The sequence below is a fragment of the Rhinolophus sinicus genome, chromosome 17, assembly GCF_057876585.1.
Source record: "Rhinolophus sinicus isolate RSI-liver-muscle chromosome 17, RSI-T2T, whole genome shotgun sequence".
NCBI lineage: Eukaryota > Metazoa > Chordata > Mammalia > Chiroptera > Rhinolophidae > Rhinolophus > Rhinolophus sinicus.
Window position 1 is genome coordinate 31643230 of NC_142517.1, and position 72089 is coordinate 31715318.

Consider the following 72089-nt stretch of genomic DNA (forward strand, 5'->3'; position numbering starts at 1 on the left):
AAATAATCCACGATGTCAATCTTTGATATTACAAACTTCTTCTTTTTAATCACTAAAACATGTTTCCACTAAAGCATAATTCAAACATTGTTATATTTTGAATAGTATTTTGGTAAGTTTATCAAACCAACCAATCACAGAAGCAAAAATATTTATGATCATCTATTTTTTCCCCCGTGGTGTTAGATGAAACTTATTAATTGAAGAGTTAAAACTATTTGTGGGAAATATATATATATATATATATATATATATATATATATATATTACATCATATCCGTTATATATTATATATATAACAGTCCCTCAAAAAATAATAAACTCATTTTTTAAACTTAGCTATTTAAAAGCCACTGTTGTTGAAGTATTATTTACATAAACAAAATATGGAAGAAACCTAGGTGTCCATTAATAGATAAATATTTCATATATATAGAAGAATATTATGCAGTAATAAAAAGAATGGGATCTTGCCATTTGTAACAACATGGATGGATGTAGAGGGTACTCTGCTAAGTAAAATAAGTCAGACAGAGAATGACAAATACTGCATGGTTTCACTCATCTGTGGAATGTGAAAACAAAACAAAAACAGAAGCACAAGAACAGCCACCAAAGGTATAGTTCCCGAAAGGGAGGGTGTAGGGGGTTGGGTGAAAAGGAGAAGGGGAATGTAGTCAATAATATTGTGATAAGTTTGTAAGGTGACAGATAATTACTAGAATTAGTGGATCACACTGTTCACGCTGTAAGTTATAAAAATGTCGAATCAGTATATCATACGCCTGAAACTAATATAACCAACATAAGATTGTATACCAACTATACTTAAATAATAAACGAACAAACTAACAAACAACCCCCTCTAGTGGCTCATCAAGAAATCTTAAATCATCACATTTGTTATCTGACTAAAGTTGGCTGGTTCAATAAATGACATGAGATTGATTATCTGTTTTACCTGGAGAAACTCACTGAACATGGGCATGATTGTGACATTGATAACACTCCTAGTAACAACAATAATGCAACAACAATTAAAAAAGAAAGGACAAATAATTCTCTATATGAAAATCCCATAATTTTCTTTATTTTTTTCCTGAACTCTTTGGGGATTCTTATATCTCATGTAAGAAACTTAGTATCTGCACCTATGTTTTCTTTATCTTTGTACTACCTTAATCATGGTGTGCTTCTGTATAAGATGAAATGTGCCGGGTTGTATTTTTTCTGTAAGCTATTTTATAGTAAGGGAAATAGATTATTGTTCATAAAACTTATCACTTGATGATGATAAATCAGTCAACACATATGTCCTGGCTTGATAAAAGAATTAAGATGATGTACAATTTATTTTATCCAAATGAAGTTTAAACTCACTCAGAGTTTTGAATGATGCACACAACATTCACACTTTGACTTGTAAACATTTGAACTTGCTGGTTGTCCATTCCAGCTGGTGACAGTGTATGGACCAGATTTAAGTTAAAGTCATTTAGTTATGGCAGGCTTAGCTTTTCCCAATGAGAATATTTGCCTGTAACCGTTGAATAGCTATTCTAGGTCAGCTTTTGAAACAGAAATGCTCTTGTTTCTTTCTCTTTTTGAATTGCTCTCAAGCTGAAATGAATATTTGTGAAGGGCAGCCCTTCTTAGATCCCACCTATGAAAGAAGGATATTTTATGCACTTGCTTGATTTCATCTTCCTGTTAGATCTGTGCCATTTCTTGTGACTTATGTCCTGCCTGAGTCCCCCAGCATCATCGAGATAATTATACTAAACCTAGTGCCAAGAGTTTATAGATAGCTTTTTAATTAAACATGATAAAACTTTTCAAAAAAGGAACTTAATTTCTTTTTACGCTGATCAACCACAAAACAGGTAATTATATAGCACATATTTCCAAACGCTAAGTTGAATCATAGCCTTCTCAATGATACCACCACACTATGCATAGGGTAATACCTAATTGGCTCAAAGTAAATATTTGTTGAATAAAAGAAGAAATAGATTAATGCATTTCCTAATTCAGCATGAAGTACTTAATATCCCAAGGTCATCAGTGGTAGGTTGATGATGCTCCGCGTGCTTTTTGCTTATCTTAAAATGTTTGCTAAATTTGCCTGCCTTTGTTTGTTAGAAACCAGATGGAAAGGGAGATTAAAATTTTTTCTGGGATTGAAATTCATTTATGCCCAAAGGCTATCCAGAAATAGCTGGATATCATGTTTTGAAAGACTTCCAATATGCGATCTCTACAGATATTTATTTTAATTAGTGTGTAGGGCACATGGTGTCTATGCCTGAACTCACTATTTATTAGTTTTTCTTAGTCTATTAAATTTAAAGAAAACATTTGATTATTATCATTAAATTATAATATTCTCTCTTTCAAATTGTTAAACACCATTATTACAATGGATTTTTTTCTTCTGAGAATAAGCAATTGGTATAAATAGCAACACTTTTTATGAATTATTTAAAATACGAATGTTAAAATGAAAAATAGATATAATTGGGTGTACATTTTTATTTAGACAGGTGGACGTTATTAGCTACACACAGAAAATAAAAAATCTGACCCACAGAGATAGGGGTTGTTCTGGCCAATAAACATAAGTGAGAATTACTAGGATTGATTTGCAGAAAACACTTTAAAAAGGAATTGAAACATATTTGTCCTTTGTCCTTTCTTTATTCTTCCAAGTCCACTGTAGTGATACTGGAGGTGGAATAGCCATTTATAGCTATCAGGTGACAAATCTTATGCTATAGATGGCAGGGATTGAAGATAAAAAACATGGGTATTCCATGACTGTACCAGTCCTGGATTATTTGCTTCTGGAATTATTTTACTTAAGAAAAATACAAACTCCAATTTGTTTAAACTGGTTTTTAGTTACATTTTCAGTTGCTTGCAGTAAAAAATGCAATCTCTAACTAATGAGGATGCTTAAGACTGTAAAGATTTTTCTCTGATTGTCCCTTTGATTTACATTTTTCCCCTTAATTGCAGTTCCCACCCTACACAAAAAAGCCACTGCTGTATTTTTCTTTGCGTCATGTAGTAAAATGATAAAGGTTACTTCCCTACCCATTATTCCATCCCACCCCACGTTATCTGGAAATGCTGGCTGGCTGGTTAAAAAGAACGTTCCCCTTTGTAAGGTGATCTCAAGGTGAGAGGGAGAAGTGAAAATGGTTAAGATTTTGCCTCACCATTGTACCGTGTATGACAGGTGACATCATTTCTGATCATAGTCAGTTACTTTAAACTGGTCTTTCCTGCACCTCAAATGATTGTCAAGTTCATTTTCAGCAGTTCTTCCAGGCACGAATCACTTATCACCATCTGATGTGTAACTCACTTGTGTTTGTATATTATAGGTCTCCCCATGATGAAATGTAAGCATTGTAAAGGCAGTTTTGTTCACTGTGTGTCCTTGGCAATAATAATATTTGACACATAATAAGAGAATACTAAATACTTGCTAAATGACTGTTGAATTAGTTTCTTGCCCCACCCATATTGTCTGCTGTCTAGCTTGGTACAACACAACACTCTATGTGCCTCAGTCATCTCACCTCTCATATTGAATGTTGTAATCTGTTTATTAGTATAATTAGCCCATTAGACTGTGAATTTCTTGAGGATAAACACTGTACCATATTTAACTTTTTAGCCTCATCATGGGGATACCTAGTGCATAGGGAGTTCTGAGTAGGTAAGTCTTGAATAAAAATATAGATAAATTATTTTCATGATAATGATATGCAACTTTACAAACGTATCATAATAGAAGTTAATGTAAAGGTATAAACCATGCTCCATGATATGTTTAGACTTTGGAAACTCTAAGTATCACTTTTGTGTCTTGATAATTTTGTATCCTTATACCTACTTTTGAATGGTAGAAAAGGATCATAGTAGACACCCAAAACAAGCAAAATCTTTTTAAACTTTTTATATTTATTTTGAGATTTAAAAGAAGAGAAAAAGAAAAACAATGCTGTAATTTATACTCCAAAAGTAATAGCTATGTATTTTTTATGGATTTTCTATATCTTACCTATTTCTTGTTTCCAGGAAAATACCTAAGTCAGTCGATTTGAAATTGAGTTTTAGATATAGTTGTTTCTTAAATGTATAAGAAGAAAGCTCTTAAAACTTTATATCGAATGAATGGCGTGTAAGAACAATACAAGAAATGTCTCAATTATGATCAAGAATAATTTATAGAAATATAGAAATATATGCATGTATATATGTATGTATAGATAGATATAGATACAGATACATATATATGTATAATTTCCCAAATCTGAGTAGAGACAAGTTATTTAATTCCTATATCACAAATTTATGTATTTTTAGACCTCTCATCAAAGTGAACATAGTGCCTGAATATTTTTAGCGCCAAGTGAATTGCTTGATACTTTTGTTTTAATAGAACCATATTCATTTTAAAGTAATATTTACATTTTTATTTCATATTTCCTTAATGAAGGAAAAGGCTTATGCTATTTTGATTTTACTTCTTCCTTTCCCATTTATATGCCCTTTATTTCTTATTCTTGCCTGATTGTCTGGCTAGGATAGTACTATGCTGAATAAAAGTTGTTAGAGTACACATCCTTTTCTTGTTTCTGATCATAGCGAAAAAGTTTTTTGCTTTCCATCACTGAGTATGATGCTAGTTGTGGGCTTGTCAAATATGGCTTTCATTATGTTGAACTACGTTCCTTTCTCTACTCAATCTGTTGAAAGTTTTTATCATGAATAGATATTGAATGGTATCAAATGCTTTTTCTGCATCTATTGCTATGATCATATGTAAATGTTGAGGCTCCATGATTTTGCAGCGCCAGAGGCTATGCTCAACAGTTGGGCAGGACGGCAGGGTTGATCCCCTGTCTAAATGAGGCTGTAGGATAGGTTTCATGTCTTTCAGGTTCTAAGGTCAAGCTTCCTGGATGAGCAAGACTGGAGGCTATGATCAGCAGTTAGGCGGGGCTGTGAATTTACTTCCCTTCCCTGCTAGGGTGGTAGAATAGGCTGCAAGGCCAGTATAGTCTATTGATAAAGAACCTAAATCAGGAAGAACTTCCAACTCAGCTCCATAGCAAGACAGGGCCACCAACATGGCTCTGTAGATGGCTAGAGCTGCTGGCTGGGATCCATCCTTTGGTGCTGTTGCGTGCACAAAATTGTCCTCCAAGATCTGTGCCATGGTTGCTATAAACCCTGTTACCTTGCCTGTCTCTATCCAATCCCCAGTGGTCTAGCCCCACAGATTCCCATGAAGCAAGACCTGAGTAGGCCTCCAGGGAAGTGTCTGACAATGCTTTGGGAATTGGACTTCCATTTTTGGCTCTCTTTTCCCAATTGTGAAACCACTGGCCCAGAGGGTCTCTTTTTGTTCAGTGCTGTATTGGCTTAACGTAGGGGCAATATAGTCAAAGTATAAGTGCTTCCCTTAACCTTCTAATGCAGTCTCTTCTTGGTCTCTGTGGTTCTAGGATTTTCGAAATGGTGTCTTATTTATGGATAATTACAGATTGGTCTTCTTATGAGGGAACTGTAGGTGGAATGACCTATGTTGCAATCTTGATGACATCACTTCTTCCACCTCCAATGTTTTTAACAATGAGCAAAAAATAAAGTTCCATATAGTTTAATACACTATTATAGTGGCTTTTACTGTTATCTATACATACATTCCTATTCAACTCAATAAATCAGAGTAACATGATTATAAATATAAAAATTATTATGTGCAAGAAAGAATATGAGTGAATATGGAAAACAAACAAATTATATAGAAACTATCAAAATAATCAAAGCTGATTCTAGAATTTGACTCAATATGAAACAAATCTATGGCAAAATGTTTTCAGGAAAACATAGGGGATTCAAGTAAACAATGTTAGGAATGGAACAGGAGACATTGGGAAAATATTAGGCAAGCATTTTAAAATACAAGTAAACTGGGCAATTTTCCAGAAAATATCAATCACCACTGGGCAGTGGTAAAAGTTTAGGCTTTCCTTTTACCCTCCAATGACATCACCACAGTGGGGAAGACAGAGGTGCCTCCTTACTGCCCGGGAAGGTAAAGTCTAGCTGGACTCTCCACCCAGACTTTGCTCTGTGTGTGTGTGTGTGTGTGTGTGTGTGTGTGTGTCTTCGTGTGTGTGTTTCCCTTGATATTTTGCTGAAGCAGAGCATTTATTGTATTTTTTTCCCCTGTATTCCTAGGCTGTTATTTTTATGGTTCTTTGGCAAGTGAGAACAAGATTTTCTTGATGTTTTCTGTTGCATCAATTGGAATTTCTGGTTGTAAGACTTTTCAGCAATCAGAGACATACCGGAGGCAAAAAGAAAACACAATGATTTCATCACAGTAATTATAATTTGAGTCCTAGGTACCTCAGTTAATCTACCTTCTTCTCTCCACCTTCACAAGTCTTCTTTTATTGATTTTGCATATAACTTCCAGGGTTTTTAGTTTTACTTAGTTGGAGACATAGAAAGAAATTCATGTATTCCATATTTTGCAGAACTGGAAGAGGTATTAAATTTTTGACTGCCTGGCTTACTATTATGTTGTCATCTAAAAAGTCATTTCTTTTTCATTCCTGATTTGCTATTGTATTAAAATAACTTACACCAAGGTAAGCAGAGTGATAGCTAAAGAAAAATAAGGCAGTGCTTGATATCCCCTTGGAGTGGCTTTATTGGTCACCAGATTTATTTTACCCAAGAAATTTTTCAGCCATTACAGTTCAATGATTTTCCTCATGCCCTTTCTGTTTACAGTGTCCTCAGTTGTCTTCATCAAGATGATCCCTCTTCAGGTACTTAATGTCTGGGGTCTGTTTTTATTGTAAGCCTTTTTTTAAAATGTGCAATGAGGAGTTGGGGATATGGCAATGAAACCATTTACCGATCTAGCTTTCACTCACAAGTTAAATCCATTTAATTTTGGCTTAAGGCTAGTCACAAAAAGTTAAAAAGAGGGCCGATATCACATCTGTGTTAGGATCCACTCGTGTACACTGTCTTTTGTGTACACAAGACAGAAGTTTCCAATGGATTCATCCTTTCATACCAGCAGAGTTGAATTAGAGTTCAATTTATTTTTGTAGGAAAAAAATCTAGATAAAGCTTTCAAAATATATTGCCTAATACTAGATTTTTCTAAATCTACCTGGTGTTTTATGCAATTTGTAGTCTTATAAAAAGCATTCAGAATCTTCCCACCTGATTTTATACACCATTTTTTAAAATCTGAGCTTGCTATAAGAATATAAACTTACTGTTATAGATTGGGCAGTGTCGAATTACGTAGTCTCAGAATTTTGAAAAAAAAAAAGAGATAATAGTTCTCAGCAGAAAATGAGAACAGGACTTAAATTCAACCATGAGGATCTTGACTGTTTCAGAGGGAAATTAATTTAAGAAGCAATTATGCTATGGGTATTGCTGGCCTGAGAAAATGAAAGGAAACTGGGTCATAAGGAGGATTAGGGAAAGATGTTAATAAAAGTACAGAGTAAGAAGACTACTAAAATAAAGATGATTGTGTTTAAGTTGTGATTTGGGTGGTATATTGGGATATAAAGCTTTTATGTTTTTAATTTTCCTTGGCCAAGGAATACTTTATCAAAACAATTCTGGAACCTGAATCTCTTTAGGAAGCTTTCACAAACTAATAGAAAATGCAGACCTTTGGATGTTCAGAATTATACTCCTCTTTTTTAGAGACACATCTCAAATGAATATTTTGTTCATATTGCATTTCCCAAGTGACCATTTAGTTCTCAATTATCCTTAGGTAAAATTGTGAAATTTTTAAAGATAAGTGCAAGAATTATGTCCATAGTTTGAATACATATAAGTAGCAATAATCTGACTCAAAGTGTACACAACTTACAAGAAGATAGACCAATGAGGGTCTGGAAATTATCCTTGACTATGTTGTTTGTGTACCTTATTTCTTAGGCCCTTAATCTAATGACTGACTCCCTTTATTGTAGACATGACACATTTTCAATTCTTGGCAGACATGATTTTTAGAGAGGAGATCACTTCAAGACCAGATTCTTAGGGACAACATAAGAAGAGATTGGGGAAGTTTCCAACACGGTTTTGATATTAGAACATATATATATATATTTGTAAAGAAAAATGCTCTGTTAAGACCTGAATTCATCAGTCTTTACACCCAGTTTGAGAGATCACATTATTGGTCCTATATCCAACCTCTTCCCTATGCATTTCCTCGTAATGGCTCACAGCAAAATGTGGCAAGAAGAGACAATTGTTTTGTTACTAATGAGGCTGGTCTCTGCCCAGGGATAAGAGTTTTCATATCTGAAAAAAAAAATAATTCTGAAATGTGCTGCTCAATCCTAGGAAAATATTTGGGATCTTGACAAAAATAATTCAGAGTCAGACACAATGCAATCCATATCTCGTTATAACTGTGGGGTGTGGGGAGGCTATGGAAGGAGGCTAAAGGGCCCTCTGAGAAGCATAGTTTTTCCAAGTTGGGGGTTTTGAAATATAGCAGTGAAGATGTCTTGACTGGATTTCACCATGACTTCCAGGGTTGTAAACTCTTTAGTTACTCTAGAAAACCCCACAAATAACTGATTACTTAAGCAAAAATATGTTTATTAAGCTTATTTTAGTAAGAGAACACCATTTTTACAGTCTTAATTATTATTAGAAGAAATTGATTGTTCATCAAAGATATTTACACATCTTTGGGTCTGCACTCAAGAGCTTTAAGAGGTCTCCTACAGAGTACCTGATTGGAAACAGGCTGTGTTGGTGACATAATAGTGTAGGATTGATGAACACTATAAACTGAAAATTGTGGAGTAAATCATGATAAGTAAATTATTACTTCATAAGTGAGTTGTTTGCTCAGCTTAGCTTTCTATTCTATTAATAGAAGAGAGTTTGTCCAGATACACAAATTGGTTTGTTAACAGTAGTTATCTATTTGGTCTTATAGCTTTAGCTTTCTGGGCAAGAATTTCCTGAAACAAATAGTTGTCATGGTGACGTAGATGATCTTGATTCTTAATTCTGATAATGAAGTTGCGTGAATGTTAATGATCTCAATTCTCAACATTAAATACAATCCATGGAAATAAATATTGACATTTGTTTACATTAAATCATCTTCTATAAAATGAAAAAAAAGCCACTAGAATAATTTGAAAGATAATTGTAGTCTGTGAAAAGGTATTTGCAAAAAAATAAAACAAATCAATGATTGTTATCAAGTATATATAAATAACTCCTACAAGTCATCAAAATAAATATAAACTAAATATATGTTGTAGAAGAAACCTTCTTATTGGTCACCAATATGAAAATATATTCAACTTCTCTAGTAATCTGAGAAAAACCAACAATGAAGCACCAATCAGTAACTATACAACTGTCATAAATTAAAATTTGATAAAACTTTCATAAAATGTAGTATTTGAAAAACTGTTATTAAAAATATAGAGAATCATTAGCTCTGATGCCGAATAGTGGGACTAGAAATTGGCTTTATCACTTTAGAGAGCATCAGAGTACTATTAGTAAAACTGACTATGAACACTTTTTTATAAAGCGATGCTAGTTTCAAGTAGATATACTGAAATTGTTCTTGAGTATATGCATAAGGACACATATTCAAGTTAAATCAGGGAAAAATTATTTCTAATGTTGAAAATTTTTAATAAACTAAATGACCACCAGTAGGGTAAAAATAATGTGTGAAATGTTTTGAAATTTGAGTATCACACAGCATTTATGAACTTGATATCTACATGTCTACATGGCTGCTGTGTGAAGAAGGAAAAACTTTTAGAGGGACATTAGAGTATTTGGCAGTTTATGTAAATGTTAAAAATGCCAAATCGTAACATTTTTTAACATATACCATGTATTCTAGTGAAGTATAAAACACTGGCAAAGCATGCAAACCCAAACTTCAGGATCAGGGTTTCTTTGGTAGAGAGAGGGAATTAATTTCAAGTGAAAATCTAACACATTTTAATAGACCTAAAAATACACCTTAATGCTAACAGTTGTTAAACCTGGATGCTGCTATTATATTTTTCTCTTCTTCTTTTGTTTAAATAGTTTATAATTTGAAAATAAAGGTCATTAATTTGGGATACAAATTTTTTTTAAAAGAAATTTATTTTACATTTGTATATGTGGAAAGTTATATGTCCCAAATGTTTATTGCTTATTGCCATTTAGTAAGAACTATTTGAAACTTAAACACTCATTGGGAAAGGCAAGTGACACAACATATTGCTTATTATATAGCATGTATTATATAGCATATATATATTCAAATCATCTACAGGTGTTAAAAACAATATGGTGATTCTGTAGGTAAATTAAGGGAAATTGACCAAATTGCCGAGAATATACAACCTATTGTCCTATTTAGGTAAATTTAATATGTATTTTTAATCAAATATTTATTAAAATATCTTTTTTGTGAGGCCCTGATATGAGTTTATGTGTGTATGTTTTTAAGTGTTTGGAAGAAGTACAAAATGCTGCTGACAGTGCTTACATTTGGAAAGTTGGTGGGATTGGTGACAGAGAGCAGTTACGCATTATTCTTATAATAATAATGAATATATAGTTAATAAAAAAGAAATGAGTACAGTAAAAGTGTAGTATACATTTAGAAGTGAGGCATAATTAGAGGTTGTTCAATTTTTTTCTAATTTTCATTTATAAGGACATTTTCAAAGATGAGAAGACTTTCAGTTACTCTACTCACTAATTAATAATCCATTAAGAAGACAATCTGTTCTGAACTTGCATAGAGAAAATGACATACAAGCATAAGTGCGGATTTTTATAGGATGCACTGTCATGTCACAATGCTGTGCATGGGCTTAGAAATACATTGAGTCCGAATAAAGAAGCCAAATAATTGCTGAAATACAATGTAGTCATTTTTATCCAAAACTATATGTGTTAATTTAATATAATTTGTTACATCTTAAAATAAAACAACCATTTGGTTATATTTTTAACTTGTACTTGCAGCTGGGAAATTTTCACTTTATTTTTATTTTAAAATTTCAGGGAATTTATTTTATTTTTTAAACCAGGACCTTCAGAGAAGAGTGCTAAGTAATTATCTCATGATAGTTTCAGATGCTGTATTGATTCCCAGGTCTTAGTCTTCCCTCCTGTGGGAAATTTTGATCATAAATTCAAAAGCTAACCTTGGTTCTGATTTTATAAGGAATATTATATTCAGTTCGACCTTCACAATTCAGATTGAAAGAAGATGAAAGGATTAGCTGAAATTGAACACTATGCCTTCAGTCCAGGGAAAAAGAAAAAAAAAAGTTAAACTTTAAGAGTCATAAATTATACATGGGACAATATATGCTAATAATGTAATTTTAAGCCACCAGTATTTCTGCATTATCTGAAAGTATGCGTATTTGGTTAGCTGAATGTTAATAATGGCTTTAAAAAGATAGCCTAGCTAGAAAAAGTATTTTCTTAATTTTACAGTTCCATGTTGTATAAAATACTTGCAAATAAATTGTCTATAAAAAGATAGTTATAACTTCCAGGGTTTTAAATCCCATTTATATCATTTTTGTATACGTGTGCAAGTATTATATATACTATCTTATCTTTGTAACATATTTTATAATTGCAGCAAAAGTGTTTTTATACATCTATGTATAAACAATTCATTGCCAGAAAAAAAATTACCAATTACTTCTATGTCTTAAAGAAAGTATCCTTAGTATCATTTGACTCTTCTTTGACTCATTTTAAAAAAAAAGGTTTTCTTTATTTAGCTTAAAAGACTGCCAAACACACTGTCATTCACAATTATGGAACATTTAAAATGCAGATTTCTAAAGTATGTGATGGTAATTGGAATTTGGTAAAAAGTCCGAAAAATAATAGCATGGTACAATATGCCATGCAGTACTTGCAAAACATCTTTTAAATTTACCGAGAACAAGATATTTTGTCACATTCCTTTAGGGAGGAATGTGCCTGTGAGGGAGTTTTTAGCCAGTAAACAAATAATTGTATTGGAACACCCTCTCTACTCACCTGATCTGGCCTCCAATGACTTCTTTCTTTACCCGAAGATAAAGGAAATATTGAAAGGAAGACATTTTGATGACATTCAGGGTAATATGATGCCAGCTCTGATGGCCACTCTAGAAAAAGAGTTCCAAAATTGCTTTGAAGGGTGGACTAGGCGCTGGCATTGGTACATAGCTTCCTAAGGGGAGTACTTCGAAGGTGACCATAGTGATACTCAGCAATGAGGTATGTAGCACTTTTTCTAGGATGAGTTCACAAACTTAATTGTCAGACCTCATAGATGAAGACAGAATCATAAAGAGTCAGGCATTAGGAATCCAAATATACAAATTTGTCATGAATGACAAATGGACTTTGATTGATTTGATCTTTGGTTTTTAAAAATGTTCATTATTGTGACAGGATAATTTAGTAAAATAAACCATGTTCTGTTTATCAGCACTAGATATTTTTCTTTACCCATTCCAGGAGGATGAAGATGCACATGTGTTTTCTTGCCTCAGGCTGGATCATAGTTCACACCTGAAGGAAGAAATTGAAGAATATTTCTTCCAATGCTGAATCTCCATCCAGATTTCTTTTATTGAAAGTCTATAACTATTTATTATCAGCAAAATGTAATGAGTGCTTACTAAATTCTCAACCTAATTTTAGGGTTCTGAGCCTGATTTACAAGTGAAGAAAACATCAGATAAATGGAAATTTAAAATTTACGTTGTAGCTTATTTTAAAAAATTAAGTGACAATTTTCATATATAATACATGTCTCTTTTATTTCATATCAAAACGTTAGTGACAATGATGTAGTAATTGTTAATATATATTGTTTTACCTTATGTCATGCCCTTGGCCATATAGTTTATACATATTATGTATGCAATGCTCATAACCATATTATGATCATTCTAATATGGTCATTCTAATTTTACAACCAACATAAAAGTGAAACTCTCGAAGTAATTTGAAATTAAATGCTGGAACTATGCTTTCAATTCACCCGCCTGATCTTCGGAAGAGTCAAAATTATTCACTGAGCTATTATATACGTACAAAAAATACTCCAATAGATCAAAGAAAAAAATAATGTTAATAGAGTGCTACAGAACTTCATCTAATTTTAATAAGCTTTTAGTTTGTGTAAGGAAAAAATGGGATACTCAGAGGGGGAGGTGAAAACTTTAAGTCAAAGGTGCAGTAATAGTTATAGGTGAGGTCGTTTTTCAGGTATTTTCTCAGAACTGGAAGTCCATGTGAAAACATATCTGTAATCCACTACTAGTGCCCGTAGGACATATTGAGAATCAAGTTTAATGCAATAAGGAGTCTAGAGCAAAGTCCTTGTTTGACCTAAATATCCAAGTTTGACTCCTAAGAAGAGGAGTCGCCTGACATTAAGGAGGCCTGAATGTTTGCAAAATGTGTATACCAGAGGCATCTGATGCAGACCTACAACACAGGGGCTCTTGGTATATCTACTCAACAGCATAAGACTCCTGAAAATATCACCACCCCTAGATAGTGGGGAAGAAGGTCCTCTTAAGGACTTACATTGAATTTCTTACCAGCTTAGTGGAATTATTTAAATTTTATTTCAAAAAGTAAAATAAATGTGTATTTTCATTTCTGAATGATAGAGTACAATTCATACATTCTAAGTATGAAGGCTTCATTGTCAAATGATAAGTTATAATTCTTATGTAGTAAATATTTTATGAGCAACTAAATTACATCCCTGGTAAATAAAGGCAATTAATTTTGAAACAATGGCCATGACCCTGGTGTAAAGTTTATATGTAGAAATTTCATAACTTATAGTTTAGACTGGAGGAATATCATGAGCTATGATAAGAGAAATTTTGAAACATCACCACATAATGTTTTACAAGACATAGGGTAATGAGCAGAACTGATGGAGCTGAATGAGAAAATAGTAAATCTGGTATTTCACAGTTATCTGATAAGATTTAATTTGTGATTCCAAGTAGAAGGTCAAGTAAGGGAGGAACAAAGAAGATGCATTTTAAGTTTTCTCTAACAGACTAAATTTAAAAACAAACGAAAACAAAACATCTCTCCCAGGTAATGGAGGGACACCTAATGCCTATTGTTGCCAATATTCTGGAAGAAAAGTTCTTTTTTTTTTTTTTTAATCTCCATGGAAACGCTACCCAAGACAGGAGCTCACATGTAGGGACCGGTTGGGAAGGTCACAACCAGGCTAACGAAGGAAGTAGCAACATAACAGAACTCTTGGTGTTTTATAAGGATGAAATTCCTTTACTTAGATGATAGATATTTCAGTCTTAATTATGGTATTTATTGTTATTATTATTGTGAAACACGGGAATGTTTGCAGAAAGTAGAGTATTTTGTTGTTGTGTCAGAGCAGAACTATTTGTGGACAGGGAGGGATGACCCTTTGATGAGGTGTCTTTAGAAGCATAGTTTTAAATTGGTAACCTAGCTACAAGTACTCAAAATAAAAATATTCAGCAAAGTGATTGAATATCTAAACACTTTTAAATAAACATTTTTTTTAACGCACAATAAATCTGGGAGGACTTTAGGTTAGTTTCCTAAAGTTTTACCAGAAACAAGAGAAAATGTTTGTATATGTTTAATATATAAATAATTATAGAGGGTACTGGGCCTGGGAGTTTTAGACCCAGGAATATTAATCCCACATAGAACGTATGTGTGTTTTGATGATATTGAGCACAAAAATCTTCTTTACGCTCCATGTTATTGAAAGATTGTTTTTCGCTTTTTCCAGTTGCTGGAAATAGTTAAAGAATAAAACAAAAAAACAGCTGCTCTCTAAGTAAGGAAAGCCGTGGAGACTTCAGAGCCACCAGAAAACAATGCATAAGAAGACTAGTCACAGAAGTTAAAAGTTTGAAGGCATTTATAATGATTCATAAGCCAACTGCTTAAATGAGTGGGTCCTGGTACCTTAACAAATAGTTGAGACTCAGAGGTTTGAGGAGAAAAAAGTTATTTTGATGAGGAGCTCTGACCCATAACAATGAAAGCATCTTAAAGTTCGCAGCCTGAAGTTTAGGGAAGTTTGAGTACTTCTTACTGTAGGGAAAATACACAATTTCTGGCACCCTATATCCATCAGGAAAGCCCATTTTTGGGAAAAGGATACATTTAGTTGGTGGTAGTGTCAGGGAGATACATTATATTTCAGGGCGGTGGGAGAAGGACAGAGAGGAAAAAAGGGGTCAAATACAAGGTGACAGAAGGAGACTGGATTTGGGGTGGTGGGAACACAATAGAGTGTACAGATGTGTCATAAAGTTTTACACCTGAAACTTATATAATGTTATTACCCAATGTTACCCCCAATAAATGTAATGAAGAAAGAAAGAGAGAGAGAAAGAAAGAGAGAGAGAAAGAAAGAGAGAAAGAGAGAAAGAAAGAAAACAGAGATCAGCCCACTCTTAAGGGATTAAACTCCATCAGCTATGTTTCTCTTAATGCCCAAAGGGAAGAACTCAGAAAGTGGGGAAAGAAAACTTATAATGTCTCCTGCTAATAAAAGGGGCAGGCCAAACTTTATAAACAATAACTATCATGCTTCTCTGCTTTCTAGTTGGGACCTAGGCAGGATCCATATACTTGATGCAAAATTCAGGATGGGAAGAAGAACCACAATGGTGACTGCCATTGAATTTCCTACCAGCATGTTTAGGTGGGATCCCAGAACTGACTATATTTCAGTTAGAGAAGTGAGATAAATGTAATATTGCTCATTCTGGTGGTAGGTGGCAAAATTCATATTAGCTGAAGCAATGAAATTTATTTGTATAATGATTCATGTTTGAATTATTCCATAACTATTCAGTGTATATGAAATATATTCAAACAATGTGGTAAATATTTAAATAAAAAGTAAACATTACAGTAAAAGACACATTGCCATTAATCCCCCTCAAAATACTCCCCTCACTTCGAAGACACTTATCCCATCATTCTTGCCACTTTCTGAAGCAGTTCTGGAAGTTCTCTTTTGTGAGTGTCTTTAGTTGCACTGTCATGGCTGCCTCAATGTCCTGAATTGATTCAAAACGTTTACCTTTCATGGTCATTTTGACTTCTGGGAAGAGCCAGAAGTCGCACAGTGCCAGATCCGGTGAATAAGGGGGATGAGGACACACCATAATGTTTTTATTTAACAGAAATTCTTGTACCAGAAGCCATGTGTGACATGGAGTGTTCATGATGGAGGATGAAGTAAAGACACTTACGAAACAGGATTTCCAGAACTGCTTCAGAAAGTAGCATGGACGATGGGATGTGTGTTCAAAGCAATGGGGGGTATTCTGAAGGGCATTAATGTCAATGTGTCTTTTAGTAATTTTTTTAATTTAAATGTTCACCATATTTTTTTATCATACCTCATATGGCAATGAAAGATTTGTGTTGACAATAGCCATGATATTCTATAAATACTTATGAATGTTCTATAAAAAATAACATACCAAACTAAATTTAAGATGGTAGTTTTAAGAATAATAATTGGATTAAGAAAATGTTAACAATGCAAATGATTTTAACATCAGTTAAGTTCGTTTTTTTTGCAATAAAATTCATTCTGAATGAATTTTTGAGAAAATAAACACTCTCATACATAGCTGCTGGCAGCTTATTTTGCTGTTGGCCAATATTTAAAGAGCCTTACAAATACTTGACCCAATAAATTAATTTTGAAGAATCATTGAGAAAATAACTGGAAATGCAGATAAACTTTATCTAAAAAGATAGCAATTTCTATTGGCAACTTAGGGGAAAAAGTCCGTAATAGAAATCTCTATAATAGAATTATTAGGTGAATTATGACTATCTATTTGTTAGAATCTTACAGAAGTAGGAAACATATCTCTGAGGAATTTTTAATTGCATGATAATTTTTTCAATATATATTTAATTAACAAGTATAAAAATTACATGTATTTTATTTTCTAGCAGTATGAAAACATTTGTATTTTTTAAAAATAAAATGCTTCAAACTGCACAGTTGCTTGCTTTGGAACATTTTAATATGGATGATTTTCATCACCTTCTGCTTGTTTTCTTTTTCTCAATATTTTTATCAGTAAGTATGTATTTCTTTCATTTGTGAAAGTGTATCTACTTAAAATATATGACCATTAGTCATTTCATAACACATTTGAAACAATTAGTTTCAACTAGGATTTTTAAGTGTGTTTCAAGAATGGAAGGGAGCCTAAAGTCCTGCTAATTTAATACTAATGCAAAATTAGGAATTTTATTTCTTTCGAAACAGAGACAAACTATAAATCAGGATTTAGGGTGATTTGTTGATATTATAAATATTATTTCAGCCAAAAAACAGTCATTATTAAAATTTGTGTTTAGCTCTATCTCTACTTAATTTCTCTTGGGAGCTAGACATGCGAGGGATGATGACAAATGCAAAAACAAATATCCATTTGTTGGTATCTGGTTGAGTGTAGTCCCCACAGCAGAGTCTCAGTGTTGACCAGAATATGAATGTTATTCCCCAAACATTCCAAGGATCCCCTGTTAACAAGAAGTTCCTATCTAGCCATATAAATAGGTGAGTTGCTGCTATACACAGAAGAGGAGGCCTAAAAGGAGATTTGGTTATCGTATATGAAAGCAATCTGAGAAATAGGAAGCTATATTTAAGTGACAATATGGAATTTTAAAATAGCCTTAATAAATGCCAACTTAAGGAAATAACATTGTGATATGACAGAAAATCAGGAATTAATCTTTCTCCCATTCCCCTTCTACCCCCAGGCAGAACAGAAAAAAAAAGAAAAAAAAAAAAAGGAAGCACTGGGAAATTTGAGGGTAGTTAACTTGTATTTGGAATTTCTCTAGACATCATCAATAACATATTTTTAAGAATAGCTGCATTTATGAACACTTTGTGATTTTATGATTTTGGTTCATAACTGACAATGTTTTTTAGAAAATGTTTGCTATTGAACCAAATATAAATACTGTAAGAGACTATAACTGCATTAGTGTAAATCAACCATTACTTCAAAACAATATCAGCAGTCATGTCTTCATGAAAAATAGGGAGGTTTTTAAACATCATGTATTTGATATTAGAAATTTCTTTATGGGGGAGAGCACTTTCTCTCCACTCAAAAATAGAGGAGAAACAAAAATTAAGGATAACTGAGTGACTTGGTTACAGGCCCCAAAATAGTGAATGGACAAGATAATGCTTTTTGAACTCTTGTTTCATGAACAGCTATTCCAGTTATATTTTCATAATGCATCTATACTTAAGAGTATATTCTTTCATTTGTTGATTTATCCACTATGTATTGAGTACTGTTTGCCAACACTGGTTTAAGAGCTTGGGTACACCATTCAATAGGACAGACAGAGTCTTTGCCCATATAAACATTAAATTTGAGAAGGCATGTACTCAATCTACCAATAAATATGTACCATAAGATAGTACCATAGAGTAATGTGATACAAAGAGGTTAGAGGCATATTCAGAAAGGACTGTCAGATGTGTCTTCTCTGAGAAGGTGACATTTACATTTTGGACAAGCAGCAAAGAGAGAGAACTCTGATAATTATTTTTGTATGTTATTATTATTATTATTATTATTATTATTATTGTTATTTATTTTTACCATGAGAACAAGTCAGGCTTTATCATTCTCATTTTCAGGGAAGTAAATTCAGTTTACTTGCTTATAAAAAACAGTCCAACATGATACAGTAAAAATGATGTACACAGTAAAAGAGATTGGGGCAGAAAGTTAAACTGGTGTTACGTAAGTAGACAAATTAAGATATTTTGTTGGGGGAGATAGAATTTCATAAAGGAAATTTCTGACTTTAGCAATTGTGTGGTTGATAAAAAGCAATATTTTACAATGAGAAAGACATGGGAAATATAAGATTTGGGAGGACGGAAGGGTTGGTTGACATATTATTTTACAATAGTTTCAAAACAATTTAGTGGAAATGTCTAAAGGCAGTTGAGTAAAGAATTCTAGAATGCAGAGGAGAGTATCAATGTGGAAATATAATCTTGTGAAGCATCAGTGATATTACTTAGAGAGGAGAGAGAGACACTATACATGAGAGCAGCATCCTCAGTGTTCTATAACAGGTTAACTTTGATTTTTCATTAATAGGAATGGATCTTTAGCCACTGTGGGCCATCTTTCTCCAGGACTGCAGAACCCCTCTGCCCCCTCACTTCTCTTCAGAATTTTTTGAATTCTTCAGTCACTCTTTTGTCTATCCTGTTGTTTCCAAAGTTTTAGAGGGTGTTTGTTTGTTTGTTTTTCTTTGTATTGTTGTTTTTGTTTCCCCATGGAAGATAGGCATCTAAAGATAACCTGGACGGAATTCCCAGGCATTAGAATACCTGCTAATCAGGCCCCACCATGACTTTATATATATAATTGCATTTCCAAGGATTTTGAACTTAATGGAAATGTAGAACTGATCAGAATTCATAATCTTCTCTTGTGTATTCATCATCATAGTAGTTAATTAAGAAATGGATAGTCCTCAAATCACCTGCTTCAGGTCTGACACTGGTACTATGCTGGTACAAATTGGAGAGCCGGATGAGAGCCTCATCAAGTTTACCCTAGAAACCATATTTGATCATGTCCCTGCTGTAGCATCTAGGACCAGCTACACAACCATTTCAAGGAAGAATGTGCCTTTGGACAACTTAATCAGAATCACTTAGAGTTATACTCAGGGTACATTACTGCACACCAAAACCAGGGGCATTTTCCTATTAGCTTCTTGTCTACATTTGTTTCCTAAAAATTCAATTACATGTTTAGGGTGAGTCCTTGCATTTTGAAACTTGTCCTTTAGGGATATGTCATTGTATAACTCTTTATCTGTGTTAGTCAGCACCTAGATCGATGGAATTGTAAGGTATAGATCTAGTTCTTGACCCTCTTTTGATAATTGTGTGTGTGTGTTTGTGTGTGTGTGTGTGTGTGTGTGTGTAAACCAGAATTCCACTATAAGGCAAAACATTCTTAGTAGAACTGGTAAACTTACTAATTAAAATGTAACAAGGACCCTGTATCAAATGTTTTAGAATGATAGATTGTAGATGAAGAAATCCAATATTTATTTTTGTACTAATAAATAAACAGTAAAATGTATCATATATACTGTCTTATGTTTATAATAAACTTTAAATCTTAAGATGATTTCTCCAATGTTTTCCTCTTATATAAATTTTACCCTTAGTTGCGTACTTTATCATTCTCCAGAATTGCTCTTACATTAGGGATATTTTGCAGTCTCTTTAGCTGCTGTAAAAGAACCTATCAGAAAGTACAAGGTGTCTGTTTCAGCAGGATCCTCAATAAAAGAAGAATGCCATCTACATGGATCTAGAGTTCAGCCTGTTCCATCAGGCTGATAATACCCTCCCAGGTTCTCAGTCTGAAATGTGTCCTCCTGCTGGTCCTCATTATTATCACCTTCAGTGATGCCTTTTCAAGCCTGTTGTCATACAGCGTGCAGTATCTCAGTGCTGTGAGGGGCTTCATTATCGTCTCTGTCAATGAGTACACAAGCATCTGACCTCAGAACCTCTCTAAACTCACTCCCTGTTAGGGATTTGGAGAGGGAAAGAAAAGGACATATATCTGTATCTATACATTTTTTTCTCTCTCAAACTATATATGTCTCTCTCACCCACACAAACTCTTGGTATAAAGATACATAGATAGATTAAATATACACAAACACAAATGCAAACGGAACACTGCACTTTAAATGAAAGATACTTTTTCATCTTATTCTTCAAAGAAAGCAAAAATAATTGGATACAACATTCTGACAAAAAATGGATGTTTTCCTGACTTTTGTTCTTTTTAAATTTTTTTCTAGACACTATACACTTTAATAGAAAATAAAATAAACCTGTCTTTAGACACACATGATCTTAATTTTGTTTACTTCATAAAGATTTCAAGTAAGATATAAAAGCAGAGGTATCTCAATGATATTTCCTAAAATAGTACAATATTGTATCTTTAAAAGACATAAAATATTGTAATGGCTTTTTATCAGCTGCTGCATAAAGCAGAAGACAAATTGTGATTATCTGTAATTAAATATATAGATGTATGAGGAATTGAAAATGCAAAAAAAAATGGACAACTTGCTGACATTTCCAATGGTTATGAAAACATATTCTTTACGAGTGTCCAGCACCCAACTTGAGGAAAAACTGTTTTATACCAAGAATAGAATATGAACTGAGAATGTAATACTATTTTTTTGGGGGGGAAGAAAAAAAAGCTTGTGAATTCTAAGGCTTAGAGAAAATAATTCATTATATCAGAGTCTTATTTTCATAATATTAAAACATAAAATGCATATATATATATATATATATATATATATATATATATACTTCTACCAAGATGATAGTTAAATAAGTCCATTATGATTTGACGAAATATTGAATAAATATGAGCACTATTTATGAAAATATCTTTGAAAGAGTGAGAGACATTTGAAAAGGTCAGGGGAAAATCTCCAACGAAAAAGAACCTATTGTAAAAATATCTTATAAAAATGTTTATATTTTGATGTAGATCTAAATATAAATATATAATGTAAATGTGTCGCAAAACTGTCTTTTGGAGTCATGACTATGTGGTAGACTGTTTCTCAACATGTTTCTGAAATGAATATAATAGTTTGCATTACCATTAGCAATATTTAGGAATTCCAGATGCTTTGAATTTTCACTAACGCCTGGATATCATCAGTAATTTTTGTTGTTGTTGTTTTGTTTTCTTTCTTAAAGACTTTTTATTATGGAAACTTTCAGACAAGTAAATGTAATCAAAATAGTATAATAAACCCCAAGCCCACCATCCACCTTCAATGGTTATTGGCCAGTTATGCCAATCTTACATCATCTATCCCCTCACTTATCTTCCTTCTCCTTTATTATTTGGAAACAGATCTCTAAGATATGCACAGTTTTTATTTTATTGTCATAATCTTTTTTTAATTTTATTAAATTTCTTGGGGTAACATTGGTTAATAAAATTATTTAGGTTTCAAATGTACAATTCTGTAATACATCATCTGTATGTTGCACTGTGTTTTAGCTTTTCTACTAGTTCTTGTTTGGACTGAGTTCTGTCCTCTCAAAATTCCTTTTGAGAAGCCCTAACTCCCGATGTGAATGTATTTGGAAATAAGTCTTTAAGGGAGTAATTAAGATTAAATGAGATAATAAATGTGAGATCCTTATACAGATAAAACTGGCACCCTTATATGAAAAGGGAGAGATGACAGAAAGTTCTCTCTCCATGAGCGCACAAAGGGAAGGTGCTCGTGAGGTGGGATGGTAGCTATGAGTCAGGAAGAGAAACCAAATTATCCAGCATCTTGATCTGGGACTTCTAGCCTCCCAAATTGTGAGAAAATAAGTTTATATTGCTTAGCCACCTAGTTTATGGTATATTGTTAAGCAGACCACCTGACTAATACAGTTGTATATAGTGAGTTTGCCTCATAATTTTAATTTGATTTCCCTAATGGCTAATGATGTGAACATGTACTCATGTGTTCATCTGTGTTCCATACAATCTTTTTAATTAAGTAATTGTTTGAATCATTCCCAATGATGAGAGGCAATGAATGATTTATTATGCTCTCTTTACATGCTGTATAGTTACCTAAACCATACTGTTGATAAGGAACTATGTCAAGACTGATAACTTTTGATATGCTGAACCTCAGTGATTCTGAAAAAATGAAAAGTTGAGGTATACTTTGTATGATTATGAAATGAACATTTGCTGAGTTAAGTCACAGAGATAGTTTTATATATATATATATATATATAACCACTGCATAACTTACACAAATCTGACTGATATTCTGTTTTATTATATTAAAAATACTCTAATAAATCATTTGCACCCTATCTCATGTTATATGCTGACTCATTCCTTTGTTCCCCTATGTCTAAAATGTCTCCAAATACTTTTCTGTGCTTCCTATTTCTGGTTTACCATCCTCTCTTTCTGTAAATAAAAAGAAACAGAAAAAAGAAAAAAGAACAAGACTCCGCTATATGTTGTGTATTTGAAAACCATTTTAAATATGAAGAATTAGTCAGATAGATTAAAAGGTGATGGAGAAATATGCTCAAACTAATGGAAAGAGAGCTTTAGTGGATATATTAATTTCTTACAGAGAACACTTTAGAAGAGAGAAGCTCACCATGTATAAAAAGGAGACATTGCCTAATGACAAAAGGCTCAATTCTACAAGATATATCAATGTGTATGGACCCAACAACAGTGTCAAAATATTTGAGGCAAAACTGATAGACCTACAAGAAGGATAGAAAAAAAACACTATTATAGGAGGGGAATTTAACACTCTTCTTTCAGCAGTTGATAGATTAAATAGGAAGGAAAACAATAAGGATATAGTTGATCTGAATAGAGCTTTCAATGAACTAGATCTAACTGACATTTATAGAATACTCCATCCTATCAAAGTAGAATACACATTCTTTTCAAATTTACATGGAATATTTATCAATATACACCACCTTCTCGGTCATAAAATATATTGATCTAAAGTTATAGAATTCAGACAAAAATGGAATTAAATTAGAAATCAATCACAAGAGAAACAGCTGGGAAATTTCCAAATATTTTGAGGTTCTAAATAATGCATATGTCAGTGAAGAAAAATAAAAAGAAATTTTAAAATATTGTGAAATAAAAATGTAAATACAACTAATGAAAATGTGTGGAATACAGCAAAAACAATGCTTAGATGGAAATTTCAAACTTTACACACCTATATTAAAAAAATAAAGATATAAAATAAGTATTCTAAACTTACATAATTACAAAGTAGAGAAACAAAATCAATTTAAGTATAAGGCAGGGAAGAGAAAAATAATAAGGAAAATCATAGAAATCAAATAAATTGAGAATGGACAATGATAAATCAATAAACAATCAATGACGATCAATAAAACCAAATCTGGTTGTTTGAAATTAAATTAATAAACTACTCAATCAAACCAAGAAAAAAAATAACACAAAATATCAATAGCAGAAATGAATGAGGATTCATCATTACTGATTCCAGGAACATAAAAATAATATATTGGAGTACCCTAAACAAATCTTTGGCCTCAAATTAAATATCAAAGTGACCTGGACCATTAGTTTCAAACACATGAACTACAAAAACTTACCACAAGGAGAACAGATTTATTAAATAGGTCTATATCTATATTAAAAATTGAATCAATAATTAATAACCTCCCAACATAGAAAGCATTTTCTCTGGTGAATTTGGCAAAGTTTATGTTCACACAGAAACCTGCATAAGAATAAAGTTTATAGCAACTTTATTCCTAATTCCCCAAACTGGAAGCAACAAAATATCTTAAAGAAGTCAAACGGATGAACAAATATAGCATGTCTATACAGTGGAATATGGATTTTAAAAAGTGAGCTATCAAGTCACAAAAAGACATAGAGAACTTAAGTGCGTGTTGCTAGTGAAAAAAAGCCAGACTGAAAGTCTACATGCTGCTTAATTCCAATTTATGACATCGGGAATAGGCAAAATTATATAAACAGGAAAGATCGGAAGATAGGGAGCAGCAAACATAGATCAAGCCCAGGACATTTTTAAAATGTTGAAACCATTTTGTATGATATTATAATAGTGGATACATGGAATTATACATTTGTTCAAAACTATAGAACTTTACAACCCAATGATTGAATCTTATTTTATGTAAATTAAAACACAAAACAAAAAACAACTTTTAGATAGTCAGGGGATCCCTGAATAGAATGCAGACTGTGATGAAAGAAACCAACTGTTTTACAAATGTATGAAACCACCTAATTTAAGGGGTAGGGGCCAGGAGTAAACTTAAGTAGCTTTGTAAATGAGTTGAGTTTGTTAAATAAAAGGCAAAAGGAACTGCACATAACACTTATAACCAGTCACAGCTAAATAGAGACTATGGAGACACAGCAACTAAATATACATTATATCCTGAAAGAGATCCTGGCACTGTAAAAGGACATATTGGGGCAGAGTGCTGGAATTGATAGCTATACCTTCTATGGGTGCAGAAATTAGCAGTATAACTGGTTCAGACCATGTGGTTGCTATGCTTGAATGATTGATTAGGTTGGTGCAAAAGTAATTGCGGTTTTTGATTTTTTTGACCTTTTAAACGCAATTACTTTTGCACCAACTTAATAGAACCATTGATTGGAACCTGGGCAGGCCTTTGTAGGTAAAGGAATAGTGGTGGCTTTCTTTCTTAATAAAAAGATAAGGCATCGAACTTCCTCTTCATTATTTAAAATGAACTATCCTGCATCTACATAAATATTCAAATGTCACACATTTATGAAACTTCAAATAGATGATTCCCTGTTTTTAACCAGTAGTGGGTAGAATTATACTCAAGTACCATGATTTTCTTACAATCTGTGAAGTTGACTAAGCGGCAAGCGCACGCATGATTCCAAGTATACTGGCCATGACGTTAAGTGGCTTTCATTTGTCTTTACTGGCAATTCTATTTGATTGCATTGGCGACTAAAATGGCCAAAACACCAAATGAAATGCTTTTCATATTATTTTTATTATAGAGGAATATTCCATTTATATTACCAGTCAATGTTATTATAATTTATTTCTTCTTTAGATTTAGTGTAAGCCTGCAGTTGAAACCAGAGAAATTGTGGAGTCATTTTATTTCTATTGAAATTTTCTTTCTTATTGCTGTTTAAGTAAAGTTGAGAGATGATCTATTCTATAATATGTTTATTTACACTCACTACTGATAGGTTGGCTGGTAAAGGAACGCACACAGTCCGGCAAGTTAAGAAAGTTTAAGAAAGTCTATTTTATTAAGAGAAAGTCTATCGGGCTGAGCAAAGAATGCTACAGCCCGGGCTGCAAGTCTAAAGGAGACTTGCAGCTCTAAGGGAGGGGGTGAGGAGGGTTATATAGGTGGGGTACTGACAGGGTAGCGTTGTTTGAACGGAGAATGCTGACTGCCTGTAAGCCAGTGGCTGTTTTTGTGGTGTTTTCTGTTATCACAAGTGTGGCTCTGTCTGCAGGTGCAGGCCAAGAGACATTTTGTTGTTTTCTGGCAGACATGGCTCTGTCTGTAAGTCAATGTCTCCGAGACCTAACATTAAGTCAAGATCTTTAACATTCAGAGACCTAATAACTACCTCAAAATTTCAATTAAAAATCTCACCTGTAATACTGTGAAAGCATCTGTTTTTAAAATATCAATATGCCAGCAGGTTTATATATGCTATTGATTACCCATTCTGGCTCACTTATAATTTCATTTTACATAGTAACTTTTAGTGCAACACGCTTTATTTTTTCCATCATTAAAAATCAAAGCCCAAGAAAGTAGCATTTATAAAAACAATTTATTTTTCTTAAGTTCCAAGAGGAACATAGGAAAACATGGAAGTATACACTTGCAGAGAACTTTAACATATTAATTTCGTAAGCTGTTTTAAGTAACTACATAATGAAAATGTGCAAAAAAAACCCAATTTCATTCTAAGGATGACACAGGATGTGTGGGATTTTAATGAGTGTTTCATTTTGAAAGATGTAGTTATGAAAATGTCTTCCTTTGAAAGTGTTTCCCTTTATTGATTAGATTAAAATAAATTCAATTAACACAAAATAAATATTTAGCAAACATTTTGGAGATAATCTGTAGTTGATTTCAAACTACTTTTGAGTATCTTTTACAAAAGAAATTTATTGTGTAATTTTTACCAAAAACATAAAACTTAAGCATGAATTTAGCTATTTTTGCCTCACATATTTTTTCACTGATAATTCTATTATACGTTTACTAAGATCTAATTCAAGAATTATTATTATATGGTTAATAAATGTAAAAAAAATCAGATGACAACAGTGATTTCAAAATTGGTATCATATTCATCAAAGCAGTTGTCTTAGGAGGATATATACTTATTTTACTAATTACAACTTGGAATATACAAAACACTTCTTTTCAAATTTACCTATTGTTCTGCAAGATAGATAACACATTTTGAACCAATAGTAAATTTTAAAACAAACAATAATTAGGTGCTTAATTCAAAATACTTTTAAGGGATAATGCTTTTCCATCATAAATATATTTATATTCTCTTTAAAATTGATTTCAAAGAATTACTAAAAGTTTTGTTCCCATTTTAGAGACATTCTTGAAATGAGCTATATACCCTCTTAAAGTAAGCACTTAATTAGCATGTTTGATTTAAAAGTCTAGTCACTTTCATTTTTATTCGTGTTTTGAGTGTTCTTTATTTTTCTTACAATGAATTTTGCTTCTTTCCAAAAGAAATGATCAATGGTAATAGCAGATTGCCAATAAAAGGAATGGGATGTGAAATGCTCTCACTATTGTCTATTAGACAAATATGCCGTTTCTAGAAGAACTGACAATAGATACGCTGCTGAATGTCATTGCATATACGAAAGCTGCTCAAAAGATTCAATCTCACCCTCAGCAGTAGAAGCAATGATATTTTTTTTGGTTATAAAGAAATAACCAGCAGAAATATGGTTTAGTACTAATAAAAGTTTCCTCACATCAGTTGATGTACAAGTGAAAATGATTGAATATTCAGCATAGTTCCATGAGTTAAGAAAGACATTTCACTATCAGTGAATTGTCTTTCCCATAACAGGCATTAAAGCTGAATTTATTTTTTTATACCAGTGTAGGTGCCCCTTCTTAAATAGTTTTTAAATTATTAGATCCTCCAAACCTTACAACTTATTCTTTCCTTCAAAAACATTGAGTCAGTTAACAAGATATTGAGCATCACTAGATGAAGTAAAATATTCAACTTACACACCATCGAGACACACAGTATATTTATTTCCAAGGAAGATGTTTGTATACATAAATAGCACTGTCTAATCTTGGTAGCACTTTCCCACCAGGTCTGACAGAACGTTTATCACTTTTATTAACACTACCAACACTTTAACTGCTGACTGCTGACAGATCTGTGTTTGGATTCTAGTTTCCTTTTACTAGCTGTGTATCTCATAGACAATACAAATAATTTAAAATATGCCTAATGTGTAAGGGAGACCGAAAGTTAAAACTTGTGTGTCGTTAGCACAATACTTGGCACATTGTAGCTTCCCAGTCTAGGATTCTGAAAATGTGGCTTTTATTTGTAGTTGTGCAAATTCCACAACTATTTTACCTTTATTTGATGTCATCACACTAGGCCTTCTTTTCCTAATCCAAAAATGACAGTTAGACTAGATTAGGGGTTGGAAAACTACAGTCCATGAGCCAAATAGGGTTTGTGTTGGAGCTGAAAAGTATTAATACTTTTTCTCCAACCTTCTAAGTTCTTCTTGCTGTGCTAATAATCAAATTAACAGAGACAAATTAACAGGAGGAAAAAAAAAAATACATGCACATTGGGAATTCTCATAAGCATGAAAATTTCAAAGACAATGAGGCAACATTGGATATATATGACATTTTGGATAAAGGAGAAAGATGGGGGGACAGGGTATTAGATTTCAGAAGTGAGAAGGGACAACTAACAAGTAGTTGAGGAAGAGGGGAACGCACATGGTGGGTATATTCTTCCTGGGCAACTCAAAACAGTGGGACACAGGAGGTGTCTAGCTAACAGGCTTGGAGTCTTTCTAGTGCCAGAGTGAAGATTCTAAAGATGATTAAGCCCAGGCTCCTTTCCTAAAGCAGCTTTTTCCATCTGAATCTCTTGGGCGGGAAAGAGGACAGAGCCACAGGTTATCCCTGAGCCTTTCCTATTAATATACTGTTAAAATATATATCCCAAAAAGCAGCTTCACAGTGGCTAAATTTTGGTTCCTTCACTTGCCACTTGTTTTTGTAACTACGTAAGTTTGAGAAGGACACAGTCACACCCATTTTTTACACATCATCTATGATTGCTCCTGCACTACAATGAAAGAGTAGTTACCTTTAAAGCTGAAAATGTTTATTATCAGTCCTTTTTATCAGTCTCCCACTAGACTACTGTAAGGTCTTTCTCTTCTGTTCTGATATTATATGAACGGTATATAAGAATTATTTCAAAATAAGCCAGCCTCTTCTGAAAGAAGAAATAATGGAAATATAGTGTAATTATATCTTCCTATTCCTATATCCGTGGAACCAAACATCACAGATTCTTACTGAGCAATCACTATCTTCACATCATTGTATTTAATTTTAATCAATTACTTATAACAGTGTAGTGGTAGGTAACTGGTGGTAGATAATGTGTTTGTTCTCCTCTGTACTACGCTTGCAGCAATATCTTGTTCAAGGTCACCACCTACTACTGTCACTGTAGCCTCCATCAATTCTACTTATTTGATATACAGTGATGCTAGATCCTCAACTATATTAAAAAATGTTTGTTTGTTTTTCCATACCTATTTTCTGCTGCATTGTGTACCAGGTAGCTATCCCTTTTGAGGCTAGGGTATCACACTTTAGATGTATAATTTCATTTTAAAATCATTTTTCTCCTAAAACTGGGCACAGCTGACTGAATAAATAAGGCATCCTACCTCTCCTAATAAAACTGAAATTTACCCTGCTGGATCCTTTCGAACTTTCCAACAAAGTTGCTCTGTCCTCAATTTTACCTGTCTTCATTCTCATTCTATAATGTCTTTGATAGCTTGAAAAGTACAACTAGCATGTGTGTAACTGTTTCCATGTCATATTTGGGCAGAGATTGCTGTGACATTGGAATAGGGCTTAACCAGGCGTTCCTGTTCCCTAAGTATTGCCATCAGATCTTATTTCTGAAGGTAATTTTTGAAGTGTTAGAAACCAAGTTAAATTCTGGTGAAGTTTGTGTTGCTGAAAGCACAGGTTTTAGTCAGGTTGGTCTGTATTCAAGTAACCATTCTACTCCTTGTGTGATTCATTTTACTAAATTTCAGTCTTCCCTCTCCCACATTTAAATAGAAATAATGGGACTTATTGTAAATATTGCTATAATAATTAAATTAGGTGATTCTTATGTGCTTATCACAGTAGGTGGCATATGTTAAGTACACAATTAGTAGCAGTTATCATTATAATCTTATTACTCAGTTGTTCAGGAATTGGCAGGTTGATGTATAATATCAGCACCATTTTAGAATTCCTAGTGATTCTCCATTAAACAATATGGCTTTATAGGATAATTGGATTAAATAGCTGCATACCAATGAGCAGGAAAAACAATCTTTGGAGTTTAATGGAAAAAATAAAAATAAATCAGAAATTCACAGTCATTTTCAAAACACACAGTAGTAAGAGATGCCACATCTCCTTAAGTTATGGTCAGAACCAGCCACATTTTGACTACATTGCTCTGTTTGAGACTAGCTCTAATATGATCAAAAGTTAAACAGGATTTGAAAAGATTATAGCAGAACAGTAAGATTCATAAACAGATAAAGCAAATAAGGCCATGGAATGAGTTTCAAACTGAAAGAAAGAAAGAAAGACAAAGAAATGAGGCTGAGTCTAATAATAAGATTTCTAGTCTATAAAGGGATATTATTCAATAGATAATAACAAGCCATTTTTCTTTTATTACTTACAGTAAGAGAAGGTAAAGGGAATTAAATTGCAGCATGGAGGGTATAATGAAGGATTTCCTCACAGTTAAGGATATGAAACATAAAAATGGGATACCCAAGGAAGGAAGTCCTTTTCAAGGAAAGAGATTTTCCTCATCTAAGGTAGTTTAAATGTGGTCTTGCCTGAAGGTCAGAAAATGGACTTGACAGCCTCTCAGGGTTCCATGAAGCCCTGTGATTCTTTGAATAAATATTTGAGTAAATGTTATTATATTTTTGCAGTGGAAAGGTCTTGTGCTTTCAGGAAGGATTACCAGCCATATTTTAACATCATCTTCACAAATTCACTTTTATGGTATTCCCCTAAAGAGATATTTACATCTTTTTTACAAGTGAGTTTCCTATGGAGACTCTAAATGCAAGCAAACTCTGTCCCATATTGCCTTTATCTGGATTTGATGCTGAGCTCAGTGGGCATTAGACTTTTTAAATGAATACATTTCAGAGGCATTGAGAAATGAACTTTAAATGGCTTATATTTCTCATAAAGCCTCTAGCCTTTAGAGTAAAAATATCAGTGCATTCCAAAGAAATGTTATTTGCTATTCTTTCACCTCTATGAAATAAAATAAAGTGTTAAGAATTAAAGTTTTTATTGTGAGAGGAGCGAGATACAAACTGGAATGAAAGAGGAAGTGAAGAGCTCTGTGGTAATGGATTGGAATTGCAGGTATCAACATGAAATTATAAATAAATATATATGTATATATGCCAATATATATTTATATATTTACACATGTGTTTATATGTGTGTGCACACACATATGCTGTTCATAACTCTAACAATGAAATGGCTCAAAAGCAATGAGACACATGCATCAATAAGAACAGCAGTCCTTGTAAATATTACTTCTAGTACGTGGACAGGGAAGATACGTGATGATACCTGAAACGTCTTGTATCAGAAAGTCAGGAAGTTCTCAAAAACTGATAGGATAAAGAACTTCTAAGGTAAACCTGATTGATCAAGGTGGGGGGGGGATGATCAAAGAAGGAAAACTAGAGAGAGAACTGAGCTTATATTTTACACATGCTTTTTCAAGCAGGGTGTTTGCTGCTCCAGGACACAGAGACACTGAGGATATATGTGAAGAAATGAGACTAAGACTCATTAAAAAAAAGGGGTGGGGAAGCGAAATCACCAGAGCTTTGGCAGTCTCATGGGTATACAGAGACAAAAATTAGAAACTTGTTAGTTTCCAGTGAGAAGAATGAGGGGAAAACTAAACTTGAACCTGTGCTACTTTTCTTCTCAAGACATTTGCCAAATGCTGAAACTGAACATTGCAGTAGAGGAAGGCACAAAGCAGAAAGCCTTTGAAAAACAGATTACCATTTTGGACAGTCTCACAGACCTACAGAAGACAAGAATTAGAATTTAGGATTTGACTGGGGAAGGAAACCAGGAGAACAATTCACCCTCTACCAGTTCACGTCTGATTAAGATGATCAGTCCATGCCGTAGTACAGAAGAGTATAAACTGTTGGAGAAAAATACCATCATACAGAGCATACACATTTTAAAAAGTAGCAGTGTATAGCATTTAATTATAAATAATCAATCATAAATGAATTATGAATGTGATAAACAACCAAGACCAATACACACACAGACACACATACACACAAACACACACAGACACACACACACACAAACCACACCATAAATATATATTAGAAACAGATGTATAGAGGATTCAGACACTGAAGTTAACGGACAATGGCTTAATACAGTTATGATTAACGTTATCAAGAAAAAAAAAGGGAGATAAGGAAATATGAATGAAGACACAGAGTTCTTCCACTGACTGTGACTCCAAATCAAATTAGAATGGAAAGAAACAATAAGTGGAATTAAAATCTCAATAGATGAGTACATCAGAAGATTATATAGTGCAGAAGAGAAGATTAGTGAACTGAAAGGCATTTAAAGAGAAAATACGAAAACTGAATCACTCATAGGAGGACAAAGTATAAAAAAACAGATAAAAACGTAAGCAATAGGAAACGCAGAAGATCTAGCACATAACTGTATTCGCATGTGGAGGGGAGAAAAGGAATCATGCAGAAACAACATTTCTTTATTTACCATTATGCAGGCACATTTTTAAAAGACTTATTGATAACCAGATGTAAAACAAAAACTGTTTTTTCCCTTTGTTACTACATATGAGTAATTTTTTAAATTCCTCACTCACATCGAATTTATGAATATTCAGAACCAGACCAAATAGTATCAGGTCTTTGGTGAAATATGTATGAACTTTCTGGCTGAAGTTTGTGATAAAGTGGAAAAGACCCAGATTGATCCAGGTTCAAATTTCTGTGTAACTTGCCTGTTTGTTCACCTGTCTGGACATTGGTTTCTTCATCTATAATATGGCTATTATAATGCTTCCTATTCCATCAAGTTATTATGATGATTGAGTGTACATGCAAGAAAACTAGCGTATAATACATATTTAATAAATGTAGATTTACTTCTCCAATCTCTCTCAAAACAACAACAGCAATAACAACAAATGTAAGTATATCAAAAGGTGCTTCTATTGAGAAATTTGGGATTACTTTTAAGATAGAATGTGGTAGTAGTGACCCAATGAATAATAAAAAAATAAATTATACTGAAACTCAAAAACAAGGGCAGGGTGTGTCAATGTAAGAGCTACCCAAACCTGTAGAGAAGTTTAATGAGTTTATTTCAGCCAAACTGAGGACAGTTGCCAGGAAGTAAAATCTCAACAGATCAAGAAAATGCTCTGGAGAATGGAAGTTTTGCAGGTTATTTTGTATTAGAATCAAAGAAGGAGACATAAGGAGGGTTATATGAAATCCATTGGTGGTAGATTAAGGGGCTGGGAGAAAGCAAAGTGGGGAAATCTCTGGGATTGGATAAAAAGTAAAAAGGAGAGACACACATTTATTTTACATTGGTAGGTACAGGATAGTTAACAATTAACATTTTATAGCACATAAAGATGGTATTCGGGGAACAAGATAACAATGTGGGGTTTTGTGGTCTGGTGCTCTGGTGCTATGGGTTGCAGAGGTCCAGAAAAAAGGGATTACTCTGACATTCCAAGGGTATGTTATCTTAGATGCAAAAAGTTAATAGACAGACTCACTTCAGGTAAAAGTTGACCTGTGTTAAGGAAGCTGCAGGCTAAGGATGTGACTACCTGCCATGACCTGCTCTTAGTTAGGGATTTTTATGTTCAGATCATCCTATGTGGTTAAATTCGGTCTTTGAGTTTGTAGGGCCTGCCATGCTGGCCTCCTTTGAGCTTGTGAAGTTTAGTATGTGGCCCCTTTTTTGTCCACTTGAAAATAACTTTTTTTTTCTCTTTTACACAACAATGATAGCTAATAAATTCAGAAAGAATGAGTGAATATGAAAATTACTTTATACCATTCTCTGTAATAATTGATTCGGGCAAAAATCATCAACAAATACTAAAATCATTTAATGAGAAGTGTTCTTTTGTTGTTGTTTGGGGGAGGGTGAGATACTCAAATAGTCAGAGTGTCACTTGAATGATTATTTTTTGACTGTAAATGTAGAAAGACATCCTTATAATTGTTGATGGGGAATATAACAAACTTGCCATAATACAGGTTCTTGAGGCGAAAAAATGACAGTTGGAAGCAAAAGTCAGTGAAGAACAAGGAAAGGAAGTATATGCAAATAAGACTGTCAGTTTATCACCTTAATTGAACAAATTTATCAATCTAAAAATGAGCGATTGATATCATGTGACTCCTGATGTGATACACTGAGAAAGGCACATCTATGTAAACTTACCAACCAAAATTTTTCCACTGAACTTAACCATAACAGAATCAGACAAATTCATATTGAATGGCATTCTGAAAATGCAAAACAAGAGAAGACAAAATAAACCTAAAAACAAAAACTTGGCGTGTACTTTAAGCAGTACCAATGAAAAGTGGTAGAGCGTTTCTTGATTAAAGGGGACCAAAAAGGCATTGCAGTCATGCACAGCTTAATGGTGGGGATATGTTCTGAGAAGTGCATAGTTAGGAGATTTATTCTTCGTGTGAACATCACAGAGTGTACTTACACAACCCTAAGTGTTATAGCTGACTGCTGTTATTGTATGTGCTGTACTTTTATACAACTGGCAACACAGAAGGTTTGTTTACACCAGCAACACCACGAATGCATGCGTAATTGGAGTATATGCACTGAAGGCTGGTTTTTCTTTTTGTAGTGCAAGTGCTTGCTTGACTTCATTTTGATTGCCTGGGCATCCACTCCAAAGAGGCATCCATTTCAGAGGCCTCCTCTTCAAGGAGACCAATGTTTAGCACACCACTAGAAGAGTCAGGTTACTTTTCACCACCGAGGACTGTTTGTTTTATAGAGCTTGGTTGATTTAGATAACTAACCATTTGGACTACTTTTTTTTTTTTCTTTTCCCATTCTTTAAATTTCCACCTTCATGCTTTAAATCTACCAATCAAGAATAAACTTGTGAAACCCTAGGCTCCCACCCTGGACTCCAGTAAAAGCAGAGCCTACTGCCTGAGCTTGTGTTCTCTCTCTCTCTCTCTCTCCTTTATCTCTCTACCCAGTACCTCATTTGTACACTCCAGGGACTGTAACTAATAAACTCTTTTTTTTCTTCAACATGTCCTGAAGGATACATTGCAATCATAGTAAGAAAAGATGATATAGGAACATTTGTGACAACATGGATGGATCTTGAGAGTGTAATGCTGAGCGAAATAAGTCAGACAGAAAAAGCAGAGAACCATGTGATTTCACTGATATGTGGTATATAAACCTAAAACAACAAAATAACAAGACAAACAAATGAGAAACAGAAACTCATAGACACAGACAATCGTTTAGTGGTTACCAGAGGGTAAGGAGGGTGGGGGGTGGGAGAAGAGGGTAAGGGGGATCAAATATATGGTGATGGAAGAACTGACTCTGAGTGATGAACACACAATGGGATTTATAGATGATGTAATACAGAATTGTACACCTGAAATCTATGTAACTTTACTAACAATTGTCACCCCAATAAATTTAAAAAAAAATAAATAAATAAAATAAAGAACCACAAGGGTTTGTCCAGTATTAACATTGGTTAAAAGGGGAGATGTCTGTGGGATGGTCACAGAGTCCTAGGTCAATGAGTACCCTAGGCATTTCTAGCTGATGGCATTGCTATTGAAACACTGAGAGGACACAAAGTAGTAATGTGTTGTGCTATAATGTTACAACTGCTGTGTCACTAGATGATAGGAATTTTGCAGCTCCATTGTAATCTTATGGGACCACTTTCCTTTATGTGGTCCATTGTTAACCAAAACCTCATTATGTGGCACATTACTGTCTAACATTGTCCATATTCATCATACTTTCCTAGAAAGATGAATAGTTCTTTTAAAAGGCACTAAAAGACATTTTGGAATAACTGAAAAATTTGAATATGAACAATGCATTGTTTAATACATGGTAAGTTATCGATATTAAATTACCAAGTGTGAATGGGCACCAGTATTAGAAGAATGAGTTTATTGTGGGTTTATTTAAAAATATTTATTGACAGGAGATATAATCTAAGTTCTTTTGTTTAAAATGATAATATATAAGTTTTGATTAATCATTTGAGAATTTGTTATAATTTGAGAAAAAAGAGAAAGAAAACCATAAATGTAGTAAAATAACAATTGGAATTTTGTGTCTACATTGATTGTGGATATATTTACACCTTGAATAAATGGAAACAGAAGACTCGGATATAATTTTATCAACTAAATGTAACATTCATAAGTGACTTTAAGAGCAGTTTCTTTTCAAAGGTGTTTGATTCGTTTGCAAGGGCTGCAATAACAAAGTAATAAACACTAGGTGGGTTTCAACAACATAATTCCCCCCCACACACAGTCCTGGAGACTAGAAGTCCTTGATCAAGCTGTCATCGGGGTTGGGTTCTTCTGAGGCCTCTCTCCTTGGTTTGTACATGTACATCTTCTGGTATCTCTATATGGTCCTTCTCTCTGTGAGTATCTGTGTCCTAATCTTTTTATAAGGACACCAGTCATATAGGATTGCAGACTCATTGTAAGACTTTATTTTAACTTAATTTCCCTTTGTAAAGAGGCTGTTTATAAATATACCATGTTTCCCTGAAAATAAGACCTAGCCAGACCATCAGCTCTAACGCATCTTTTGGAGCAAAAATTAATATAAGACCCGGTATTAATTTATATTATATCATATATCATATCATATATCATATCATATCATACCATATCATATCATGTTATATTATATATTATATTATATTATACACAGTATTATATTGTATTGTATTGTATTATATTATACCCGGTTTTATGTTATATTAAAATAAGATCGGGTCTTATATTAATTTTTGCTCCAAAAGTTGTGTTAGAGATGATGGTCCAGCTAGGTCTTATTTTCAGAGAAACACAGTAGTCACAGTCTGAGGTAATAAATGTTAGGGCATAAACATGTAAATCCGAGAGGGAGCCACCATTTAGCCCATAGCATGAGTTCCTAAAGTTGTCATCTATATCACCAAATATATGCTGGATTGTGATTTTGTAGGCAGAAAATCACAAGGGAAGTGAGAAATCACTTTCATAGCTTCAGAAAATGATTTTTACTAGTCAACTATGTCTTTTGATATTTCCACTCCTATTAGGATGTTAAAGTAAAGACATAATTGGATGACTGACAGAGTGACTGTGATCGTAAAGAAATCTTTAAAGGCTGAAAAGTTGACTAGACAGAAATGTGCATACTTGTAGTTTTTCGAGCCCTGTTAGCGTGTACTTGGATGTGCATTGTTCTCTATCCACCTGACAAAAGGCTTCTGAGAGGTTGAAAGCAATATGGTCCTTTTCCGTTCCTCAACATAGTAGAGAAAAAATAAATTCCAGACAGATTCACAAAAAATATTCACATGCAAATGCATAATGTAATGTAATTATGCTATCACTGGCCTTTTCTATTTTTCAATAATAGTTTTTGTAGCTGCCAATTTGTACTTCTTAATCCCTTCACCTTTTTCACCTAGTCTCCTAAACCCCCTTCCATCTGGCAACCATAAATTTGTTGTCTATATCTATGAGTCTGTTTGTTTTGTTTTATTTTGTTTTTGTTTATTTTGTTCTTTAGATTCTACGTATAAGTGGTGTTTGTCTCTCTGTGTCTCACCTATTTGATACCCTCTAGGTCCATCCAGGTTTTTTTTTTTTTTTTTTTTTTTTATGGCTGAGTAATATTCTATTGTTTAAGGGTACTTCTTTATCCATTTGTCTATTGATGGGCACTCGGGCTGCTTCCATATCTTGTCTATTGTAAATAGTGCTGCAGTGAACATAGGGGTACGTATATCTTTGTGAATTATTGTTTTGAATTTCTTTGGATCAATACCAAGAAGTGGAATTGCTGGGTTTTATGATTGTTCTATTTTCAATATTTTGAGAAATGTCCAAAATGTTTTCCATAGTGCCTGTACCAGTTTGCAATCCCACCAACCGTGCACGAGAGTTCCCTTTTCTCCACATCCTCACCAACACTTGTTTGTTGATTTATTGATGATAGCCATTCTGACAGGTGTGAGATAGTATCTCATCACGGTTTTAATTTGCATTTCTCTGATGATTAGTGATGTTAAGCATCTTTTCATATGTCTATTGGCAATGTGTATGTCCTCTTTGGAAAAATGTCTGTTTAGGTCCTCTGTACAATTTTTAATTGGATTGGTTGGGTTTTTTTGGTGTTGAATTGTATGAGTTCTTTATAAATTTTAGATATTAGCCCCTTATCTGATGTATCATTGGCAGGTATCTTTTCCCATTCAGTAGGTAGTCTTTCATTTTGTTGACGGTTTCCTTTTCTGCGCAAAAGCCTTTTAATTTGATGTAGTCCCATTTGTTTTATTTTTTGTTTTGTTCCTCCGGCTTGGGGAGACATACCAGAAAAAAAAAAAACAAAAAACAAAACAAAACAAACAAAAAAAACATTACTAAGAGCAATGTCAGAGAACTTACTGTCTATGTTTTCTTCTAGGAAGAAAAAATGGTTTTCTTGGTTACGATTTGAGTCTCACATTTGAGTCTGTAATCCATTTTGAGTTTATTCCTAAATCTGGAGTAAGAAGTTCGCCCAGTTTTATTTTCTTTGAGGGGGGGAGGCAAGTATCTGTCCAGTCTCCAACACCATTTATTGTGTAGTCTGTCTTTACTGCATTGTATGTTTTTACCTCCTTTTTATAGATTAAACGACCATATATACAGTGATCGTCAAAGTGCTTTCTAAGAACTTCTGGGTTCCCTAAGGCCCTTGTAGGAGGTGAAAAAAACTAAAAAGAAAAAGAAATTGTCATAATATGAATGCATGTTATTGCAGCAAAATTTGCACTGATGTTGCAAAAGCAATTTTAGATAAAAATTATGGCACCTTGGCATGAATTAAAGCAGTGACCCTAAGTTGGACTAGTATTCATTATATTTTTAACACCATGAACATACAGTAAAGGATGCTGGGTTTCACTTAAAAGTGTCATTGATAAAGCAGTACACATTATTTATTTGATTAAATTTTGACTCTGGAGTATATGTATTTCAATATTCTGTGTAAGAAAATAGAAATTATTCACAAAGCAATGTTGCTGCCTAAATGTGATGATTGTTGCTAAGAAAAACATCTGTGTGATGGGGAGGATTATTGTTTCAAATGCAAGTTGAATTAGTTGCTTTTTTATGTATACTGTTTTCACTAGAAAGATCTTCTGGTAGATAAACTGGTTATTCAGACTTGCATATGTTAGAGACATTGTTTGAAAGTAAAGAACTTGGCTGATCTCTTCAAGGAAAGCAAATTATAGTATTTGTTGTGAATGATAAAATTAGAATTTTCAACCAAATATTAGAATTTTGGAAAATTTGGTTTACTACTGAGGACTTTACCGCTTGACAATAAAGACATTGTTGATAAAAGTAATAGTAATACTAACAAATGTTATTTAATATTATGTAAAGGCATATGTTAGTATTTGGCATATCTGCATAATTCAGTGAACCAGTATTTCCCTAATGACTGTTGTGTTGTAACATCACGAATAGACAGAGGTGCAATCAAAGGGCAAGATAGACCAATGGATTGGTATATGCATTGTATACCAAAGTATAAAATGTTAATTGATATCATTTCTGAATCCATACATTACTAATCTTAAAGAAACTTCCACCTGTCAAAATTTGGTGGGGCAGCAATGATTTATACCCACACGTTTCAATTTGAAGTACATGGATTTTCTTCATGTTCTTTAAACAAAACAATATATCACAACTGACTGAATGCAGAAATAGATACAAGAATACAGTTATTGTGTAGTAGGCTAGTGTTCAAGAGAGTTTCAAAAATAAAATAATGTCACTTTTCTCTAATATTTTGGTGTTGGAATATTTAGTTAATGTTCATATAAATGTGTTTTTGTTTTAATATATGATGAATGTCTTTTTATTTTAAAATAAATTAATAAATATTTTTGAAAACCCCATTTTAATTTAAGCATGGTAAATATAAATAGATTAAACATAAATAAAAATAAAAGTTCTCACTGTATTCATAAATATTTTTTAAGAATATTGAAAAAGTCCTGAGAACTGAAACTTTGAATACTTTTGTCTGTCAAAAGAAAATTACAGTCAGTACAATGACAGTATTTGTGAATGTATTTGATAACCTATAGGTTGTCAAGTTCACTGATGAACCACAATTTTAATAGAGTAGATTAATAATCTTCTTTCAGTCCCATCTCTGACTGTTACGATAATCTTATTTATGGGAAACTTATAAGAATCTTAGCCAGAAATGAAACACTTGTTATCAGAAATGTAATTACTGGTATTTCACATTATAGAGGTTTCCTTCCCCTGCATTCAGTGAACCATATCACTGCCTACATTTCTCAAACTCAACTGTCACCATCTATCAAAGACACCATGGTCTCACCTGGAACTTAAACAATAGCTTTCGGTGATCAATCTGCGTTCAAATTGTCACCTGTGCTACCCAGGAGCCAGAGTAAACTTTTTGAAGACAATTTTTATTTCACCACTTCTGTACTTAAAGCTCTCAAAAAAAGTGTTTTTGTTTTTTATTTATTTGCTTGATTCAGTGGAAGCAAATTCACCCCTTTTGCAACATGATTTACTTAGGCCTCTATCATTTAGCACTAACAATTCCCTCAGCCCTCTCCACCCTTTCCCCAACCTTGTTCGCTCTGTTCCAGCCATTCTGACTTCTTGTTTCTTATAAATTCCAAGAAAAGTCTGCACTTCAAGGCTTGCCCTGAAACTCTAGTCCCCCAAATATTTACATGACTAAAGTCAGCTTGTCTTACACATATATGGACCACTATAATGATGTGTGTGTGTGTGTGTGTGTATAATTTATATATTATATATAAATACACATACCGGGGGTGCCAAAAAAATGTATACTAATGCACACTTCGGTCAACATTGCTCAAGCACTAGTTCGCCACAATCAGAAGTGTCCAGATGCTGCTGGTAACCACTTTGAGCACCTCCTGTAGTTTCAGAAGTCAAACGTGACTTGTAGTCATCTTTTGTTATTGGTGTATATTGAGTATTATTAGGTTGGTACAAAAGTAATTGTGGTTTAAAAGCTTAAGAATAATTGAAAAAATCCCAATTACTTTTGTACCAACCAAATACAATTTTAATACATTTTTTCCTTTCTTAAAATGTGTATACATTTTTTCACACTCTGTGTGTGTGTGTGTATCACATGTTGTATGTGTTTATGTTAGCATACACATATAAGCATATAGGTATATGTATATATACATATACAAATACATAAACATACATACACTGGGACTCCTTCTGTCCTGCAGTTCTGCCATCTCAGAGACTATTACTTCAGCCCAATTTGAAAGCAGAGAGAGAAAAAGAGAAGAGAGAAATCAAGATATCCTTTTGGTGCAGATTTCATTTGTATCAGGCATACAGTCTGAGACTTTTTGTTTGCATTAATGATTAGTTTTAATGTAAAGTATCAAAAATATGTTATTCTATACCAAATCAAAATATAAACTATTGCATTGTAATGAATTTAACTTACATATAATGGAATAAAACTTAACTGCATTAACTCCCCCATTTCAATGACTATAAGCACCATAGAATATTAAATATAAAGGATTATTTTGTTTGTTCTTAATTGTCATTTCCCTTTCATGCAGCCTACTATTTCTTATCCAAATATTTTGAATACAAAAATGAAAGAAAAAAGAATATTATGGTTTTAAAATGGAAATAGTAATAAGAAGAGTAAATTTAATGGTGACTAGTTTTCTGAAATAAAGTAATTTAAACGTTTACCACTTCAATTGTTAAAAAGAAAATGAGGAGTGATTGCAATTGAACATTTGGCTTGAATGAGAATAAGAGGATTTGATGAAAAACAATATGAAATGTTCCCATCTTCAAAAATTTTGTCAGGAAGCAAAGCATTCAACATTTGTAAAATCTTTATTTAAAAAAAAAAAATCAAACTCTACTTTGTAATTCAGGAGATATCCTTAACCTGCTCTGTTTTATATACCCTATCCAAGTCCTCGGGTAACTAAGCCTGGTCCAGCAATGCCTCTCTCACCTGTTAAGTTGCTCAAGAATGGTCTTCAGGCAGCTCTTAAATATTTATAAATCTTATTTGTCAATTTAGAAGTAATAATATTGAGAAAGAAAACTTATGAAACTATGAAATCGTTTACTTAGTGTATTGCCTTGATGCAGGTACATTGTTTTACAGATCTGTTTACTTTCTTAAAATTTGCAAGAGAGTAATATCTGTACTTTTTCTGTTTATGAAGAATGCATACAATTATTATTCATTAGTCATGGCTGTATTAAAAAAGCCAGCTGCCTCCTTAAAAATAGATCACTGTTTTTTACTTATTGCCATAATCATGATACTATTTTATATTTAGTTTGCTAATATGTGTCACATAAGACAAAAATTTTTCTAATGTCAAGTTAAAACTAAAATGAAATGTTTAATACAGCACATAGACCATCCCACAGATAATAAAATGGGATACAATTTTTATTTTTAGAAAACAAAATGACTACCATTTTAATTAAAAGATGATGAGCTGGTTATTATTGCTGCCTAGGAAGACTGCAAATATGCTGGGGGTTATCACTATAATAACCTTCATTATCATTTTGGAATCTGTACAAATTATCTGTGCTTTAGCTCAGTTGATGACCAAATGAAAACATTCTCATAGTGCTAAATTGCAAATTCAGTGCCAAAAAAAGCAGCAAATAAAATATTGTGCAGCAATTTAATTGACTTCCTAAATATTTTGAAATTGCTAAGCATTATGCATGCAAGCTTTCTATATCTATAGTTTTAAAGTTTCATTACAGATCTACAGTATGAGCAGAGGCAAGCGTCTGGGCTTCAACAACTGTCAACTGCTATTAATACTCTGTGCAACTTCAATAGGAGGAAAAGGATTATATAAATGGAGTATTCCGTGGGGGGCAGTTCCAACATTGGAATACTAACTCCAAGCTGGGGTTACATGTAGTTTTCACTGATTTGAAATAATTGAAAATCATTTTGTGAAAGCTGTGAAAGAGTTTTAATTGCATTTTCTGTGTAGTAAGAAAACTTGAAAGTCGAACTGTTAGTCTGTCACCTTTGCTAAGCCCTTTATTATTGGTCTCCCTTTTTCATAGACTCCCTAAGATTTGTCAAGTTTCTTTCCATGTTTATTTCCAAATACACAACTTTCAAAATACATTTTTCTTAAAGATTTATTTATTAACTTTTTAAAGTACCTGTTATTTTTACTTATATACATGAAACAATAGCAAATAATCCTAAATTCTTCATATTACCATACTTTAAAAATTAATTCTAAGCTAGTGATTAGATATTTCCTTGTAAAATGTCAACCATATTTTATATTTACAGAACCAACAATCTTACATATCATAGACTTTATAAAGTATGCAGATAAATTAACAGTAATAAATACGTGGTGGTATTCAATGTATGGGTTAGGAAGGTTTTCTACTTTCCCCAGAATATGGAAATTCGAGACCCTCTGCAGTGTTATATCTTATTTTGAGTCTTAATTCAGCAGACATGCTTCTGACAAAATAAAATATCAATAGGTAGCCTATAAGTGTACTGAGTGACATTATTCAATCTTTTCATTAATAAAAAAATAAAATAAAATAAAATAAAAGAATTATTTTAATCCAGTTTTTCAAATTGCTTTCTACCAACTTGGCACTGAATTTTTTTTTTTCCCTCTAAGAACTAAAAGAACAATTTTTATGGTATTTTCCTTCAATATAATGCAGCAGTGAAAATAAACTTTAGTCACAAACAACATTGATACATCTCAGAAAAATAAAGTTAAATGAAAAAAGCTAGTCTTGCAAATATACATTATGTGAGTGTGATTCTATTTATATTAAGTTTCAGAAATGCAAGAATACGTTAATTAAAATGCATTTGTATGTGATAAAATATGAAAGAAAATAAAAGATTACAAACACAAAATTCATTATGGGAGTTTCCACTGGAGGAAGGATAGGGACAGGAGGAGATCAGGCAGACGCCCAGAGAGAACTTCAGGATATTGCTAAAGTTCTTTTGCTTAAGCTGGGTGGTGGGCAGAGGGTTGTTCCTTTCATTATTATTCTTTAAAGCTTACAAATATTTTACATACTCCTTCCTACATCTGATATGTTTCATAATACATATATATATATATACATATATGTATATGTTTATATATATATATATATATATATATATTTTTTTTTTATTTTATTAGTTTCAGGTGCACAAGACAAAGCAAAACTTATACGTTTATCATTTATATCCCTCACACTGTGTGAAACCCCCCTCCCCCCATCCACTATCCCTCTGTACGTTCCCCAAATTAATTTTCAAACCCCCATGACCATCTTATGGTTACCGACTATTTTTCAAAACCTCTCACCTTCCCCTTATCCCCACCCCCCCGCCCCTCTAGCAGCCCTCTGTTTTTCCTCCATGAAATTTTGCCTAACTGATTCAATAACATAGGTATACTCTCTGTGAGTTTGGTACACTGTATTTCAAGCAGTTTGCCCTAAGATAAAACACATTAATTTAAAAGATGTGCAGTTTGGCTTGGTACTTATGGGAGGATGTAGAGTTGTAAGGCTGAGTAAACTGACACACAAACGAATGACTACTCCTAAGCAGGGTATAGATAAGAGAGGACACAAAAATTCTATAACTGTCTTAAGCAAGACAGATATTATATTGGTGAAGAAATCAGGAAATTTTTCATGGTATATAGCTTTAGTCATAAATGATAGTAATAAAATACTTAGAATTACAGGATCCATTCTCCAGAAGATCTGAAAGGAAACAGATTCTTTACCAGCAAAATAAAATGCCAGGGGAAGATAAGATTTAGACTTATAGAAACCAGTGGTGTAGAAAATGTCAGAAGCAATGACATAGTAATAGGAAAACATCCCTGGAGAAGACATTTTCAAAAAAGGAGTGATTTTTATACATCAGTAAGGTCAGTGAGAATTGTTGCATGCTATCCTTCTCAGGATAATAGCTATACGATATTTTTGTTTTGGTTTTTAAGTTTAAATCAACTTATTATATTGGCCCTTGATGTTTTTTGTTGATAGTTTACTTTTCTACAAAGGTAGGATTGCAGAATAGTTAACACATTTTCTGAATCCTGATTGCCTGAGTTTTTCATTCCACATGTGGCTAAGTTTCTTAAACTTTGTGACTTAATTATAAAATAGTGAATAATAAAAAGTGTCCGCTTGATAGGATTACTTGGGGGGCATTCCTTGGATTAATATATGAAAATATCTGAGAACAGAAGCTTGTACATAAGTATGAAGTGTTTTCTCTAAGTATCAGTATCATCACTTAGTTAGTCAGCTTGTGTGTTGTGAGCTAATACAGAAGAATCAGTGCTAAATTAATACATTTCCTAGTGGAAGAAGTTAAGGATCTGCAGATGAAGGAGTTAAAAATCATCTTGGCAACTGCTTTAGGAAGACACCTCCAAATACAAACAAAATATATGTTACCTGCAAAAACTTGTTTTGCGAAGAGTTTTATGGACCTTCTGTTTTTTATAAGAAACTATAATTTTTAAAAATCCTAATTTTCCAATGAAACATAATTAGTTTATAATATTCTGTTAGCATTTTTAACAGTATTTGGTATAAAATGAGGTTGGCAACTAAACAAAATAAATCAATAAAGATGTAATTAGGACACTTGTTGAAACAAATTTGAGACTTAAATTTCAGCTACTATCCTTAAATTTAATTAGCTAGAACATTTTAAAATTGTACAATCTCATTAGTACAAATAATTTCTCTTAAAATAGATATGAATTAGTAACTTGATGAGTAATATTTCTTAAATTTTTTGTGAGCAGGGAAATAATGCAATTCATATGAAAATCCCTGACTTTTAAAACTTTTAGATATATTCTATGTTATCTGATACTAGTTGAAGTGATTTGAAAAGATTGTAAGTTTTGCCATCTTCAGAAGCATGATTTTATCAGCATTGAAAATCAGGATTTCTGGCTCCCCGTATAGTCAGTTTTATCTATCAATTGCAGGTTCATGCTTAGCTCACGTGTGATTATAACTAGGAAGAGATTCAAAGGGTTGATAAAATATGTACGTTTGGAAAATATTCTATAAGTTAAGGGTGGCCACATTGTATAAAACATTACAAAGTTGTTAACAAATAAACAAAATCCTGGCAGTTAAAGAACTACTCACATTTAGCAAAATGTTATTTATCAACTTGAATTTGCTTTCAAAAATAATGAACAAATGCATGTTATTTCTGTTTGTTCTTTCCTTTTTTGAAGCATGGGAATCAGAAATAAGAATTCTCAAGCCTAAAAATGGTTTCATACAATACTTAAATGTCCTTAAGAAAAGATCAATGCATTGACATTTCCCATCTGTTAAACATTATATACTAATAATTGATTTCATCCTCACAGAGGATCATGATACATTAAAGGAAAACCAATATCAAGAATTTTTCCTCACTATGAAATAATGTAAATGATACAGATAATACCAGGTACTATATTGCTATTTATGCAATTTCAAAATGAGTAATAAATATTGCATATACCCATGGAAGATATTATTAGTCATGATGTGCATTTGTATATCTGGATATTAAGTTGTTTTAAATGTTATATGTAGTAAAATGGATTATAAATAATCACTATAACATTATGAAAAGCAGTGTTTTAATAATGAAGCTGTGTATTTTAATAAAAGTATATTATATACTTAGCATAGCATTGAGTTGCAGGAAAAAAAGTATAAAATGTTTATTGCTCTTATATTTCAGGAACAAATGTGTTAATGGGGGTGTTGATTTGATTCCCGAGGCTGCCTTAACAAATCACACACATTTAGTGGCTTGAAAAAACAGAAATGTATTCTTTCAGAGTTCTGGAGGCTCTACATCTGAAATTAAGGTTTGGCAGGACCACATTCATTTCAGGGACTCTAAGGGAGAATCCATTCCTTGTGTCTTCTAGCTTTTGGTAGTTTCCCTGACATTCCTGGGCTTGAGGCCCCATCACTTTAGTCTCTGCCTCAGTCTCACTGCAGGGAAACAGGTAATTAACTATATTCTTAAAAAAAAAAAAAAAAAAAAAAAAAAAAGAATAAATGTTGTAAAAGATGCAGTGATTCATTGCAATAGGATAAGATCAGAACATCCCAGGTAAATTTTTCTCCTAGAAATAACATAACTTGGCCTTTCAGTAATTAATATAACTTTTAGGTAAATAGATATGCAAAAAAAGGCCATTATGAGTTGATAGAATTGAATGATTGAAGAAAAGAAAGATTCAGAGTATATAATGTGTTTGGAACAGGAAATGCATTAAATAATTCTTATGGATTGCACAAAAGATTGCAGTATAACTTCAAAAAGGTATTAAATGCTTTTGCTCCTGCCCAAGTTCCATAACTCTTAGAGATAAGTTATAGTCTATAGAAAGGTAAAGAGTTAAAACAAAACATTCATTTAAAAAATACAAAAGCATCTCACAAATGCTTTCTTAAACCATAACGTTTAGCTTTAGAACATAACTGCTACTTCAGCTTATATGAAACAGGACAAGAAAGTGTTGAAGTTGAAATGAATACACAAACAAAAGAAACTGGATTTTGAAAATGAAGATAATCTTTTTTTTTTTTTTTTTTTTAACTTTTACTTATTTTAAGTGTGTTTTCCAGGACCCATCATCTCCAACTCAAGTAGTTGTTTCAACCTAGTTGTGCAGGGCGCAGCTCACACTGGCCTACACCAGGATCAAACTGGCAACCCTGGTGTTACTGTGTTTCCCCGAAAATAAGATCTAGCCGGACCATCAGCTCTAATGCGTCTTTTGGAGCAAAAATTAATATAAGGCCCGATATTACATTATATTATACCCAGTATTATACTATACTATACTATACTATACTATACTATACTATACTATACTATACTATACTATACTATATTATATTATACCTGGTCTTATATTAAAATAAGACCGGGTGTTATATTAACTTTTGCTCCAAAAGATGTGTTAGAGCTGATGGTCCAGCTAGGTCTTATTTTCAGGGAAACATGGTACAGCAACATGCTCTAACCAACTGAACTAACCAGCCACCCCATCTTTATCATATAAAAATGGAGTAGAGTTTTAGAAAGTTTGAAATCAAGAAAGTGACCCCTAAATAGATTAAAATATATTTATTTTATTTTATTGGTAACCTAAGAATGTTAGTCCTGAGGATTTTTGTGAAAGATGTTCCTATAGTAAACATAATAGTAAAACTTGTATATGTTTACAATGTACCAAACTTCCTTTTCAATGCTTTACATTAATGTTCACAAATGATTGTTACAACATCCTTAGGGATTAGATAATCTCAACATTCTTAATTTAAAGATGAAAAAAATAACACCTTTTAAAAAATAAACTTTCCCACAATTGCACAGCTAGAAACTACAGAGCTGGTTCTAGTAATGGCAGAGTAGCTTGTATCAAATTAACCCTCATGCAGAAAAGATTAACAACTGTTGGGTAAATATGTATATAAAAGAATCCTATTTAAATGTTTTGAAGAATGGCTAATGGCAGGCAGATGTAAGAGTGACTTTAACCCTTGAAGAAAAGGACTTTTACTGGGTGAAATCTTAATACGATTTTCACAGTGAGGTTACTTCTAAGGTCCTGTTGAGCAGGACATAAGCAGAAAGTCACAGTCTTATTGGCCTAAGGAATATAGACATTAAGAGAGACTGGCAAATGAAAGGGACATTTGGGTAAAAGAGAGCCACATATTTACACCAAAAAATATGATGTAAATTCCCTCATCTTTGATTGACCTTAGAACTACAGACACAATTCCAGGGATAGGGCGAAAATGGCAGATAGAAAGCTTAAAGACCTGAGAAGAGATTTCAGCTGCCTCTCAGTGCAGTTTGGCATTGAGTCTTGACAATATAGACAAATGTGTGAAACACCTTTAACTTTCATTGATATCCCAGGAGGCCTACACGTTTTTACCAAGATATTATCATTAGGACTAAGCACAAAATCTAAATGAACATACATTACACACTATAAGCTAAGTATGTACAAATTCAAGGCAATCTCCGGGATTCTATTACTACAAAAATCAACGCTTTTCAGAGGACAATCGCAAAATCCAGAATATATATTATAACATATCATCCAGCATCCAATTAAACATTACTAGAAATGAGAATAAAGGAAAAATCTGGTCTGGAATCAAAAGAAAAGATCAATCTATGAAAAACAGCAACACAAATTGAACAGGTATTAAAACAAATATAAAATAAGTTTGAGTCTACAGTAAAAGTAAGAAATCAAGAAGAAGAAATGGGGAATTTCATGTAAACTTGGGAAAGTGTAAGAAATAATCAAATGGAAATCTTAGAACTGAAAAATAAGATGTCTGAAAAAAAAAAAAAAAGTTAACTAGATGGGATTAAGAGCACATTGGATATCCCAGAAGAAAGGGTTAGTAAATGTGAACTCAAGTTAATTGATATCGTGGGAGGTGAAGCACAGAAAGGGGAAAAAAGAAAAGGTCAAAGAACTGTAATGATCAGTGGAACACCCTAACACACATGCAATTTCAGTCTCAAATAGAGAAGAAAGAAAATGAGACAGAAGAAATATATTCAAAGAGATATTGGCTGAAATTTTGAAATGCTGTCTGAATTTATTCAAAAGGAACAGCCCATAGCAGTAATAATGTGAAGATATTTTAAGGTAGTTGTTGGGTGTTTTCAAGTTCTCTGTGTTTTATAAGCAGAGTTGCTGACTGCCTTTGTTCCAGACTATTTTTCAAAGATGCCTGTATAGTGAGCAGACATGGAACCAGACAGAAGTGCCTTTCTCCAGAGCAAAAGGCAGGTTTCTGTTTGTTTGCTTGCTTGTTTTTTTGGCTACTCTAATAAAGATAATGCCCTACTGCAATGCAAAGGACAGACGGGTTTGTTGCCCATTATAGAAGAGTTGGATTCCATAAACTAAGGGTTTGTCTCCTATACTGGATCCCACTGTGTGTGCAGGCATCTCCCATTGTCTTTGCAATATCCTGTGGGAATAGGGACTCCGGAAACTAGTACAAATGCGGATAATCTGACTACTGTGTTTGCTCCAAATCAAAAAGTCTCTTGTTTCTGATTGTGGTAGGCTAACATATAAGCTGTAAGTAGGGTAAATCTTAGATCCTTCACAGTTCTCACAGTAGTCAGAATTCCAGATTCCAAAACTTGGAATCAGAAAGAGAAAAGGAAAGAAAGAGCGTGGAGGAGGGAAGATGGAAAAAGGGGAAGGAAAGAGGAAGGAAGGACAAGAAAATGTAATCAGTTTACATTAATGTTCACAATCAAAACTGATTACATTAATGTTGAAACTAGGAAAGACTGAGCATCACATATCCAAGAAGTACTAGGTAGATACAGAATACCTTGACTCAGATTAAGACTAATTTTTATTAATTGCTGGTAAGAGTACTGTGCTCAGTTTTAGGTGCTTTGATTTAGGGAAGATATGAAAAAGAAAAATGGTAGGACCTAAATGATAAGATTGATTTATGAAAAGTAGTTGAAAGTCTGGATGTGTGTACTTTCAAGTTCTCTGTGTTTTATAAGCACAGAAGAGAAGAATGGGGAGAGCCATAAAAAACTCTGTAAATGGTTGAAGGATCATTGTGCAAATGTGGTAATAAAAAATGTTCAATTCCCCCTGGATGACACTAGGACAAGTAAATTGAAACTAAAGACATACTTGAGTTTACCATAGGCTTTTTTGATGAATAGGACTGTTCATTGGTAGGATAAGCTGTCCTGGAATATAACACGTTCTCTTTTCTAGAACAATGGGCATTTATCAACCTGCATTTTAGCATGATCTCTGATACTATGCTTATACATGAATGGTTAGATGTAATACCACTGTTCATGCATCTGTAAAACAAATAGGTTTAAGAAAGTGATCTCTGAGTCACTTGCATCTCTAAATCATTCTATGAATTTCCAGAAACATAGAGAAACAAAGGTGATAATAAAGGATAGGCTTCAGATATCAATTTGCCAGGTCAGAAAAATTAGAATTTAGACATAAGACTTGTGTATCAAAAATAGAAATGATGTCAGAAAGATGTCATAACTTCTTTCTCTCTACATTTTTGTATGTTTATTAAACCTGTCCCATTTTTTAAGTGAAAAATATTCCAGCAGCTCTCTACTATTTATTATCCTTTGAAAGAGTTTTATGGGACAACAATTATTTGAACTTAATTATGTGTTGGACAGTAGCATGCAGGATGGAGTTAGGACATGGCTACAGATGAATTAGGATGAGAACCATAAACCTAGAATGCTAACTTTGCTCTCTGCTATGAGAATGATGGCATCAGAATGTTAACTGTGGCATGTGGTATTCCAGAGAATAGATTTCTGAGTGAAGAGTTGGAAAAAAAAATTACCTCTCATCTTTTATTTCTCTAATCTCATGAAAGAAAAACAGAATTGTTGTGAAACTGGTTTGTTGGCTTGAATTTTGTCATAACTCTGATAATGCAGTTTTCTTTCAGTGCAGAAAATCCTTTCACTGCAGCCAATGAAGTGTCTGTGTATTATTGGACAAAAGAGTAAAACATGATTATATTAACCCACTTTTGTGTAATAATCTTAAAATAAGAAGCTAAAATAAAATTGTATTGCAAGAGACTTGACCATTGAAAAATGCTAATTCAGAAAGTACTGGAGAGTTTTATGACAGTTTTTTTCATGACCTCTATTTTATTATTGTTGTTTTAAATCTAACTCATCATGTTAGTGATTTTCAGAGGAACACATTTGGATATTCTCAGCATGAGCTTATATTTATAATACCAAAAGTAAAAATTACTTTAAATTACAACAATGTTTGGCAGTCCATACCCATCAACAGATACAGCCTCTTCAATAGATAATTTGATCTATAATGTATCCTTGTAAATAATTTCCAGCAAAGGAAATGTTATGCTACCCAAGCCCTCTTCAACACTGGGTAATGGCCATCTGTGGCAATAGTCACACAACACACACACGTAAATGTATATGATAGGTCATCATTAGACACATTATTCCTAGAATTCATAAAAATACAATATAAATTAGATAATTTAGGAATAAAAAGGAAAACAAATGTAAAGGATGCCAATCAATGGGTAAAATTAAATTGAAAGTTTAAAAAACTTGAGAAATACAAAATAGATGCTTGCTCCAAACAGAAATGAAGAGTTTGTACTATGAGATAGCAATATGACATCTCAAGCTAAAGGAGAGAGCAGACAGCATGCCATCCTAATGAATGGATTATTGCAACCTTGGAAGAATCAGAAAATAGAAGTCATTCTGACATAAAGTCTTTTAGCAAATTAAAATAGTTATTTAACGTCTATCATATACCAAGAAGTATTCTCAATGTTGGGCCTCAAACAAGGACCAAACAAGATGGATTCTCTAATTTTATGGATCCTATATTCTAGTGGGTTGCTCAAAAGCAAAAGATAATAAATAAATAAACAAATAACTAAACAAATAAACAAATAAATAAATAGCATACTTATATAACAAAACACCATCTGTATAAGTGCTGTAAAGGAACTTTACACAGGATAAGGGACAAACCATGGTATAGGAATCAAGAAAGTCCTCTCTGAGAAAAACGACTTTTGAGTAGAGATCCAAAAGAAAGTAAAAGATCATTTATATAGATTAAATATTGGAGGAATGTTTCAGGCAATGAAATTGATAGATGCCAAGGTGGGAGTAAATGTTTTAGAAAGATCATGGGATGTCAGGGAACAGGGTGCCCAGAGCTCTATGACCATAGGGAATGTGTTTGAAAATGAAATCCAAGAAAAATCAATGCATAGCTGAAAATATAGGACCTTTTTTCTACGATAAGTATTGGGAATGTTATTCTAAAAGACTAGGAAAACTTTGGCAGCTGAAGTGTCTGTGTATAATAGGGAGGACAGAAATGAGTTCATATTTTAAAATGAACACTAGATACAGCCTAACAATGGGCAAGAAAAGATTCATTAGGAGGCTATAGCATTAGTACAAATGAGGTATAATGGTGGCTTGGTCTAAGATGGAGGTAATAAAAAGTAGTCTAATTTTGAAATTAGTCTGGAAATACTTATCACAGGATTTGGTGACGCTTTTGTATATGGAATGTGGGAGAAAAAAAGTAGGCTAGAATGGCTTTAGGTTTTTTGATCTGAGAAAATTGGTCATGGCAATTGCTAATTTAATAAACACTAGAAGAAGAAAGTTTGGAAGAGGAAACCATATGTTTGGTTGTGGACATATCAGGGGTGAGATACCTATGAGACATACAAGAGGAGATAGAAAGTAGTGACTTTGAAATGTGAGTCTGTTTTATATCCCACACATCAGTGAAATCATAATGGTTCTTTTTCTGTGTGATTTATTTCGTTTAGCGTAATAATCTTAAGATCCATCCATGTTGTTACAAATGGCACTATTTCATCTTTTCTTATGGCAGAATAGTATTCTATTGTGTATATATACCACACCACTTTATCCAATCATCTATGGAAGGACACTATGGTTGTTTCCATGTCTTAGCCACCTGAAAGCAACAAAAGCACAAGACAAACAAAGAAACAAAAACTCGTAGACAGACAATAGTTTAGTGGTTACCAGAAGGTAAGAGGGAGGAGAGTGGTAGATGAAGGTAAATGGGATCAAGTATATGGTGATGGAAGGAGAACTGACTCTGGGCGGTGAACACACAATGTGATATATAGATGATGTATTATAGAATTGTACACCTGAAACCTATATAACTTTACAAACCATTGTCACCTCAATAAATGTTAATTTAAAAAAAAAATGTGAGTCTGGATATCAGGGGGATATCATGTTAAAAGTATACATTTGAGAGTCATCATAATAATAGACATAGTGTTAAAAGTCATGTAGCTGGATAAGATCCCCTACAGAGTGAGTTAAAATAAGGAAGATAACAGATCAGAGAGCATTGAGCCCTGGGTCAGCTAATGTTTGTGTGGTCAGGAAAATAAGAACACTCCAGGAAAGATGACTGAGAAGAAATCACTAGTGAAGTAAGGAGAAAAACTAGGTGTGTTTCATCAGAAACAAAAGTAGAGAAATCCTTGCAAAAGGGAAGGGAAATTAATCGTGCCAGTGATTCTGAGATTGAGAGAATGAGAAAAAGTATTTAATTCAACAGCAAAAACATCATTTATGATATTGATATGCATTTTTTTTAAAATATGAAAACCTGGAAACCTGGAAAACAGAAGAAATAAATGGGATGGGGCTTCTGCTCTCCCTAAGAAGGTCCATCTCATCTCAACTCAAAATAGTCATGGAATCAAGACATCCTGCTGCTCAAATGGTGACTGTTACTCTTTCTGAACTCTCTCTTCTGCTAAATATTCTGGTATGCTCCGATGCACAGGATTATTGGTTATTCAGACTCAAAGGTTACATCAAATGCTAAACATTTTTCCAGATGCTTCGTAAGGCCATTGAGAAAGATAAATAAATAAATAAATAATGACTGGATAGAATAGAAAGAGAATCACATGAAAAGCTTTAAAAATTGCTCTCCTATACCAAGAGAGTTTTTGCTTCAGTTGGCTCGCAAATAGCAGCAGGCATTGGTAATTTTAAAATATCTCTAGAGAATACACTTAGTCCATGATGTGAATCAAGAGTAAGAACATAAAAAGGAGGGGAGGGATGAAAATGATATAATTAAATGCTATGTGTGTAGCTTTGCTCTGGATGTTTTATAGATTTATATTCAACTTTACATATGAGAAAACCCACGACATATTTGAGAGCTTAAGCAACACTTCTCAATACCTGTGGGCCTTTGAAGCGCATAAAACTTAAATATCTGATGCTATAATCTTGATCTTACATTTTAACCTGGGTTCATATCTTAACTCGCATTATTTCTGTTTGTACTCAACTTCACAGCAGCCTTCTTCCTCTTTATCTTTTGGCCGGAAGCACAGATAAATCCTCTAGTCCATATGCCAGATACACATGTGGTGAAGGCTTTATGAGGAATATTATACTAAATTAAAATAAACAAACAAAAAATACGACATTGTATTTGTACCAAGCTGTTCTTGCTCTGCTGCTGGCAGACTTTTTTTCAGATGCCAAAGTTGTAATATAAAAACAGCCATTTGAAGCCAACTATTCAATTAAGCTCTTTTTCTTGAGAAAATTCAACATTCATTGTCTTTTAAAACTCAGCTGGTTATGAACAAAAGAGTGTTAAAATTAGACTAAAATCTGCATTTCTCTTTTCTCTGATTTTCAAAACTTTGGTTGTAAGGATCCTTATGTAATACCTCACTGCACTCACAGTACAATATTTAAGACTATTTGCAAACATTATTTTTTTACAATGAATAAATATTTTTAAGGAAAGTCAAGAAAAAAAGGAAGCAAGGTGCATCTAGGAGGGAGGCTGGAACATTAAATATATGCTAGTAATTTCAAAACACTTGCTGGAAGAGTGTAACAAATTTAGCACTAAGCTTTTCAGCAGCCAATGCAAACAGGAGAACTTTATCACTTTGTTTATTTAGAGTGCACTTAAGATAAAAGCAAACCAGATGTTCTGTAGAAGAATGATATGCCTAGTCCTAAGTGAGAGGGAAATTTCCCCGGGAACTCTTGCAGTGAACACTGTGTAATATAGTAAACAATTTGAACTAAATTGTTAAAGTAAGTTCAACATGCATTTCATATGTCTTTTTCTGGTAGATTAATGGCATCAAGCCAAAGAAATTCAGTAATCATGATTCTTAGGGAGACTAAAGAAAAACAGAAAATAAACTTTTATACTATTTTTCTTAACTAAGTTCAAAATTTACTCCTCAGATTATAACCAGTGTAGAATGTTGTAATAACCATGATTAAATGTCATTTGTGCCTCAGATAAAACATGCAGTTAGAGAGGCTTGGGTATAAATATGCACTCTGCTAACCTATGAGGGGAAATGTAGGAGCACTACTAAAAATAACATAAAGTATGTGTAATTGTACTTGGTTTTCAGAATCATTTTTATTATTCCAGCTAGCAAGAGAAAAAATATCCCTTAAATGTTCTGAGTAATTTTCTGTTGGGGCCCCTATAACAAAGGATAGATTAATAAGAGACAGGCATACAACACAAATTTATTTCATATTAAGTTTTATGTGACATGATAGTCTTCATAAAGAAATGGAGACCTGAAGAAGTGGTCAAACTAGAAAGATTTTATGTTAGGTTTGAGGAAGAGTGGAAAGTCATGGGAAAGAAAACACAAGTATAAAACAAAAAAAGTGGAGACTGTAATAAGTGTAGCAGTCTGGGGAAAACAGCATGTCATGGCCTGTGTGTTCAGATTCCTCTCAGTGTTTGTCTTTTGGGGTAAGGATGTGCTTTTCCTCGTCAGGCATCTCTCCCCTGAGAGTCTTATAATTGGCTTCAGGGGAAGGTCAGAAAATCCTTCTAGCACCTGCTGTTTCACAAATTCCTTCAGGCTGAAGTACTCAATATGCAAAGGTTATATATATATATATATATATATATATATATATATATATATATACACACACACACACACACACACACACACACACACATATATACACACATACATATATATGTATACATATATATGTTTATATATGTGTTCATATATATATTAGTTTCAGGTGTACAAAGCAGTGTAATAGTTAGACATTCACAGTCCTCACAAAATGATAAACCCCCTTCCCAATCTACTACACTTCTGATATCCCATATAGCTGTTACAATTCTATGGACTCTTTTTCCCATGCTGCATAATACATCATCAACATACTGCATTGCGTGTTCACTACCCAGAGTCAGTTCTCCTTCTATCACCATATACTTGACCCTCCTTTCTCTCTTCTAAGAGAGGTGGTACAACTAAATTGTTGTCTGTGTCTATGAGTTTTTCTTTCTTTGTATGTTTGTCTTGTTTGTTGCTTTCAGTTTTATATCCCACATATGAGTGAAGTCATATGGTTCTCAGCTTTTTCTGTCTTATTTCACTTAGCATGTTAATCTCAAGATCCATCCATGTTGTTGCAAATAGCACTGTTTCATCTTTTCTTATGGCTGAATAATATCCCATTGTGTATATGTACCACATCTTCTTTATCCAATCATCTATCAAAGGAAACTTTGGTTGTTTCCCAGTCTTGGCCACTGTGAATAATGCTGCAATGAATGTAGGGGGCGGGGCATATAGCTTCATGGATAAACGTTTTCAGATTTTCTGGGTATATACCCAGAAGAGGGATTGTTGGGTCATATGATAATTTTTTTCTTAATTTTTTGAGGAACCTCCCTATTGTTTTTCAAGTGGCTGTACCAATTTACATTACCACTGGCAGTATATGAGAGTTCCCTTTCCTCCACAGCCTCTGCAACACTTGTTATTACTTGTCTTGTTGATAAAAGCCATTATAACAGGTGTCAGGCGGTATTTTATTGTGTTTTTGATTTGCATTCCCTAATAGCTAGGGAAGTTGTGCATTTTTTCATATATCTGTTGGCTGTCTTTATGTTTCTTCGGAGAAGTGTCTGTTCAGTTCATTGCACATTTTTTAATTAGGTTGTTTTGTTGTTGAGTTGTATGAGTTCTTTATATATTTTGGATATTAACCCCTTGTCGGAGGTGTTGTTTGCAAATATCTTGTCCCATTTGGTTGGTCGCCTTTTTGTTTTATTGATCATTTCTTCTGCTGTGCAGAAGGTTTTTAGTTTGATATAGTCTCATTCATTTATTTTTGCTTTTACTTCCCTTGCTCTTGAAGTAAAATTCATAAAATTCTCTCTGAACCCAAGGTCTATTAGTTTTGTACCTATGCTTTCTTTTACGCAATGTATTGTTTCAAGCCTTATGTTAATTTTGGTATTTGAGGACAGATAGCAGACTAGTTTAATTTTTTCGCATGTGGCTTTCCAATTTTCCCAGCACCGTTTATTGAAGATGCTTTCTTTTTTCCATTGTATGTTTTTAGCTCCTTTGTCAAATATTATCTAGCTTTATACAGGTGGGTTTATTTCTGGCTTCTCAATTCTATTCCATTGGTCTCTGTGTCTTTTTTATTTTTATGTTATTTTTTTTTTTTTTTTCTGCCAATACCATTCTGTTTCAGTTATTGTCACTTTGTAGTACAAACTGAAGTTAGGGAGTGTGGTGCTTCCAGCCTTCTTCTTGTTTCTTAAGATACTTTGGCTATTCAGGGTCTTTTGTGATTCCACACAAATCTGATAATTATTTTGGTTATATTTCTTGAAAAAATGCCATTGGGATTTTGATCAGAATTGCATTAAATCTGCATATCACTTTTGGTAATACGGCCATTTTTGCTGTGTTGATTCTTCCAGTCCATGAACACAGAATATCTTTCCATTTCTTTGTGTCTTCTTCAATTTTCCAAAAATAATGTCTTATGTTTTCAGTGTATAGGTCTTTCGCATCCTTTGTTAAGTTTATTCCTAGGCATTTTATGCTTTTAGTGGCAGTTGCAAAAGGTGTTTTGTTTTCTTTTTTGTTTTTTTGTTTTTTTCTTTATCTGAAACTTTTTTGTTACCACATAGGAACATAATGGATTTTTGTATATTGATTTTGTATCCTGCAACTTGACTGTATGTGTTTATTGTTTCCAATAGTTTTTGGTGAAGTCTTAGGGTTTTCTATATAAAGAATCATGTCATCTGCAAAAAAGTGATAATTTTAGTTCTTCATTCCCAATTTTTATGCCTTTTGTTTCTTTATCTTGCCTGTTGCTCTAAGACTTCCAACACTATGTTAAATAACAGTGGTGATAAGGGGTATTCGTCTCTTTTTCCTGATATGAGAGGAAAAGCTTTCAGTTTTTCACTATTAAGTATGATATTAGCTGAGGATTTGTTGTATATGGCCGTAATTACGTTCATGTATTTACCTCCTATACCCATTTTATTATATGCTTTAATCATAATTGGATGTTTTTTATTTCAAAATTATTTTTTGTAAATTAGTTTGTTAAAAATGTATTTAGAAAAAAACACCTTTACATTTTATTGTGCTCCATATTTAACATATTTTTGATATTGATAGAGAATTACATGAATTCAATAATGTTCTAGAGAATCTGATATCAATTGTGAATAATTTGATTCCTGAATTTTTAATAACTTTTCCTTAAAAATTGCAAACTGTTAACTGTCTTATGAAGTTTATGTGTTTAAAATTAACAAGGAATTGAAAAGTAATGTAACAATGTAGGTGAAACATAATAGATATTTCCAGGATGTTGAAATATATGCAGGATATTATGTAGGAAACATAATAAGTGTTTCCAGAATAAATTTAATAGAATTATTTGAAGTTTTTTCTTCTTTTTTTTTTTTTTTTTTCTCTCTCCCCATTAATCTAAGTTATCATGGCTGTCTCTGGCCTTTAAGATTAAACTACAATGGTAAACAAACATAGAGAGACAGTTCCATTATAAATGAATCCAAGGGATAAAAAAATGAAGTTTGAACTCTGTTGGCCATTTTCTCACAATTTTCTAAATTTTTAAAATCTGAATTCAGTATGGTTTATTTAAGTGTTTGTGGTATTTCATATACAATCTCATTTGAATTCTATGTTAGTTGACTCTAACATATGCATATATGACATTTGGTTTTTAAATACAAAGAATGGAAAAATGGAGACTATTACTGCCCTTGCTGCCTCTCTTCTATATCTAGATATACAGACATGGATAGGTATAGATATAGGTATAGATATAGATATATCTATATATATGTAATTCCTAAGCAGCTAATCACCTAATCATTTGTATCAGCTTGTGTCATTGAGATAACTATATGTTAACATTAATATAGGATTTTAGACATTGTTATTTGACAGAATAAGAAAACATTAGTGACATGAAATATCCATGGTCATTAATATTGGAAAATATTAGTACATTACTGTAAAAGCCATATGGATCCAAACACATAAAGATGTACATAGGTATAGAAAAAATTCTTATGCTGACAATTTTTGAGTCTTCCTAGATGAACATGGGTGATCTCCAATAGCAGAATCCCTAAAGATCTTAGTTTCTCAGTGTTCAAAATACTGTAGCTAAGAAAGAAAGTGTGTTGGTGCTAATTGTCTACCAAGCTGTGGATCACTCTTATGTACCTACCTTGTAGTAGAAATGACTTGAACTCCATTGCCAGGAAAATTGTCACTGATATTAAATAAACTTCTCCATAGCATGTGGAGTAATATATTTCCTTTGTTTTTCTATTTTCATATTGCTCAGTAATAATTGTCAAGTAGTCACTGGGAATGAATACAACTTGTAGTCTAAAATAACCTGGGCATAGCAATAAAGACCCTTCACATTCAACTGCTTTTCTAAAATTAAGATTTAATTAATTCTTCACATTTAACATAATTGTGTACACTGTCCAATGATATAATATATTCTAACTCAGAAATTAGTACTAAATGGATCATTATAATGGTTATTTCTCTTTACCATATCCTTGCTGGTTTATCCAACTGAAAAAATATAGCTGTGACTTGCATGTACTGAGAAATTATGCCTTGGACAAAACCTACAAGAAAATGTCAACCCCAAAATTTCATGCCAGAAAGATGTATTCAGTAAGTCATTATCAATGAGATATCCAATTAAGAGTTTTATGATTTTACTAAGTGCACAAAATCCCTCCTGTTAATGGCAAGAGATGGTAGACATCAAGTTGAGAGAAAGCAGAGAGTTTAAAATGTTCTCTCTTAACACTTATCTTTGAACTAGGCTATTTATATAGTAGCAGCATTTAAATAAAAATGCATATGTATTCGAATTATAAAATAATTATCATAAGCATGGTATTTTACAATGACAAAGTAATGTGCTTTGCAATGTTTCTAATAGAGCTAGATTTATTAAACTTAAAAACCCAATACATATTCTGAAAACTCAATGTCACCATTACAAAGCAAAGCAAATCAGGGTGATTATATTCTATGTAGTAAAGAAAAGCTCTCTCTGTCTCTCTCTCTCTCTCTCTCTCTCTCTCTCTCTCTCTCTCTCTCTCTCTCTTTCTCTCTCTCTCTCTCCCCCCCTCCATCTCTCCTTCTCTCTTTCATTTTTAAAAAGATAGTTTCCTGTTTCACTTTCTACTTCCTTAAGGAACTTACCTTTGTGAAGTTTGATTTCTTCAATAGCCATTGACTAATCCATTTAATTTGTAATTGAAATTTCAAGTATAGCACAGAGTCTGAGACCACTGATTACAAATGTGTTTGTAGTAAATGCAAATTAGTTTTTAATTTTAAAAATTAAACAAAAATCCTTTTGATTCTAGGGACTCATGTATCAGTGAAGTTCCTACCAAACATTATAAATAACAAGAATTAAAAATTTTTAAAGTCTGGAGACATTTTTTGATTTGACTTTGACTCCAAATTTCCTATTACTATTAGATTGGTGCAAAAGTAATTGTGGTTTAAAAGATTAAAAATAATTGCAAAAACTGCAATTACTTTTGCACCAACCTAATAGGATTAGGGACTGTCCATGTAAATAAGTGCCAGACCTAGTTAGTGGTTCCATTGCTCCAAGATGGCAACAGCTGGAAATTCTTGTTAGAAATTATTTTATTGCATTCCACCTTAGAGGGGAAAGTTTTGCTTACATTTCCAGGCATCTTTGAATCAAATTACCTACCAGATATTAGAATAATGAGTGGTCCTGGAGTCTCTACTCCTGGGCAATGCCTGCTGTATCATCTCTTAGCCAGACTCTTTTGGATCTACTTGTCTGTGTTTTATTTTAGACCTGTGATATCTTTTCCTCCAGACACACAATGCCAGATCCTCTACCATAAACCTGCTTGAATCCAGAGAGACTTTATTATTTCCAGGTCCCAATAACTCCCTTTATCATTGGAATTATGATCCTGATGTCAAAATCAGCTGTTTCCAAATTCAATGAAGTTTTATCTTTAAAAAGTTACACAATTAAATGTATTTTAGTGCTGTTAATACATTATTTTCAAATTGCATTTCTTGAAACTGAATGCATTAATGTCTATATCTACATTCCAGGAAACATTCAATAGAGAAAACTCAAAGATATTGGTTTTAGAAACAAAAGACAAAATGAGAGAAATAGATGAAGACAATACAAGCCTCAAATTAGCAATGAATAGTTTCACAGTGTTGGGTTTTCTGTAAGTTCAAGATATTGTGTGAAAGTAATATTTTTTTTACCATATTCTTTGTTATTTGGAAGGATTATTGTAGAGTTGCATAACATGAGAAAATAATCATATACACATACAAAAGTATGTTTGTATCTAAATTAAAAAAAAAGACCCATAATTCTTACACTGGTATTTCCACAATTTGTCACATGGCTGTAGCTAGTATTTATAACTTCCTTCTTCCATTACCCATTTCATATCCCTTTTGTCTTTGGACAGTGCTTGGGCTGGTCTTGGTTCCTTGATTGGTAAGATGACTCAAATGTATTCTAAAGCATCTAGTCTATTGCAATCCTTTTTCTATTTAAGGGTTCCAGTTGTATACTGATTTTTATCACATGACTTTGGTGGATTAACCAGTTCTCCACGATATTTCTTCCATCCATTATACACTTAGTCCTATCACATAGCAGTGATCAGAATCATTTAGCCTAACTATTAGATTGGTGCAAAAATAATTGTATCTAAAATTATTTTTACCCTTTTAAACCACAATTACATTTGCACAAACCTAATAGTACAAAAACTCTCTTATTTGCCTGAAGATTTACTGGCTCGAAGAGCCCAAAGTAGACAGGTGATAGGCTCAACATCTACTTTAATGGAAATGTATCAGTTTCCCCTGTTGGCAGCACTCATTTCTAGAGATTTAAGTCTTCTAGGCTAGTAAAACCTAAAATTGTAGTTATGGGGGAAAAAAATCACTCTTGGATCTCAAGAGGTAACTGGGCAGAGTCATTTCTATTTCTACCCTTAGATTCCCAGACCCAATAATTCTGGCTGTAAAATAAATAGCACTGTCTTATGTTCTTTTATTTAGCAATAACAGCTTGGAAAATATAACAGTAGTCCAGGAAGGTGTTGCTATCTTTCTAGCACTAACATGAAATCTTCCAAAGGCATTTCACCATTACATCAGGCCAATGTCTTCATTATGATGGTATGATGGTTAATTTTATATGTCACCATGACTGGGACACGGGGTGCCCAGATATTTGGTAAATGCTATTCCATGTGTCTCTGAGGGTGCTTCTGGATGAGATTAATATTTAAATCAGTATGAGTAAAGCAGATTGTCCTCCTGAATGTGGTTGGAGCTTATCCAATCTGTTGAAGGCTTGAGTACTATAAATAGGCTGAGTAAGGGAGAATTTGCTGTCTTTGCCTGTATTCCTGTGAGACATCAGTCTTCTCCTGTCTTCAGACATGAATGAGGATGTGGACTCAGATTGGTCTTATAAGACCTTGAATCCCTAACAGATAAATTCTATAGCATGCTTCATCTGTTTCAGTATAAATCACTTCTTCAGAAGCAAGCATGATGGTGAATAAGACATTCTGTACATCTGCAATGGTTGTTTCTATAGAAGTGCTGTCAGGAAAAGAAAACCAATATGCGGACCAAGTATTTACTGAGAGTACTTTGAATTCCACAAAGTACTGCCCCTTCTATGATGGAAGTGATCCAGCCTGCTATCTAATATCTGACTGATCTTTCTGTATGATGGTACCACATTTGGTGTCGAGTGTTGATCTCTGCTGACTCAGAGAAGAAAGCTTTTATGAATGGGTGTTGTTAGCCCATGGAAAATCCTCCATCTTAGCCACTATAGCCACTTCACTTACATACCCATTGGATAAGGAAGGGGTGGCTGGGGAAAGACCTGAATGACAACCAAAAAGTGCGCCTGTCTTTCCCTATCTTTACTTTTCTATTTGGTTATTAGGATTGAAACTAAAAGGTCTTGGATGTTATATAAAATCTATACTTGCCCTCTGCCTAGTCCTGTAGAGTTTCACAATATGTATATAGAGCTTAATTAACATTCTGCCAAAAATTCAAGGTGAGCCCTTGTGCAGATTTCTGAACCTCTCTGTCAGCAGAGCTTCCTCATTTCATGGACTCTGATTCACAAATTCTTGTACATCAACTTGCTCGAACTCTCACCTCTGTCCATATAGTGTGCTACTATTTTCCTGAGAATGCTCACAGGTACAAAAGGGGAAGTGGTAGGGCTCACACTGTGTCTTTTCTGTAAAGGATTGAAGGCCATAGTAGGTCTATGCATAGCCATGTTGCATACATGTATTATCCATTGTGCTTAGAAGAGGAAGTCCCAAACAAACACCTTTTTTTACTCCCAATGGCACATGCATCAGTCATATTTCTACAGTGGTCAAGGTGATTAATTTTTAGTAGTATAAAGAATATAATTGCACTTATGTAAAGGTAAATAGTACCAGATCTGTAAATTATGATTGATGTTTTCTTTAATTAGTTAAAACTTTAAACATTAAAAAAGTTTTCCCTGGAGTACACTTCAAAAGAAAACAAAAACATGAACAGTTACCACATGTCATAAAATAAACAATATGTTATAATAAAGCTGCAGAGAGGTTGAGTTTGATCTTGAGTGAGCATTCATATGTGATTCAAATACACTGTCTCATCACTAATTTTCTAATCATCTTCCTTTCAAATGTTACCATCCAGCAAAATCCTATCCACTTTCTATCAAACAATGTGAATCTATACATTTTGCCATGTCTCTTTCCTGGAAAAATTAATAATCAGGTGGACTATTTAAAGATATTCCCACTAGAAGAATTTTCCTTTTATCCCTATTCTTTAATGCCACCCAGGAGAAGGGCTGTAATAGAATTGTGCAAACAAGATCCAAATGAGTTTCTTTCTTAGTCAACTGGTCATAGGGAAATCCATATGAGGCATGAGTTAAGACTGAGAAAAAAAGAGACAATCTAGCATACCATGTTTCCCTGAAAATAAGACCTAGCCAGACAATCAGCTCTAATGTGTCTTTTGGAGCAAAAATGAATATAAGACCCAGTATTATATTATATTACATTATACTATACTATACTATACTATACTATACTATACTATACTATACTATACTATACTATACTATTATCCCCAGTCTCATAGTAACATAAGACCGGGTCTTATATTAATTTTTGCTCCAAAAGATGCATTAGAGCTGATTGTCCGACTAGATCTTATTTTCAGGCAACGTGGTAGGTAAGCTGCATGTCATCAGAAACCATGTGCTTGTGTAACTTACTCATATGTTCAGATCCTACTTGAAGCCAATTTATGTATATCACTTCCATTTCATGGTGGAGGACCTATATTTATGACTTGGTGGGACAAGCAAGACCAGATAGATTACTTGTAGTTCTGATTACGTAATAGCTTACGAGTACATGGTCAAGATTTCGATCTTTACTAGGGGTCAGTGGCAAGCCAGAAACTGTTTTGCAAAAGAAAAATATTTCTATACATACAAAGATATGCCTCAAAAATTCTAAAGGGACTGCGTGATGATTCACCTATAGAGACTCACAGAAAAAAAGTTTAATATTATGTGATTAGTGACCTGGTATGATCTGAAATTGTATGTGATTGCAGTGTGAAATTATGCACAGGATAGTTAGAGTCCTATTGTGTAAGCCATAGATTAATTAGTAAGCAAAATAATAGATACAGATCAGTATTTTTATCATCTCATTGAAGAAGTCAAAAAGTCGTGCTCTTAATGGCACCTTGAGTATATGTTAATACAACGAAGTTACAAAAATTGACATATTTGTAAAAGCCAGAAGTTTCTTTGAGATAAATGAAAGGGTTGATGTTATTTGAACAACCTTTTTCATAATTTCTGTGTTAAGGTTATGTTATGCTCAATAACATTGACTACTCAATAATAATCTATCCATCAAATGATCACTAAAAATATAAAATAATATTCGCAGGTTAAAATAGGAGATGATATATATTCAAAATATATATTTCATTTTGGTACTATAGGTAAGGGCAAAGTTGTCTGATGGGTCTGTCATTCTGGAGTATTAATACATATTTCCACTTTCCAAATGTGGTACATATGACAAAATAACCCATATATTTCTATAATAACAAGGTATATTTGGTTTGATGTTGCAGCTGTCAAAATATATATGATGAAACATGTTTAAATTCAATTAAGTATGGTTTTCCCTGGAAGAATTAAAGAAAGATTCTACAGTTTATCTTTTTGTGGTAAAGAAAATAGAAGCAAAGACTCAATAGGCCCATTATATTGCAAGATAAGCTGAAAAGTGTGTCATGTTATATATATATGCTGTTGTGCATACTTATATTTATGACTTACCTAAGAGATTCCAACAAAATATTGACAAATATTTTATATATTATCTAAAGAGAAAAGAACACAACTTTCATCTCAATACATGCATAAAGTTTCACTGAGATTTAACATTTATTTACAAAGTTTCTCTTAGAGAACTAAAACTAGGGACAGACATTCTTAACCTGACAGAGTACCCAAAACCTAAACCAAACATCTTTAATGGGAGTGATTTAAAATATTTCTATTGAAGACAGAAATAGCAAGAATAAATGGTTATCAACATTTCTCTTTCTCTAAGATTGTAAAGGGAGAAATAAAGTGGCTTTTTTTTTTTTTTTGTAGCTCATAGATTATTCTGCATATGATATCTAAGAGAAATTGTCCACAAACTTAGAATTAATGAAGATAGTTTTAGTAAGTTTGCTTGAATCAAATCAGCGTGTAAAATCAGAGTTTTCTGGAACTATGTGCCAGCAACAACCATAATAAAAATATGTAGTTATTAGGAAAAGATTTTCCCTTTCGAAATGGCAATGGAATACATTAAATTCCTAAGAATAAATACAATGAAGCTTAGTAAAACCTTTTCAGGGTAAATAAAAAAATAATAAAAAATTATATATATATATATTTTTTTTATTAGTATTTTATTATTTTTTATTATTATTTATTATACATATAATATAAAAATATTACTCAGCCATTTTTTAAAAAGTTCCAAATTCTGTAATCAATTCCTTTGTTGTTAATATTATTTCTTTCAATCACAAATAATTATTCTCTACTTTGCCCATAAATTGACTAATAATATGAAAACTTATGAAACATATAAATACATTTTAAATATTTTACTATGTTATCATTAAATAAAATTGCAAATACTCATGTTGTATTACATTTAATCTCAGTGAGTAGGAAACAAAAAATATTGGTTCATTTAAATAACATATATATGCTTTACATACATATGTGTGATAAACCATTATCTCTCTCTCTCTCTCTCTCTCTCTCTCTCTCTCTATATATATATATATATATATATATATATATCTGAACATACATATATATATATATATATATATATATATATATGTACATACATATATATAAACTAAAACATATCTAAACAAATAGTTGAACTAAGGCTTTTGCACCCAGCTTAGTTTGTTTTTGTTTTTCTGCTATTTCAATTGTCTTTATTTTGTACTATTTTTATTATCATATTTTCCATTGTCTGAACTCTCTAAGAAAAATTAGTTGATTATGTGCCCCTTTTCTCTGAAGTCTTCTATTCTTCTACTCCAGTCTGGATAGTTGAGTCTCCTTGTTCTGCACAGACAGTGACTTGCATTCCTTTCACTTTTCTCTTGAATTGCATCTGTTGATATGTAAATGTCAGGATGTGTATCATTTTGGCTCACAGTCATGTTTTGCTCTACTACTTCTTCAATTAGAAAGTGCACACTTATGGCGATATTTTGTGCAAATTATTTTGTTCTTATATATATATATATATTTTTTTTTTTTCACTTACCTGATAGGAGATTCTACTGCCCCATCCCACTAAGGTTGGACCTGGCCACGTGACTTGTGGCCAATAGAATTTGCAGTGTGCTCTTTTGAAATATGTTCTTTGACTATGAGTTATAAGAGTCATTATATATCTCTGCTTGGCTCTCAGTAGCTTCCAATCTTCGTCATTAGAAAATGATCCGGACAGGTACTGAGTCTCCAACATGGCCCCTAAATTTGACATGTAGACTTAGTCTGCTTCAAACAATTCACAGTTGGCTAGCTTGAAGCAGAGCCAAGCTTTGGGGTAGTTTTTACATTGAGTTATGTTCCGAAAGCTAACTACTAAAACTTATTTTTGAATGTGTCAGAATATCTTAATTCTAAAGTCAAACTGACAATTGAGTGAAAATAATTTTACTTTGGAATTCTGAAAGTCAATACTTCTATTGATTTCTAGAATCCAGGGGTGCTAATGTCTCTGTAATATCAAATTACAGTTTGATATACATTATTTCAATCTGACTTATTTCTATTTGTATACACATTAGGATTTTTTTCTTTATCTTTGATATTGTAAAATTTTAATATAGAGTATTAGTATTTTTATTATGTTTATCACTTAGTGAACTTATCAACTATCAGCTTAAGCTTTTGCAAATAAGTACTTCATCTTCTACGCCTTTTCTATTTTCTTTCAATAAAAATATATATTTTGCATTAAAGATCATTTGTAATGTTAATATAATATTGTAATATTTGTGCTAAATACATTTTCTGTTCAAATAGTTGCTTCTTTTTCATATTTTGAAATGTAAAAACTGATTTTTTTAGTCAATGCAAAAATAGAAAATAATATCACAATTTCATGAAATATTTATAAGGTTTTTAGAAGTCCCAGGAAAGATTATGTCAAATAAACTATTAGCCACAGACCACAGAGTTATATTAAAATACCACACATAGGGAACTGCTCAGAAAGCATTTTCCTTTCATATTTTTAATCAAAAGCAATCATCTAAAAGTGAAAAGGTTAAACATCATCTGCACCAAAATATATAGGAAGATAAGGAAAAGAAGAGAATTTATGTCAGGCCATGATGTCATGACCATACTAATTTCAATCTAATGTCCTCAAAACACTTGAAAGTATGATTACAAAAAATTATGCCATTGTCTCTGCATTGCAGTTGCTCAAATTATTTTGGTGATACTTCTATCATTTGTAAAAGACAAAGATACTTAAGAGCTGATATGAACAAGACACTTAGAAACAAACAAACAAACAAACAAAAAATACTTAACTCATGTTTAGAAGACACCTGAAACTTAGAAAAATAAGTGATAATTCATAATGAGCCTATTGAGACCATCTTATTTTATGGAAAATACAAATTTTCAAATTATTGAAGTATAACACTGTACCCTATTCTTTGGTCAATCTTATTTAGTATTTGAGTAAATTAAAATGTAAATGTACAGTAACAATATTTATTGTCATTATCTTGAGTGAGAGTAGTGTGTCAGAAGGTAAAATAAACATTTTGTAATATCTTAATATAGTATATCAAACTAATTAAGTGAAACATAATTTAAGTAACATTAAAAACCTGCAATAATAATGCTTCAATCATTTAGGAATTTGGGTTGGCTGAAGGTTGCTTGAGCCATCAAGGTTTTTTGGCACTCACATTTGGCAATGTGAGTGCCAAAAAACAATGCATGTTTAGGACATGTAATAAATTATTGTACTTAGGGCAAACAATATAATAAGTTTATATAAAATGTTTTTATACCATTAAGTTTTGACAATCAGGAACTAAACCTATAATCTTAAGGTGGGTAACTCAAGATTAACTTAAGGAAGTTATGAGCTAGTGAGTCACCCTCTATTACCTACAACTAAGGAGTCTGACAAATATCCACAAAAACAAAGGAAAACTATGGTTAGGGTGCAATCCAGGGCTGACTTCATGGGAAAGAGATCAAATCTGAATGAAATTGTGTAATGTATTTTTGACTTTTGAAGATATATGATTTGACCGTCATATATGTCAAGCTCAAGAAATACAAATATAACTCATAACCGTATCTCTCAAGCCTGTCCCTTATCAATATTCTTACTCTATATTCTTTTTTTTTAATTAAATTTATTGGGGTGACAATTGTTAGTAAAATTACATAGATTACAGGTGTACAATTCTGTATTACATCATCTATAAATCCCATTGTGTGTTCATCACCCAGAGTCAGTTCTCCTTCCATCACCATATATTTGATCCCCCTTACCTTCATCTCCCACCCCCCACTCCCCACCCCCACCCCCTTACTCTATATTCTAATAGCCCTGACTTGTTGAACTCTCATTTTCTCTCACTACAACTATTAAAATAATATCCTATGTCACCTTTCTGCATCAAGTTTTTTTATACCTCAGATCTATCTCCTATGTTACCTACAGGTTAAATGATCACAAGTTGAAATCAACTTATATATAGTTGAAACTCTGCCTCAACACAAGAGGTAAATGTGTCTCTTCTCTGAAATATCTTCAGTCGATTGTTTTCTTCTTTGCAGAATGAAGATCAATTTCTTTAGGAGGGCATAAAAAGTTTACCATGTCCCACCAACATTGTCTCAAATGACCCCATGCTTTGTCCTTTAGTTTTTAGGTTCCTGGCCTGGCTGATACTTGCTATATACACACTTCACTATGTTATACATTTGAACCTTTATTCACGTTATCCTCTCTTTTAGAATAATCTTCCTTGTCTATTCATTGACTAGCTTTAATAGGTGGCGTCAGGCTCATTTTTCTTAGATTGATGATTCCCAGTTGGAATAAGTGCCTTTGGTAATCTTCACGCAGCATCTTACACAACCTTCTATCATTAATTCCACATTTTATTATGTATTTTTTGCATGGGTAAAATATTTATTTATTTGATTCTCCCAGAATTTTAATGTTTCTGAAGGCAAGAACTGAATCTTTTTCATGTGTGGTCCCCAGTCTATTGACATTAACAATAGTGGCACATAATAAAGCTTAAGAAATGATGATTTTGTAATTGTAGGCAATGTAGGCAAGTGGTTGGAATATGAAGATGAAATTAGATGGTGTTCTTGAAAGCACCTTACAAACTCCAGATTCATCTATGCCTTAGTTGTCATTGTGGCCACCTTAGAATACTTTAAACTGAAAAGAGGAGTTAATAGTATGACATACATATTTTTAAGGATTAATTGCCTATATTCCACAATGTAGAAATAAATTTTGAGATTTTACTTACAAAATAATGCACAGTACAATTTGATGAAATTCCGGCAACTTAATGCGGTCATACAATATAATATTTCTTTAAAAATATGTTTTATTTTCTTATTTTCTGATTCCTTTTTGCTTTAGAAAGAAATATCATTGCAGGATGAGTCATCACTTGCTTTTGTCAATGTCCTGTGACATTTCCACTCAGCAAAATAATATTGGAGAGGATTACTAGAGTTGCACATGAAATAGCCATGATGCCTAAAATATTGAATTTGTCAG